At 34.1% G+C, this 72089-nt stretch overlaps 4 protein-coding genes, 1 long non-coding RNA gene, 1 other non-coding gene and 1 pseudogene across 7 annotated transcripts in view; 2 read left to right on the plus strand and 5 right to left on the minus strand.

Annotated features, from left to right (window-relative positions):
* Positions 1 to 11275: 11275 nt before the first annotated feature.
* Positions 11276 to 14554, minus strand: LOC112733598 (uncharacterized). The gene is made up of 7 exons (XM_025782614.3): positions 13929 to 14554; positions 13771 to 13840; positions 13425 to 13584; positions 13161 to 13242; positions 12455 to 12671; positions 12235 to 12299; positions 11276 to 11715 (listed from the first exon to the last, which is right to left on the minus strand). Exons 1-7 carry the CDS (start codon positions 14016 to 14018, stop codon positions 11461 to 11463), a joined length of 939 nt encoding a protein of 312 aa, XP_025638399.1. The 5' UTR covers positions 14019 to 14554; the 3' UTR covers positions 11276 to 11460.
* A 103-nt stretch (positions 14555 to 14657) lies between these two features.
* On the minus strand, positions 14658 to 15865 carry LOC112733600 (uncharacterized). The gene is made up of 2 exons (XM_025782617.2): positions 15226 to 15865; positions 14658 to 15145 (listed from the first exon to the last, which is right to left on the minus strand). Exons 1-2 carry the CDS (start codon positions 15396 to 15398, stop codon positions 14884 to 14886), a joined length of 435 nt encoding a protein of 144 aa, XP_025638402.1. The 5' UTR covers positions 15399 to 15865; the 3' UTR covers positions 14658 to 14883.
* A 124-nt stretch (positions 15866 to 15989) lies between these two features.
* Positions 15990 to 25777, minus strand: LOC112733599 (probable phosphoinositide phosphatase SAC9). Of its 2 annotated transcripts, none has more exons than XM_072212611.1 (13): positions 25425 to 25777; positions 24667 to 25271; positions 24325 to 24447; positions 22684 to 23906; positions 22244 to 22351; positions 21924 to 22094; positions 21430 to 21672; positions 20222 to 20644; positions 18986 to 19789; positions 18025 to 18222; positions 17453 to 17911; positions 17126 to 17353; positions 15990 to 16569 (listed from the first exon to the last, which is right to left on the minus strand). In XM_072212611.1, the coding sequence occupies exons 4-13, from the start codon at positions 23806 to 23808 to the stop codon at positions 16288 to 16290; spliced, it is 4041 nt and encodes a 1346-aa protein (XP_072068712.1). In that variant the 5' UTR covers positions 23809 to 23906; positions 24325 to 24447; positions 24667 to 25271; positions 25425 to 25777; the 3' UTR covers positions 15990 to 16287. The 2 variants fall into 2 exon arrangements, with proteins under 2 accessions (XP_072068712.1, XP_025638400.1); XM_025782615.2 differs by having other exon boundaries at positions 24325 to 24457.
* Positions 25778 to 25924: 147 nt separating this feature from the next.
* Positions 25925 to 27400, minus strand: LOC112735447 (uncharacterized; annotated as a pseudogene).
* A 110-nt stretch (positions 27401 to 27510) lies between these two features.
* Positions 27511 to 29891, plus strand: LOC140178204 (uncharacterized). Its single transcript, XR_011870465.1, has 4 exons — positions 27511 to 27723; positions 27804 to 27858; positions 27947 to 28075; positions 29582 to 29891. It is a non-coding gene; the product is annotated as an uncharacterized lncRNA (long non-coding RNA).
* A 27470-nt stretch (positions 29892 to 57361) lies between these two features.
* On the minus strand, positions 57362 to 57469 carry LOC112738572 (small nucleolar RNA R71). Its single transcript, XR_003169526.1, has one exon. It is a non-coding gene; the product is annotated as a small nucleolar RNA R71 (small nucleolar RNA).
* A 10795-nt stretch (positions 57470 to 68264) lies between these two features.
* Positions 68265 to 72089, plus strand: part of LOC112733601 (cysteine synthase, chloroplastic/chromoplastic) — a 6348-nt gene continuing 2523 nt past the window's right edge. Inside the window, exons 1-7 of the mRNA XM_025782618.2 lie at positions 68265 to 68818; positions 69064 to 69173; positions 69560 to 69617; positions 69733 to 69996; positions 70749 to 70886; positions 71670 to 71721; positions 71819 to 71898. Of these exons, the coding sequence (XP_025638403.1) occupies positions 68576 to 68818; positions 69064 to 69173; positions 69560 to 69617; positions 69733 to 69996; positions 70749 to 70886; positions 71670 to 71721; positions 71819 to 71898 (945 nt within the window). The 5' untranslated portion in view covers positions 68265 to 68575. The remainder of the gene's footprint in view (positions 68819 to 69063; positions 69174 to 69559; positions 69618 to 69732; positions 69997 to 70748; positions 70887 to 71669; positions 71722 to 71818; positions 71899 to 72089) is intronic.

A 72089-nucleotide genomic window follows, 5' to 3' on the forward strand; every position in this document is an offset into this window, starting at 1 on the left:
AATTGGAAGTGAGATGGTGTTCTTAGAAACATAAAACTTAGAAAGATAAGGTAAATACACATGCAGGACACATGGATTTGGTTAGCAAGTATTTCCATTCTAGAAGGAAAAATTGGAGGCTGCTTCTAATTTCAAACTAAATTAACAAAAAATCAGAGAAAACTTAAACTAGTATGTTGGAACTCCTACATAATTTATTTGCAAGCATAGCCAAAACTTTGGTAGACGAGACAAGTTTAATGGTGCATAACACCTAGTTCAAACTGGTTACAATTAACATCGGTAAACACAATATTCTTCCATATCAATTCTCATTGGATGCAACATCTCACACAATTAATTAGTTAGAGAAAGTTAAGTTCATTACTTATAAGCGAACAAGAGACTTCAACCAAACAAAAACGACAGCATAAACCTACCCAAAACCAAGACTACAAAATGTGCCTCTAGAAAAATGACTAAATGCAAACTAATTTATCTTCCGTTGCCGGTTATACCGGATGAACTTCTGCAAGAAATCTTTCTGTGAAGTAGTGCCAAAGTTGTAGGGAGATGTATGTGCTTGAATAAATTCTGGAACTGACGCCTACGCCAACCAGAGACATGCATAGAACACATACGAAGGCAGAAAGTGTTAGATCAACATGTCTTGTTTCATGTTGGATACTCACTACTGTTAATGGGTTCGGATTCACTATATATAGTGAATGCTGCTTCCGGAGAAGAAGTGCATGTTCAGCAACCTTTCGGAGTTGGAATTCATGGGTGGTTTTGTATTGTGGGAGTGTCAAACGGGAACATATATTTCAAGTTCTCCCGTGGACAAGACGACACAAGTCTTTTGGTATGGAATCCAACAGCACAACGCTCTAGAGAAATTTCCGACCCCCACAGGGACCACGGTAGATCATATTTCCCAGTATATGGTTTCGGTTATGTCCCAAACACAGATGCATACACCATCATACATATGTGCAAAAGGGACATAGCTGATTCCTTCGTTTTTTTTTCTCTAGATATTATTCAAGGCGTTCTACATGGTTTCACTGTGTTGATTGTCTCCCTGGTGTAGAAAAATTGACTCTAATTCTGTTTTTCTTAATGGTCATGCATATTGGATTACTGGTATAGGAGATAGTTATGCTACACCCAAGTCTGTTTTATGTTACAGTGTTGAAGATAAATCTTTTAGCGAGGTGTCTATTCCAGTAGGTGCAATATATACCGTTCACAGTTTACTAACCCACAAGGACAAGGTTGCACTCCTCGCTAAGACACACAATGAATTTGGTTATGTCGCATCAATTTGGCACTTGAATGAGGACGCCGGTGGAAACAAAATATTAGAGCAACACTGCAGGTTTGCGAGTCGAAGCATCAGAGAAAATCCAATACTATTCGTGGATGATAACCTAATTCTGTTGGTGAACAATTCAAAGAAAATAGAGTTACTCGTCAGTTATAGGTACAGAGAGCTTGTGTTGACGGAATATGACATTGAACATGGCACTAGAAATCTATTGGTGAGGAGAGCATGGCGAGACCCAGGAATGCCACACCCGATCACAGTTAGGTCTACACTCAAGTATTTTACAGGGATGTTTCCTGTCTAGAAATAATTGACATTTAGATCTACTCTGACTAAATGTTTTGTTGAACTTTGTTGAACCTCTATGTTTAGTATTCGGTTGATGTTCTTTATGTTTTTTTTTTGGTTAAAAGAAACCCCAGTTAATTGTTATGCTGTTGGTTAATGCTAATTTTTTTTATTTCAGATTATCTTAATTGTGTATGTTTAACATTGGTTTGAAAGGCCAAAAATTAAGAGAAATAGTTGCATAACAACTTCATTCTATCTAATTCGATGTGTCATGTAGTGTTCCTCATGTATAAGAGATTTATAATGGTGTTATTCTATTTCTAACCATCTTAGTATAGAGATTATGTGACTAATCAGTTAACCTACTAACATTTTTACGAGAATATTCAATCAAAATATCCTATTCAAAAAAAAAAGATTGAGCAAGGTAAGGGTAGACAGACACATGAATGGAATAAATAGTTACCTGGAAAAAGTTGTTTTGCCTTAAAATTCCAGAGAAACTTGGGCTTAACCGGTTTCAAGCCACTTGCTGCATTAATCCTCAGCTGAATTATCTACTAATTATTTTTGTAGCTGGCCCAATTTGATTGTTAGCCCACTTTACTTTTAGAGAGACTTGAACTACCAAAAAATAAATATTTTTCCAGGTTAGTTGACCGAGCCCAATCCCAAGTGTATCAGACATACTAAATATTCAGTTATTTATACTAACTAACACCGGGAAAAAAAAATATCGATGACATTTGATTATCTAATATGTTAAACCTTAATACCTAACCAGAACTCAACCGGGATGATCGTGAATCGACACATGCATACAAAATTCGACCTATAATTCGACCAAAAAGACGACATATAAACGGGCAATGAAGAAACTACTTGAAATAAGTTAGAAGATAAACTTACATGATGGCCCTGGGTTTCAGGAGTACAATTGTAAAGGATTCAGCAATAATGGCAAGCTACGGTTTTTTGAAAAATCAGATCTTTCATTTGGAGCATTATACATCATCTGCAAGGGGATAAAGATGATGATCTACAACTTCAATACCTGATGAGCTGAAGCCTTTGAAATCCATTACGTTTATAGACAGGCTAGCTTATTTAAAGCATCATACCTGGTCTCCGTTGCTTTACCCCAGTCTATGACATATACAACATCATCTACAATGGAAAATTAAAAATAATCAAAGTTACAAAACCTGAGAATTAATAAAAAATATCAATCCACTTTTTGCTGAACAATTGATGTATATTAGAACAAAGCAGTGGCCTTTCATCATGGTCAGATAAACTACAAGTGATAAGATTTACTTAGGTTCAATGGAATAGTAATTTGAAAACCTATGCAGGAAAATTTCTGAAAGGAAAGCAATTAAACTTGACTAACACGTTGCAATTCACCAATTTTTCCAAGCCTAACATAACATTCTACTTGAGTTTCAACTTCTTCATTCTCTCATTTGTTAAAATTTATGCTGCACACTAGTATATAAGAAGAAAAACAGATCTTGTCAAATATCTATTGTGGTGGCTGCATGATTTGTCATGGAAGTCAGCAAATCATCTGTCTATATTGCCATGCCCTTCTCCTTCCTACTCTTACAGAATTGCCGAAGATTGAGTTATAACATGACTGCAATCTTAAGCATTCATGTCACTAATAAAGATGTTATTTTCTGGTATTCGGACTGACTTACTACAACATATTAGCGTTCATATGCTACTGAAATTAGTAGGGAACTTTGATAACTAACTCACAAAAATAAATACCATAAAACATATACGTATGTATAGGTAAAACATAATCAACTTCTAACCATGTTACCCATATCAAAAAAAAGTCATCGACAATTTTTCCTTTAAAAGTTTCAAGCAATTGTGTGTCTACATTCTAGTATAAAAATTCAGAAAGAATGCAATTATTCTTAAGTTTCTAAACCTAATAGAGGTGTTTCAGGTTCTGGTTTTCATCTAATCGTTAGACTTTGTTGACGAAGCCTCCATCTCTCCTGCAGCTGCTTCTCTAGTCTTCTTCCTCAACTCTGCTTGTATACTTTTCTTGTTCAGCAGCTTCTCTAGGTTTACTATTCTTTCCTCTACATGTGCTATTAGGTTATCCATTCCCAAATGTTCTTCAACATGATTCTACTTCCCATCACCCGATCCCCTTGTAGCCTTCCCCGCTCTAACCCTTACAATGTGGTCATCAACCCAAAGAAAGAATTTGCAGTGTGCTTCTGTCACCTATATCAAATAGAACACAATGAATGTATGGTGGTACAAAATACTCCAATTAAAACTAATCCACATATGTGAATGTAATTAATCCCTAAAGGCTAAATATTAAAAATCCTTTCAAATTTTAAAGCCATTTTTTATATCAGATCAGGTTCCATGTGAATTCATGTCAAAATCAACATTTTTAATCTAGGTACATCTATTTTCAAGAAATCAACTTTTTCCCAGTTCTCAATCATTCTTCAAAATTAACCAGCACCAATATCAAATCATATACAATATCAACCCAATTTAACAGCATATCGCTTACAAAATCAAATCATTTTCATAACCAATAGGCATGCCATTCTAAACAACTAAAAATCACATCCACAACAACTTGAGCTAGGGAAAATAACCAAAGTCTATATTCTAAAACTCCATTCCAAAAATTCTAAATTAAGCCAATTTTAGCATAAACTTAGTGATCATACATGAAGAATTGGGTGCTTACCTTTAACAATGGGCATCCAAAAATTAGCCTATTCGGGTTGGTGTCTGTCTTTGACATGTACAGATGGCATATTTTCCGTAGAAGCATTTTGGGACAACACCATCTGTTACATCCATAGGTTACAGTGAACTTGAACTTTCATATCCAGCTATCAGTTCCTGTTGTCTGCCGGCTTCGCCTCTGCCTCGTCTCGTGTTTGAGGAGCATGCATCACTGGCCATCAATCTGATTAACATTAAACACCACCATGAACAACTATTATCAACTATTGCATTCAAAATTGAAACAATCAGATTCGATCAATGGTGATTAAAGAAAGTGAATAACAGAACAAATCATGCAAATTTGGTTGTGAAAATCGACAACAAAAAGAAACGAATCAGGTATAAGAAGAAGCAGTAGGCCTTACGATGGTTTTTCGAGAGGGTTTTCCACGTGGGTCGACGGAACCGTTCCCGGCAAGGGGATGAGTTATGTTCTTCGACGGTTTCAGAAATACTTCACTCCGCCTGTGAGTCACAGAAAAGGACACCCGCGTAACCCTAGACGAAGAAGTAGTAGGTAGGGTCTTCGACGGGGTTCAGAAAAATCTGTCACTAACGATGAGTCACCGAAGAAATTAGATGAATGAGGTAGAAGAAGAGGCTGTTGACATTACACGGGTATTTGGGGGAAGGTTTTGCGAGTGGGTCGCCGGAAAAATCAAACGCTTCAACTACAGGAACGGTTGGAGGAACAGCGAGGTAGAAGAGGAAGCTCTGGACATTACACGGGTATTTGGGGAAGGTTTTGCGAGTGGGTCGCTGGAAAAATAAAACCCGTCACCTATAGGAAGGGTAAAGAAAGCAGTGAGGTAGTAGAAGAAGAAGCAGTGGACATTACAGGGGTATTTGGGGAAGGTTTTGCGAGTGGGTCACCGGAAAAATCACACCCATCACCTACAGGAAGGGTAGAGAAGAAGGAGCAGTGGTCAGTAGGGGAGAAGAAGCATTTCCTTCGAAGTGTATTTTGAGAGGTAGAAGAAGAAGAAGCTGTAGACATTCAAATGGTATTTGGGGAAGATTTTGATTTCTTTGGTATTTGGGGAGGGATTTGTAAAATCAACTATTTGCACATTATACACAGTATAAATACGTTATGTGGTATAATGTAAATACTATAAAATACAATGTAGTGTGAACACATTTATTGAATGCATTAATGCAAGGTTGAAAATTTTACTTGATCAATGGCTGAGATGATGACACATATGCAAGGATAATTTACCCACAAAATTGGCATGGATTTGGAAGAAATCACTTAGTTAATATTGTACCGCCCAAAATTAACTTGATTGGAGGAATGGACATTCATACTTATCATAACACTCTCCCTTGAATGTCCATTTAGGAATATGTCTCATTAAAACCTTACTAAAGAAAAACCCAGTGGGAAAAATCTTTAGTGAAGGAAAAAGAGTACAATATCCTTTGTGATGAGGACTGCCTCATTAAAAACCTTGTCAAGAAAAACCCAATGGGAAAAAACCTTACCAAGAAAAAAAGAGTACAGTCTCCCCCTCTTGTCGACATCATTTAATATTTCAAAATCAACGCATCCCAATCTCATGCACCAATCTTTCAAAGGAGGATTTTGGGAGTGACTTTGTGAATAAATCTGCCAGATTGACACTTGAGCGGATCTGTTGGACATCAATTGTCTCTTGATTTTGAAGATCATGAGTGAAGAAGAATTTGGGAGAAATATACTTTGTTCTATCACCTTTGATGTATCCGCCTTTAAGTTGAGCAATGCATGTTGTATTATCTTCAAACATGACAATTGGAGCTATTTTATGATTAATCAGTCTACATGATGACAGAATATATTGGATCAAACTCCTTAGCTAAAAATACTCGCGACTTGTTTCATGAATCGCTAGTATTTCAGCATGAATAGAGGATGTTGCTGCAATTGTCTGTTTCGTGGACCTCCATGATATAGTTGTACCACCATATGTGAATATGTATCCTATTTGAGATCTCCCTTTATGTGGATCAGACAAGTATCCAGCATCTGCATAGCCAACTAATTGTGACTTGGATCCATAGGAATAAAACAATCCCATATCAACCGTTCCATGAAGATATCGAAAGATTTGTTTGATTCCACTCCAGTGTCTTCTAGTTGGAGAGGAACTATACCTTGCTAATAAATTCACAGCAAATGATATATCGGGTCGTGTATTATTAGCAAGATACATTAGTGCTCCAATGGCACTAAGATATGGTACTTCATGACCAAGGATATCTTCATTTTCTTCTTTATGACGGAATTGATCATTTTTCACATCCAAAGATCTTACGATCATTGGGGTACTCAAGGGATGTGACTTATCCATATAAAATCTTTTCAAGATCTTCTCTATGTATGTTGTTTGATGAATAAAGATCCCATTTTTTATATGCTCGATCTGCAGGTCGAGACAAAATTTAGTCCTTCCAAGATCTTTCATCTCAAACTCTTCTTTTAGAGTTTTTATAATTGTTGGAATCTATTTAGGAGTCTCAATGATATTTAAATCATCAACGTATACAGCAATTATAATTAATCTAGATGCAGATTTCTTTATGAAAACATAAGGACAGATATCATCATTTTTGAATCCATTTTTGGCCAGATACTCAGTAAGACGATTATACCACATTCGTCCAGATTGCTTTAGACCATATAAAGATCTTTGCAATTTGATTGAGTATAACCCTTGCAAATATTCATTGGATGGTTTAGATATCTTTAGTCCTTCGGGGACTTTCATATAGATATCCCGATCTAATGAGCCGTATAAATAGGCTGTTACCACATCCATTAAATGCATATACAGTTTATGATATGCAGATAAACTGATCAAATAACGCAATGTTATCGCATCCACTACAGGGGAATACATTTCTTCATAATCTATACCGGGTCTCTGTGAAAAACCTTGTGCTACAAGTCGAGCTTTGTAGCGTACAACTTCATTTTTATCATTTCTTTTTCTCACAAATACCCATCGGTATCCAACAGGTTTTACATCTTCAGGTGTACAGACTACAGGTCCAAAGACTTCATGTTTTGCAAGTGAGTCTAATTTCAGTCTTCATGGCTTCTTCCCATTTTGGCCAATCATTTTTTTGTCGACATTCTTCGACTGATCTTGGCTCAAGATCTTTACTTTCATGCATGATATTTAATGTCACATTATATGCAAATATTTTATTGACAATTGTCTTATTTCGGTCCCATTTCTCTCCTGTAAAGATATAATTTATCGAGATCTCGTCATTTTCACAATTTTCAGGTACCTGAACGTCTTCTAGCGTTAAAATTATATCGGAATTTTGGACAACTACAAGTGTCTTTACTATGTCTTTTTCAACATGAATGGTATTTACCTCTTATATTAAGGAAGATATAATAAATATAAAATAAGAAAGTGTAAATAGAAAACTCTAGTATTACTATTCACCACAATTAATTGTCTCAATATAATAAAAATAATTCATATATATATATATATATATATATTACTAATATGTGTAGTAAATTATATATAATAGAGAAAGAAGAATGTGTGGCAGTATAAAAGAGAGGAAGAATTGTTATTGATTTTTTTGTGTGTCCGTATTATCACAAATCTCTACTCTATTTATACTTGTCCAAGATTCTCCTTTTCAAATTACATTAATATAAAGTCTATCCTAAAAAAATAAAGCACCGCTCATAATTAATATTACACCGCCCAAAATTAACTTGATTGGAGGAATGAACATTCATAATAATCATAACAGTTTTTTGTTTTTATGCTTTTTTAGCACAAACATTATTACAAAGAACAAAAATTTTGTTATTGAATATAAATTCTTACACACAACACGAAAAATTTTATACATAACATGTAAACTTTTAAATATAACAAATTTTTGTACATAATACAAAAATTTATTAATATAATATATAAATTTTTTTATGGTGTGTACTAATTTTTTTGTATTGTTTATTAAAATTATGTGTTTATTATATTTGTTGAATATATATAGAAAAAGAAAAGGAAGAAAAAAAAAGAAGATAATAATGATGATGATAGATGAAGAGAAAAAAAAAGAAGAGATTAAATCAACAACAAGAAAAAAATAATGAAAAAAGACGATAACAGTGACGACGATGATGATAGGAGAATAGGAAGAAGAAACAGCAGCGACAATAACTTACTTATTTGATTGAGAGCAATGCTAGGGAACCAAAAGGGTATTAGCCAAAAACCAGCCAAAATATTTTTGGTGAATCCAAAATTTCTACGAATTAATATATATGGATGTTTCTTCTGCTAAGTATCAGAATGTTTCTTTTCCATACTAAATGGATGTTCTTTTATATATTTTTTGAATTTTTTTTGTATTGCAAATGTGAATGCCTCTATTTCTTTAAAAATTTTATATTTTTTTAAATTTTATAAATATTTAATTATTTTTGCTAAAATATAATTAGATATTTCTTTTGTTAAGTATTAGGATGTTTTTTTTATATTAAATGAATATTTTTTTTATATTTTTGTTTAAATGCTTGTAACATCTACGAAAAATTTTGTTTATAACCTGGTTGGTGACATTTAAGTCTAAGATTACAAAGGAAGAGAAGTTTGTTGTCCCTAGCAAATCATCTACATAGGATGATGATGGTATTTATGTGGTAACAGAAATCAATTAGTGAGAAGGTGGATCTGGATTGAACTTGATAGATTTCCTCCATATGAGCTCCTTGACATCCTCTTCAGTGCATGTTGGATGCTCAAAGTCAAAATTGAATGGCCTCGGACAAACCGGTTCATCATTGATGGCCTCCGTCGCCTCCTTAGATAGCACAATCGGCCTCAGACTTATGCCGGAGCTACTCGGTCTCGACGCGCCTGTTCCTGTCGCTGTTGACGCCGGCTCCGAGGGGGAAGTCACGTGCGCTAACGCGCGGAAACTCCGAGATTCGAACCCGAGTCCGAACATAAGGTTCACAAGCTCCCGATCTGGTAAAGACAGTTCCGACTAGAAGCGGAAGCGATCGGAGGAGTGGGTTGCGGTGGGGAGGCAGAGAGAGCCTGCCGGTGAGAAAGAGAAGGAAGGTATTGTTAGAGGTGGGTAGATTAATGTGAGAGAGAAAAGAAAGGTTTTTATAGGTTTTAATTAGGTTTAGTTAATCAATTTTTAATTTTTAAAATTTTAAATTTAAAAAATTTAAAATTAATTATTAATATAAATTAATGTGGTTTTGTTTAGTTTTTGACCGGTAACCTTTTGGTTCTATATACTTTTCCTTTGATTGAACTATTGAAGACTTAATTTAAAAAATATTTTAGACACTTAATTTTATTGCATTAATAATAGATTTGAAATGAGTAAGTGAAATACAATTAAATAAAGCGTCATTAACTCAAATTTTATTTTTGTCACTCTCATAAAGTGAGCAGAATAGTTTTACTTCTACTAGGGACATAAATGTACTTCAGGGTAAATCTATTAGGGAATTTGGTGTCATTATTTTTTAAGTTTTTTGGCGATCATGACACTTATATTTGTTGATAAGTTGACTAGATTTTAGTAACAGAAATATTTCAATTTCAATCATCTTGTCCTTGATTTTAAGGATTATTATTAGTCAATTTAACATATTCTTTTCTAGTGTATTTTTTTAGATTTGGCTTCAGCTACAAGAGGGCAACTCAACCATTCTTTCGACGCCTCAAATGCATGCATTCAGCTTCAAATGAACAAATGATTCTTATTATTTTATATCATCTACTCCTAAATATGTAGAATTGCGAATTGCTCAAATATTTTAAAATGTTTACCACAGAAGGGAGTTAGTTTGCATTTTTTTCCAATTAAAATATTATGTTACTTTCTAATATTTAAACTAAATATTAATTTTACTTGAATTAAATTTAATTATATTTATAATATTTAAGATATTTTATTTTAGCCTATTTTTTCTTTTAACCAAAATTAATATTTTTTCTTTTAAAAATATATTTTATCCGCTATTATTATATTCTTCTTTCTCTTATTAATTATTGTTTTGTCACTTTCACTATTAAATCACTATACTAACACGATCATCGCAATTACGATTGCTGCCGCTATTTAGAATAAAATGATAATGGAAGAAAAAAGGTATTTTGGAAAAAAAAATTTAACTAGAAGACTAAAATAGAAAAAAAATTAAAACAAAAATAGGACATTAACATTCAAGATAAAATTCAAAAACATCGAACACAACCAATACTTTCTTTTTATCTTTATTATTAGGAAATCGAACACAACCAATACTTTCTTTTTATCTTTATTATTAGAAAATCGCTTTGATAAAGATACTAAAAATGTCTTTTTTTTAAAGACGTTTACATGTATCATGATATTATTAGACATCTTTACTAAATTGGTTAATAATTTATTTTTTAATAAACTAGAACAAAATCAGTTTTTTATAATAACAATAATAAACCGAGTTGTCCGCATTATAATTATTAGGCTCGATTTGATCTGATAGATTTACACAATTTAAATCTAATCATGTTTAAATTTTTTTATAAAAAAACAACTATTTCTCTGATTTTTGTTTAAAAAAAAATGATCCAGTGGGTTATGTAAATTAGTCGGTTCGATCAGATCTGATAACAATTAGATTTATTGTTATTGTTATAAAAAAATCGATTTTATTCTAATTTCAGTAATTTGTTAAAAAATTTAAAAATAACCGATTCATTAATACGTCCAATAATAATGCGATATAAAAAAATTAGTTTTACACGTCTTTATAGGAGCATCCTCTTTATTATTATTATTATTATTATTATTATTATTATTATTATTATTATTTTGGGAGGCAAGTTTAGTTACAACTTTCAAGTTGTAATATACGTTTGTGCATGACAGGGAAAAATCTTTGACAATAATGATTGATAACACTAATTTACAATATAATGTTGGAGTACATGAAGTTTTGTACTTTGTAACAATGGTCAATAAATCATACAAAATCTAAAGATCACATTTTGCGACTCTGATAATTGGAACAATAGTGGTTCAGATTCATTTGCCATGATGATCTTGATCTACCATGAGAATGAAGGCAATACATAAGATGGAAAAGCACCATATTTTGTTGCAAGTGCTTCCACAGAAGATGAATCTGCTACCTCCCCAAACCCATCAAGTCCAAGTTCGGTCGCGTGAATACCACCAGTGATGAATACTGATTCGATTCCGGCGGCATTGGCACCCTTTATGTCGTGATGGAGAGAATCACCCACGGCAATACATTCAGAAACATGTGTGCCAGCCATTGCCATGGCTGCTTTGTAGATTATCTGATAAAGGATGTATATGTTATGTGAATGCTAAACAAAAGATGATCTATTGAGGTCAACAAAATTGTTAATCCAGTTATCATATGCATGCATATGCTGAAGCTCAAAAAATTAAAATAATGTTAAGTATTTTCAATTATCTGTGAAACAATGTGCAGAAACGAGGTAAACTAGATTAAGAGAAGAATAATGTAGATAATTTATTCGATCCAATTAAAGTTAATGAACACAGCTTAGCTTGACCAAAAGATTATTTAACACTGAATTCACTTTTGCATGTTAAGACTGCAAACATATTGCAAGGACTTGTATATTTGTAATAACTGGATACAGTTAACAACTTAACATGAACATCGCTGTCGGATTAAACGTGCTGTTTAATCAATTTGGGAAGTAATTAACATTTTTGTTTGATACTTGTGTGCATGCAATCTTTAGCAGCCTAAGTGCTAAAAAGCATTAATAACACAGGAGAAAACAAGAATCACAGTGAATTTATTTTGGCAGAAACATTGTCACCTCGCCAGGTTTGCCCATCCATTTCACTTCACCCCCAAGCTTTTCATATTTGGCCGCTAGTGTACCTATTAAGTTTAAGATACACGCAGAAGTATTGGTATCGAAAAGAAGGAAATGAAGAAACCCATAGCAGTATCAAATTAAGAAATTTTACAGAAAATAAGCACTATTCAGGGGCTATGCTAGATTAAATACAAAGGAAAAGGGAAAGCAAAGTCACCCGGCATCACACGCAAGTCCCTTGCTTCAACAGTTACATAATCTGGATTGGCTACCACCATAGGGATTCCTTTGGAAGCACAAAGCTCCAATATTTTCTCGAGATCTTCAAGTTTCATTGAATGCGCATCCCCATGGGGACTCCCCAAGGCTTCTGTGCCATGAGCCAAAACAAACTCAGCATCTTCAATGTTTTCCACAACTTGCAAATCTAAGCCCTACATGAAGTTATAAAACACACAAAAGGATTTGAAAACCTTTGATGCATAGTATACCCTTTTGGCCATTATCTTTATATATTACATAATATAAGCATTTTGTACAAAAAATATACAATACATTATCCCTAGATTTATATTTTTAACAATTTGACAAGAAAAAAAAAGCTGACCTCAGTAATCTACTACAACATCAACAACCAAAGTATTTACCCATAAGGTGGGATTGTCAACATGGATAGTGCAAATCAAATTCTCCTAACTCTGCACACCTTCAATGAGGTTAGAAGAAAGGGAAACCTCTCTAAGCAGACTAATTAATTTACATTGCAAACATGACAGCTCAAAAAAATAAAAGAATTAAAAAAAACAACCACTCCAAGAATCATACAATGTTATATTGAATAAGATGACTGATATTTTGCAAGTAGCTACTGAATATGGTGAATAGCGAAATGGAAGCCAAAATGCATTTTAGTTCAAACATACCTCAAGAGATATTGCTCCGCGGCCCTTCCATGTGAAATGAATGCAAGACCTTCCCAATGCCGCAAACCAAGGATCATCTCTCCTGTTTGAAAGAAAATTTCAACAGAGTTAAAACTGCATAAATAGTTAAATACATAAGCATGAAACTGTATATGATGAATAAGCATCTTTGAAGAAACTTAAAATCTGACTGCAAATGACTACAACAGGTATGAATTAATGAAAGAAACTTTTCCCAGTGATGATGATGTAGCATGCTACAACCTTTGCAAGTACTGATGAGTGAGCTCTCCGCTGGTGATGGCTCCGGCAAAAAGCGAGTCATCAAAGCCGAGACTCTTCACTTTTTCCATAGTGACAGATGAGCGCCTTGAGGAGTTGCTTATGATCACCATCTTACCACCACTCTTTGCTATATTTTCTACTAAGAAACATTACAATTTAAAAATAATAAGAACACATAACATACAATACATACACCATATTTGAACACCAAAAAGGTTGAGGTGTATATACCTAGCCCAATTCAGTTTCAATAAACATAGAATACAAGAATTCAAGTGTTACAAAAACACAAAATGCATGTTGTGTGTAAAGTAGAGGAGAATACATGTAGGGATAGCAGTAGGATAAGGTTGTTTTCCATCGTGGAGGACTCCGAACTGATCCAACAACCAAACCTAAAACACAGCATAAAACAAAACGCTCATCAATCAAATAACGTGGAATTGAAACTGAGACTGGGGAAGAGTAAGGAGTGAGGAGCACCTTAAAACGACGCGTTTCAGCGAGCTGTCGGAGTCCATTCAAGCTCTGAAACTGAATCTGAGATGGCGGCACTGCGCATTTGGGAATCATTCTGTGAATCGATAACTCGCTACTTCACCAAACCTGCACAGTGCACACCCTCATTTCATCTGCTTCGCTTCTCTCCCTCTGCTTCAACCAAATATTCCTCCCCTTTCTTTTTTTTTTTTTTTCCATATCATATCTTATATAGGCCCAATTAATTTTAAGAACCTCAAAAAAACTATTTTGGGCCAACAGTTGAGTTTACATTTTTACTTAATCTTTAGGCGTCTAAAAGAAAAAAAAGATCTTTTGATTCAATTAATTGGTGATCGTTTATTCAGGAATTAATGAAATGTATGTAACAGTTCACCTTGGATTAAGAAAATTGGTGAATTACATGCCAAGTAAATATGTAGTTTGGTACATTCAAATATATGGAATTATGGATCAAGGATGAGAGGTCATGACGTCCCAACGAACCACCATCACATCATGTTGTACCTTTTATTTTCTTAGAATGCAAGCACAAAGAAAGAACCGAGTTTCTACTTTCTACATCTGCTTTCATTAAGACAAAATTAATAAAGAGACGTTTGAATAATTCGTATGAAATCATAATTTTAATTTCAGCACTATATATTTTTTCTTAACGGTTGCTTATGTATTAAGAAAGATAAGGGGCGTTAAACTTAAAATGCGTAAAAATGATAATTAAGACGTATTATTTATTATATTGAACATCTCAAACCATCAAATGATTTTCGATTATTACATAGTGACCTTCAACTATATTACAGGCGCGTTGATGTTGAATTTCTAACGTAGGGAAAATTGTAAAACGATAAAATGAGTAATTAAATTAAACAAGAGAAGTAATAGTTGACAAGAACAGGATGAAAAAGGGAAGGGGTTAACATTTTGTAAAGTATATTTATTCAGGTTGAGGTGCAGGTGGTGGTGATGGCTCTTTAATAATGGGCTTTCCTCGCTCTCTAAGCCTGGCCACTTCTTCTTTCATGGCTTCTTTCCTCCTCTTGCTAGCCAACACTTTTGCCTGAACACCACTCACGTTTGGATCCTTTCTCTCCTCTGGCGGAGGCGGCGGGGGCCTTCTTCCGGCAGCACTTGCTACGCGCTCGTCGCTCAAACTCAATCCCCCCAACACTAGTGCGCCACTTAACCCCATCAATGCCCTGCATCACCAACCGTGTAGTCATGCGATACTGCATTGTATAGAGGAATTTAGCTGATCAGAGAAAATATAGATAGTTACCTGCGCCGAAGAGAATGGTGGTCAGAGGAAGAAGGGAGTTCATGCTGTTCAGAGATGAAGTGGCAGCACACTCGTCCCTTCTTCCAAGAATTTGGGGAGCTTTTCCGGGGTTTTGAGGAAAGGCCTATTGAGGCGGTGGTGGTAGTAGGAGCAGGTGTCAGCAAATGAGCCATGATTTGGTCGGTTTCAAAAACCAGAAACCAACTACAAGTTAGGCAATATGACTCTTTTTTTTTTCCCGTTTTAGGATTAAATTGGAAATTAATGTTTTCCGTTCTTAGGGGTTATCTCATGTGTCAGGAGTCACGACACACACAACAGAAATGACCAAGCAGCATAGCGGGGAGTAGGAATAGGAGTGGATATCGTTTGGAGTATCGGAAATGTGATTTGATTGTGGAAATTCATTGGTTCGTTTCGGATAAGGTTCAATCAACTTCTGTACTGTGGCCCCTCCTCACAGGCATTCGCTTTTGCCTTTGTATATTGTATATATGGCTAATGATTTCTTGTTTTTGAGCATCCAAATGGAACATTCCCCCCTTTGGTAGCCAAAACCACCAATAAAACATCATATAAGCTCATTTAAGATCGATAACCTCATCCATTATCCATTCCTGACCAACTTTAGATAATTCTTGAATGAGAAAGGATTGTATGATCAAACAAAACCACTGATAAACTGAAGATGTAAAGGGATTTTCTTTTATGATTAAGTGTCTGGAATGTTGCCAGTTCCACCATGATTAAACGATAAACTCAAATTGTAAAGAATCAAATTACACTCCATAATCAAAAATGAAATTCACCATTTTGGTAGACTAAGTACTGAATTTGAACCTTCGAACTCACCTTTCTGCCTAGTTGGTTACAAGCTAAAAGAAAAGTGGGTAAATAGAAAAATAAAATCCATCAAATACCAAGCTACTAATGCAATGTACTAACAGTAGAATCCTACACTATAATATTACATAAATGAATGGACTTTACATGACATAATACAACAAAATTTGAAAAAGTTTACAAAATCGATATCAACAACCGAAGCACACTATCGTGTAATTAAACTGCTGAGAGGCTAGCCCATTTCCCAAGCTCATATGGATCGGCATAGTAATACAGCTTAACTCTGTTGGACAAAGATAAGCCTGCTGCCAAAGGAGAAACTCTGTTGCCAGAATCATCTTGTTCTGAAGGGTCATCTGTATAAGCTGCAACGTCTCCAAGTAGTTTGAATGAAATCCTGCGAGTTTGTATTGTCCTAGGGAAATCAAAGTACATTGGTGTTCCCACCTTGGCCTCTGGTAATCGGTACTCGCCAATGGTCACCATGCTTTGATAATCCTGCAATTAATTCCAAACATTAGACTGTTTTCACCCAACAATACAAATCGCATGCTAAGACAAAATAAATAAATATAACAGTTCTATCTTACACGAAAAAGATGCTATCTTACACGAGGATAAAATTAATGACGATATTGACTGCTATCCTACCAGATTCTCCAGTTAGAAGTTCATGTAAAACAGAGTGACATACTTTCAACAGAACAAGTAAAAGAAAAATTGAACAGAAAAACAGAATGCAAACCGTATAAAAAGCAGTTTCTGCACATAATATACATATATGGAGAGAATCTGATACACAATGCATAAAAATTGATGGAAATTCACAGAAAATGAAAGTTATAATCCAACCCATCTTGCAAATGCATAACTCCCTTCTTATACGACTTCAGCTTTTGCCATCCACCCAACCCCCTTTCAAACTGAAATTAAACAGTCACTTCTTTTCCTGCCTTTCCTTCTACATTGTACTTGAGAAATAGTAGTATCATCCTGGTTATACCCAGGCAAGAGAAAGATGACAAAATCAGTGTGATGATGTTTCAGTATATACCTGAAGAACAGACACTTGTATGTATAACACTGCAGGTGCAATGTATCTATCATCCAGAAGTGATGAAAAACTTTCACTTTGAACATCTGAAGCAGGTGAATGGGTGACCCTAGGCTTTATTGCACTAAAGGCATCTAAACGGAATCCAGCAAGCAAGGGAGAAGCAGCAGATAGATACTGCTCCAGGACAAGATCATTGTCCATTAATCTTTCAGCCTCAAGTGGAACCTAAAAAGAATCCAGGGTTCATCAATTATGATTGTGAGATGAAGTAAACAATTTACGAAACATGGCTGTAAGGATTAGGCAAAATTGGAAAATTTTTACCTTAAATCTATTCAATTGTGGAGCTCTCTCCAACCATCCTTTCAGGTTCAACTGATCAGGGCTTTGCTGTGGCTTGAGATCAACTTCCTTTCTGCTGGGGCTACCGATGACTAAAATCCTCTTGGCATGAAGACAGGGTTCACTTTCAGCGGATCCTCCAAAAGAGGCCCGTCGAGTTTCTTGTGCAAAAGGATTCTCATCTAGAGACAACATATTGAAATCGTTTCCAATATTTATAGAACTTGAACCCGGCCGCTGAAGGCGTAAATTTATCCAAATTATGCGGCATCGAACAGAATTCTTAAAGGGAAACTTTAAATGTCTAGGAACTTTATGCTCTGTTCTTGATGTCTCAGGCCCACATAACTCTGAGGAAGACTTGATCATAGATTGCACATCCCATTTTCCCATAAATGATCTTTCTTCCTTGTGTATTTTATCACTTGCCCAAATTTGCACCTGTACCAATATATCATTGAGTTCATATCATAGAGTTCATTTCTTAATTCAGGGAATAGCGGGGAAAAAAAAAACAAATATAGAGCACAAGGAAAATTATAATGAGCACTCACAAGAGGAGCATCGGCCATAGAGTAGCCACATGAACTGACTATTAACATAACCCCTCTAACATCGGACATATTACCAAGGACAATACCAAATTCAACAGAGGTGGCACCAGATGGAGCTTTCCAATATGATAGCCGTGAACCAAAATTAAATGGAGCAAGCAACGACAAAAATGGAGCAGAGTTTGATGCTGTTTCAACCTGCAATAGCATTGCCAATGGTTGGTAACAAAGACCTTTTTTTATCTTGGAAAAAGAAAGATATGCAAAATAAAATGTAGTTTATACACTACAACAAAATGTGCATTTTAAGGGTCTCATTCTAGCACCGCATAACATGCACTCTGTCTACAAGGTACAAACACAAAGAACCACCCAGAAGCAAAAGTTGATTGAATCAGCAAAATAGGCCAATATTCGGTAGAAATCTTCCATTAGAACTATATATAAGTTCTCCTGGCATTTGCGAATATTTTTAATCTTTTCAATACACACAGCTTCTATATTATTTCAAGACTATGTTGGATGTCATATCGCTTGAAAATCAAATTTTGACAAAGTAATCTAGCAAAAAAGAGACCATCTAATAGTATTTATGCAGGAAAATCATTTAAATTCATGGAGTGTGTGCGGGCATGCATGCATGTGTTTATAGTCTTCAAATGCCAACTTAAGCTCAAATTTTAAGTGTTCGTTATATCCGGTGCTTCCTTTGCTCTGCTCGACTGTCAACGGATCATCCAATACTGCATTCATAACTTATTTAAATATTTTAAATTTAATCCCACAATTGCTTTGTTGATACAAGTATTGCATCACAGGATAACACATTGTTGATAGAAACAATGGCAAGTGGATTGTTAGCTGCATTGATACCCCATGTCCCAAAAGAAAAAAGAAAAAAAAAAAACAAAACAGAATGCTGCAGGGCCCAAAATCAAAACACATAGTTTAAAAAATATACCGGATGTAAAAAGCTGGCAAGAGGAAATTCAGCCACGGATTCATATCCATTTGGTATCAGCTGCATTGATTTGTCTGCAGACAGATTATCAGAGGCCTTATTCTTTTCTAGAAGACAATCCCAAGATGACCCAATGATTTGCTTCAGAGCATTGTAAGCTGCCTTTTCCACACGATCGGATCTTCGTAAGCTAATCAGAACTCTCACATAGTCCAAGATCAATGCATCAAGCACAATATCCTGGCAGCACCGCTTACAAATTATACCATCACGTGCTAATAGACGGTTTACAGGGAGGTCAACTTGACCACCATAGCTTGATGCACCATTATAACTCATGGGGTCTCTTGAGTTATAACCTGAAAGAAGAAGTGCGCCTCTCCCAGCACAGCAAACTCTGCAAACTTTCCTTTCACATTGAGAACACAAGAATACAGGTTCTGAAGGCCCGTCAGATGAATAAACTGACTTTTTAATCTCAGCACGCACCTCACACTTGCCGCCAGAACAGATTTCCCCATTTCTGATAATATTCCAGAAATCTATTGCATTGTCATCAACAGTCCCAAGACCAATAGCAGAAATACGTTTATCTTCAAGAGAAGCTTCACCAAGCAGTGTGAGAGTGCTTGCAACTTTAGACAATCTCCCTATGTAAACTTCGTCGAGCAATGTATTTGGATTTATAGTTGCAGGATCCATTCCAACAGATAGCAGTGCTCTATCCCTTTCAGCAGCAGAGAGATTCAGCTTAAGACGCTCAATTTCAAGTTTCATGGCTTCCATGAAAACTAGTTTCTTTTGCTGAAAAACCAGGCAAGATAAATCAAGAAGTATATGTAAGTTAAAGATCTTACAACCAAAACAAGCAATCCATTTATGAGCTGACAAATCCAATGAAAAAATCACTTCACCCAAGAATGCCAACCAATTTATTCCAAACATTTCGTGCCTACACATATGAAATGAAAAATGGGGAACTTAAGCTAGTCATGAAAACTGTGAAGAATCAGATCACACACAATAATCCTGAGTGAGATTTCAGTCCCCTTTTTGGGTATAAGGTTAATAGAAAAGCTAAGTTCATCTAAAAAAAAGCAATGACTAAATCAAAATAATGGTGTGCAATGAACTAACTATCTTTGGCCAAAAGACAACAACAAACAGATGGAAGATTGTGGAAACACTCATAAAGTAAAATAAAGTCTAGGAGGTGATGGGAAAACAAGAATATACCAAACTTGGCCCTGCAAGAGATTTCAGGCATTTTAAATATTGTGCAGTACTAGAATCTGAATGTGTTGTCTCTTTTGAAGAAATTTGACAATCACTTTTAGCACCGTGATATTCAACAGCTTGATCCAAAAACTCAAGGGGGTCACTTTCATAATGGACATGTTCAGTAACTGGTTGAGCAAGTGGGTGTGGTAGTGGGTCTTCCCCAGACAAGAGGTCAATCAAAAGGTCAGCAGAATTCCCTCCTTGCACAGGTGGTGACACATTTTCTGTAGATGAAGAGTTGAATTGATTCAGCTCTGAACCAGAGGAAAAGGGATTAAGCTCCTCTTGATACTTTTTGACATGCTCAATTAATCTTCCACCAAGGCCTTCATTTGTAAAGACGCTCTTCCAAGGAAGAGAAACTCCAAGGATCTCAATCTATAGCCAAATCATATCTCATTAGCTGAAAAAGAAGACTTACATTGAAACAGTATTTACATCTATGTTGAAAAATACAATAAAAAAGTGAATTGAAAAGGTGAGTTTCCATTACTATATTTATTACAAATAATTCAGAATCTCAATTCATCGAAGAGAAAAATCATTACAGATACATAAGGATGATAGAATTTTAACTACAGTTCCAAGATTTTAAATTGATTAAGAATGTTAGCTTTTATATTTGGGTATATAAAAAACTAAGATATAAATTCACAATTCTGACTTGAGCAGGAATTTTAGCTTTGTTTCGCACAAAAATTTCTAAGTTCAAATAGTAAGACTTTAAAATTTAAAAGTTCTAACTCCTTTTATACCTCCATGAATCACACTGGTCTCTAGTGAATTATGATTCATAACCAGGAAAAACTCCAAATAGATCATTTTTTATTGCAGCCTAAGCCAAATGACTAACAAATATCCTGGCTACAAGAGGAAATGATTTTTTCTTTAATAAGTAAAAAGGGTTATCTGAAATATTTCAAACCATAAATATTGGTTTAGTAAGCATATTAAGATTCTATCCCCAGGATGGAGCAAAAGAAAATGCAAACCTATTAAGCTACACTATACACCATACTTGCACTATATTACTTTTACTGTTTACAAGACAAAACAGTACACCCATGCATATTACATCAAAAAGTAACAAATAACTGCCATACAATATCATAGCTAGTCAAGCCATCATCAGTGTGAAATATCATATGCTTAAAAATATGTACCTCACCAAGAGTGAACGGGTTCCTTCCAGAAATGTTAGGATAAAAGGTTAACGCCACTACACGAGTAAGGAAATCCCACTCTCCCTCGAGTTCCTCGAAATCATACAGTAATGACAACGGTGATGCATCTTGGGCATGCAGGCGAGAGCTTGCTCCAGTTATAGCCATGTCTTCTGAACTAATTGCCCCAGGCAGGGGTATTAATAGGTTTGTTCCACTAGCGCACCTTGGTATAGAAGCACCCTGCCATTAGATGCCAGGTGGGATCAGATTATATAACTAGATTTTCTAAAATCTTATATTTAAAGATATCACAGTATAACCAGAAAAGTGCTCCTTTTGGAGGGGGACAAAAAAGGTTTTCCTCACAACATAAAGTCATAAATAACCCTCTTACTGTTCAGCTAACATTATTAAGATCACCTCTTACTGCCGTACCATCAAAAGCATAAATGAACATATAGAGTGGGGCAAAGTGAAGTTGTGATACAGACCTCCAATACAAGTTTCAGCCCATCCAAATTGCGTCCTGTCCGCACATCAACTGTTGATGGATAAGTTGAATCATCTGCACCATGGGATATTGTGAGAAGAAGCTGACAAACATGGCAAGGCTCACCAAGATAAATAAAGATTTCAACTACATCTGCAGGCTGTGGACAAATCTGTGAAAGGAAAAGGTGTATACTTTTGTAAGAGAAGATATTTAAAACTTAACAACTTAAGAAGAATATTAATAAAGAATTCAAACATCAGAGAGTGTTTATAAGTAGTATAGGAGTATCCAGAAAATAGAAGGAAATATTTAGCATACCCAAACTAGGTTTTTTCCCTTGAAACTTAGAAGACTAACTTCACCACCCGCAACAGGAAATAAGTTTGCAACTGGTTTGAGACAGAATCCAGACGGCCGAGATGATACCTATGGTGATCACGTAGCTCAGTTATTGATAACTATTTTTGTTGAAAACGCAAAGTTCAAAGGTGGAAGCAACATTATCTAATTCTGATGTCCTAACACATATTACATAGACAACATTTAGCTGTGGAATCATTAAAAAACATAAATCAAGAAACAAAGTAAAGACAGAGGCAGATTTGACATAAATTAACAAGTCCTTAAGACAGAAAGTGGATACAATTTAGTCACCAACATGATATTAATTATGAAACTGCAATCACTAGGCACTTGCTGTATGAAAAGAAACACAAAGCCATCACTCATTTAACTTTGGCAGTTGACAAGTCACATACTTGTAGAGGTTGAAGAGAAATTGAGGGAAGATGCTTGAAAAGCCTCATTCCAAGAAACATTTCTAACTGCTTTTGACGAGAACTATCCACAACGGCATTCTTATATCTTCTTTGCAAAGTGATTTTCACATTCTGTGCAGCAGAAAACTGTTTGAACTTCCCTCCTGTATCTTCGTTGAATATGCTCAGAATCTGACTGTGCATTGCTTTAGACCCAGTGTAAAGAGTGGCATGAATATCCCCAGCAAGAAGAAAAAGATCAGCTAGTTGAGATACAGGAGATAAAATAGTTGATCTCTTGAACTCTTCAAATGTCATATCAAATCTCTTCCATGGTTTATCTGGACATGGATGCATCCATGTGGTAGTTCTGGTGTTATGGTCAATATAATATGTTTTTCCTGTAACTGCATCAGAACGCTTTTCCCACCCAGGTGGTAGTGGAGCAGTATATCCACCATAATGATTATTGGTTGACTGATAGCCAAATGCAATATCACTGTCAAGTGATATTGCCAGCCGTCTACATTGCTCCATGAAGACTTGGAGGGAACCAAAAAAACTAGCAGCATTGGTTCTATCAAGAGAATCAGCACAATTAAAACGTATTACCCCATTTTGACGTGTTCTTAAGCAGAAGGCACCATCAAAATCATCATTGTATATGACCTCACCTCTGCAATCATTTATTCGTTGTCGTGAGGGCAAATAATCTCCTTCAGAGATACCTATTAATATAGTGGGTGCTTTTAAAAGCTTCCATAACCCTTCAATTGTCTGTTGTTCACCTTTTAGTTTTATGCTTTGATGCCAGTCATAATGTATCAAATGGACCCGTGTATATGGAAGCTTCCCAGTTGATCTAATGAAGTTTAAAGACTCCTCAAAATGCTGAACCAAAATGGACTCTGATTTTCCTTCTCCATATCGAAGCAGGTTAATGCATACAATGGGAACCATAGCTTTTCGGCTTGGATTCTCACCAGCACTTGTATTTAGATTCCGTGTATCATACCTCTTACTCAGTCTTTGATAATACTGCACACTTCCTTTATAAGGATCAATATCGGAAACATAAATTTCAGCTTCTGCAGCAGTGATTTTCAGCTCTGCACCCCACCACATAGGAATTGTACCTCTTCGCCATACATATGTGTTGAAAGGTACACTTTGACCAGCTCGTTTAGGGACCCATACGAGTTGCTCACATTCCACTTCATTTCCTGTCAAATGGGACGTGATTATTTCATTAATGTTTTGTGCAGAGCTATATGAGGGCAAAGTTTCACCAGAAAGTTAATTTTGATTTGATGACAGATTGAAAAACTTCTTTTTGCAATTTTTGTAATTGTACGAAGATGCTGCCTGATACTAATACGTGTAAATTGGAAACAAAAGAACGTTCTGTGAATAAAATATAAAAATGGAAGTGGTAAAATCAACAGAAAAAACCATACTGGACGTGACTGAAAGCATTTTAATACTAAAATCTTACATTGGCAAAGCAAAGACATAATGAAACAAGGTTTAATTAAGATAACTGATTCCCTTGTAGTTAGCCTGATTAGAATTGTTATGTTCATAGTTAGTTCAATGTAGATGGAAAATTCTAAGTTCGATACTTGTTGGTAGGTTTCTTACCTGTACTGTAACATGAATTTATCCCCCTCGCCAAGTAACGAGTACCGGGGTGTAGCCTGCTCCGCCGTGCTATGAGAGCAACAATACCTTCTAGTTGACCAGAGCTTCCAAAACTCCGACATTCTGCAAACCCCTACACATTAAGACCAAGTAAGATAACAAAATGCACCAATGCAAATTATTTCTCTCTCTCAAATCCTTCTCCACATTCACATTGCCAATCCATTGGCAATGCTGCTAGTGCACATAACCAATACACAAACAACCACACATTACAAATACAAAAAGAAATCACGAAAATGGGAAGGGCAGCCATGAAAAACGCCAAGCACAAAGAAAAACCTGCAGGAGTGTGACACAATGCCTTGGCAATCCAATGTTCGCAAAAGGCTGCGAGAACCACCCGTTCCAAACGAACTCCTGGTCGGGCTCCCCGACCGGAAAGCGACTCGGAAACGGCCTAGTGATATCCCTTGTCTCGCAGAAGTAATGCTTCCCATCAATGTCGAGCTCCGTCAACTCCTGGATGTTCTTAACCTCCCCTTTCCCCTGCAGCTGTGCATTCTGCAGTGAAATCTTGATCCACTGGCTCTCTGTCACCGTGTAAATGCACCCTCCACCGGGCAAATAGGATACGCTTGCAGTTACCCTCGTCGCCAGAAGCAACAACGCGTAGTTTCCCAACGCAGCATAGCCTAAGATGGCCCTAGCGTAGGTCTTGCTCTTGAATATGGAACGCAATCCGTTTGTGACGAATTCGAGAGCTTCGGTCTGAGACCTGAAGAGATCGAACCCTAACTTCGCAGTATAGCGGAGGGAACCGGTGGTTGGATCAACGTAGATAACCTGAGTGTCCGTTCGAGTGGAGAGGCTCGCAATGATGTAGACCTCGTCAGAGTCCAATGTCAGCACGATCACCGACGTGTCCCTCGGGGTTCCACCAGCACCTGAAACGATCAAAGAATCAAGAATTAAAACAGAGAGAAGGAAATAGTGGAATCGAAATCGGAGCAAGATCGATTGGGGAATTTGAGAGTTGGAGTGGTGTATTGAGCCAGGATTGATATAGTATAGATTTGGTTAGTGGTGAATGTTGTCACCAGATGATTCCATCAGTTAGGGATGAATCGGCGGCAGCGGCAGCGGCAACGGAAGCTTGAGCAGCGTGGCATAAAGGGAGAACGGAATTGAATTGAAATGGAATTGCAGAAGGAATTTGTGTCGGGAGAGAGAAGGATGATGATAATGATGATGGAGGATGGTTCGGACCCTGGCGGATCGGGTCCGTCCTGAAGGTGGTGCTTCCTGTGGGGAAGGAGGAGGAGGAGAAGAGCGAGGAAGTTCCGTGACCGATGTTTGCAGTTTGCTTTTCCTCTCGACTTTGGAAATTTGGAAAACGAGTTTTTTTTTTTTTTCGGCTTAATCAAACAAAAATAGTACAAAAACATGAGACAAGTTTTTAAATTGAATAAATGACCATTTGTATCCATCAAAGTTTAGAATGTTGACATTTGTATTATCGTAGTTGAAAATTGACTTTGTAATAATGAAAGATGAGTTCCGTATGACAAAAATAACTTGATTTTGGTTGGCACTTGCTTTAGATTTGTAGGACCCTACGTGACTCTTCGAACCTCCTAAAATTCTGTCTACGTGGATCAGGCATAACCTTGTGCTTCCTCTTTGCCTTTTCCTCATAGTTAAACATAGCCAAAGCACGCTTATCCTCAGCACTATAAACCTGGTTCTCCTTTTTAATACGAATAGCATTCATCTTCTGATGCCTGCTACCACTCATGACATAACCAAGGCTCTCAAACTTCTGAATCTCCTCAGTTGAAAGACCGACTTCACCTCTTTGTGGGATACGCTTCCTCTGCTGCACATACTGCGCGATTGCATCACCTTCTCCCGGTCTAAGGGCACCACCATAACTTATGTGACCCTCTGCCCTTGGCAAGGGCATTGGCCCTACTGCAGGTTCGTTATTTAAAGCTGGTGTCTTCTGAGATTCAAAGAGTTCCTTCAATTTCGAAGCCTCAGGGTTCACCTCTGTTTTCATCACCTCTTCCACTATTGCTTTGTTCTTTGCATCAGCAGAATCCTTTTCCTCTTCTGACTTAGAACCCTCGCTTTCTGATTCAGATTTTTTGCTTCTTTCTCTTCTGCTTACCTTCGACAGCGAAGAATGCTTCTTCTTTCTCTTGCTGCTACCATCGGAAGAATAATTGCTTTCACTCTCTTCACTCTCATCAGATTCGTTGTAGTTTCTCTTCTTTCTGCTCCCTCTTCTCTTACCACTCTCCCTCTTACCCCTTCCTATTTTTGCGCTCCTCTTCTTCAGTATCGCTTTCCTCCGATTCAACATCACTATCAACTTTTCTCCTTCTCCTTCTCCAACCTTCGACTTGGAACTCCTTCTTCTCTTCCTCCTTGAAATTGAATCGTCAGATTCGGATTCACTATCATCAGATTCGTTATCGCTATTCGACTTTCGTCTACTGCGCTTGGAACCATAACTCTTTCTTCTCTTTCTCCTCGAGCGCGAACCGTCGGATTCCGATTCAGACTTTGAAGAACTCTCTGAATTGGATTCAGATTTTGATTTTTCGTAATGTTTGATCTCTTTGTCGCTCGAATCGTTATTATTCTCGCGCCTAGGAGGGCTCGGCGTGATGTTCCAAATACAGTGCCTCAGCGACTTCCGCATCTTCTGCCTCTTCAGCCTCCGATACCCTTCGAACGGCAATCCCTTCAGTTCCTCGTCGGACTCGGAATCAAAGCGCCGTCGCCAGTCACCATTGCGACGGTCGCGGTTGTGAAACAAGCCACCGTTCTGGCGGCCGAAGTTCTTTGGAAGTTCATCGCCGTTAGGATGTCCTTCGTTGGTGGTGACGCGCTTGGGGCTTCTACGTTTGGATGACTCGGGTCGGTGGCGATCACGTCTGCGGTCTCTACTGCAGTCGTATGAGTCATGTAAACCTCGGTTAAATTAGTAGATAATTAGTCAATAAATTAGTTTTTAATAAGGAGGATTAGAAACGTAAATATTATATTAAATTAGGATATAGCTCATTGAAACAATAATTTTGACACCAATTTCGAAGAAAACGGTCTAAAAGTGGACCGAACAGACCGAACCAGTTGAACCGGACCCGAACCGGGATGTTGGTCCAACCGGACCAGCCCTTTTAAGTGAACCCAAGCCCTTCATCCCCTTCATTCCAACAGAAACGAAGCTTTCAGCTTCCAAGGGAGGGAAGAACGAGAAAAATCCCGTAACCCTCACGTTACTTTCCAAATCACGTAATTCCTCCGTTCGAGCTCCGATCGCCGCACCGTTTGCGGCCACGCGTTCACTGCGTCGAGCTCTACGTTTCTACTGGAACAATTTCATAGGTAACTCGTTATTTTATACTCAGCCTTCATTTCCCCCAATTTTCGAGTTTGTTGAATTTCTTTGATTTCTGATGTTTTAGGATCCAATTAGCTTGAGAGAAACGTTCACTCTTGCTTATGTGAAGCTTGGGTAAGGTGAGGATACGATAATTCTATTTTATTTTCATTGAATTTGAGTTTTGAGTATTAAATTGGATATATATGTGTTATGAATGTGTATTAGGTTGTGAATAAATAATTGGAGCTTGAAATTGTGAATACTGGAACTTGGAGGAACCGGATTAGTTGAGTTTTGAGGGGCTGCCTTGGTTTTGAATAAATAGCTTTGGTCGTTACGTGGAAATCGGCCAAGGTATGGTTTAGGTTTCTTGCATTTAATATATAATGTTCTGTGAAAGCTTAGGCTAGATGACCATTGGATAAGTTGGAATGCAGGTGTATGTTTAATATTTAGTAAATTGTCGATGAATATATTTGGTTGAAGTTTATTGAATAATTAGTTATTAATTTTGAATGGTGAATGTTGTTATGTTAATTTGGAGAGAATTATGGTTGAATGTTATTGTTGATGAACATGGTTGGTTTGGTGCTTGTTGATTAACTAATGATTTGGTGAACTATTGATTTGAGGTATAACTATTGTGGAGGTTGTTGTGATAATGAGGTATTTTGTGTTAAAAGTCTAGGATTTGTGAACTATGATTTGTAGTTGAATTTTGGGTTGTTGGATTTGAAAATTGTACGAGTATAATTATTTATCTAAGGTAGATTTATTGTGGTGATTGTTATGATGATGAGGAAGGGTATGTTGAATTGAAAAGGAAGCAGGTTTGGACCCGAAAAGGGTGGTAAAGTCCGAGTTTTAGAGGAGATGCTGCCGAAATTTTATAAAAATTAGAGATTTTATTTAGATGATTATTTAAAAGATATTTAGATTTAAAGGTTATATGGTTTGATTTTGAGTTATTAAGAAAATGAGTATGTTTTAAGTTTGAAGTTTGATTTATTTAGAAAAGAATGAATTATGTTTTGAATTGGAACTATTGATGGACGGAATGGGAGGTGTGATAATGAAGGATAAGGATTGAATATGATTGACGTATAATGATGAATGAGATGCAATTGAGAATGATGTGGATGTTAATGAATTATAATTGAATTATTTATATGGCTTATGAATTTGAGTAATCTGAGATACGAGATTCCCTTGATTAAGTGCCGTGGCTTGCCATCACGTGTACCAGGTTGAAAACTCGATACTCTGTTGACCCTACGACGTAAGTGTGACCGGGCACTATATAAATTCCCGGGAATGTTATCCCCATTGAGCAATATTGATTATTTGAGAAAAATATATGCATAGACTCTTGGGGATGCACGTCGGGGGACAGTCTAAGGACAATTCAGACTTGTCGGGTTGGCTGGATAACCGACAGATGAGCCTCATCAGCCATAGGACAGGCATGCATCATATACATATTACTTGAATTACTTGCTTGTGCTTTAATTGGGTGTGCCTATATGTACTTGCCATGTTAAATGTGTATTTGTTACCTGCAGTATTTGTAACCTTCTTGTGCTTGCCTTTATCTGTTTATATGTCTGTGAAATATATGATGGAGTTGGAGGTATAGAGGAATGGCAGAATGTGATTTAGATTTAAGGTTAAGTTAGGTTTAAATATCCTTAGTAAACCACCTTTTATGGCTTCTGTTTAATATTTTAAGCTCTGTAATCTGAGTGTCGGCGTTCTAGGATTGCCTCTGGTATTCCCAGGACCTTATATATTATGTGTGTGGCACATTTACCATACTGAGAACCGCCGATTCTCATTCCATACTATGTTGTTATTTTTCAGATGCAGGTCGAGAGGCAACTCGTTAGGCGTCTGGACTCTTAAAGCAGAGTGGTTATTGGGTTATTTTGTTATGCTATGTATATATATATATATATATATATATATATATATATATATATATATATATATATATATGTACTTGGTTTTCTCTCCGCATAACTTGTTATTTTGATCCTCTTAGAGGTTTATGGAGAGGTAGGATTGTGTATATGTTCTTTTGGGTTTTGGATATGTATATATATATATATATATATATATTCTCCGGCCAGTCTTGACTTCGCAGACTGAGTTAGGAGCTTGTTATTTTGTATCTTTGGCACTCTATTCCTACTTCTGTTATCTTATGTTTGATAGTTATGGTTGTCTTAGCACGCAAGTTAACTCGTTCCTTGAGCGTTGCGCTTCTATCTTGCGATTTTTATTTTCCCTATTCTTCAAGGCTCCTAGCATATTATAATTCTTTTGCTATTATATGTACTCATTCTATTTTAGAGGTCGTAATACCACACCACCTCTGTTTTACGGCTTAAGCGTAAAGCTTAGTGTGTTAGGGTGTTACAAGTCATAGCCGGGGTTTCGGCGGCGGTGACGATAATCGACGGAGAGGTCGGAATCCGGGGTGGTGCGACGTTCCCGGTCGAAAGGGCGTCGTTCAGATCCACGTAGACAGGGCTTTGGGAGGTTCGGAGAGCCACGTAGGGTCCTACAACCCTGAAGCAAGTGCCAACCCAAGCCAAGCTACTTTTGTCACACAGAACCCATCTCTCATGGTTACAAAGTCAGTTTCCATCTACGATGGGTACAAATATCAGTGTTCTAAACTCTCATGGGTACAAATAATCATTTATTCTTTTTAAATTTTTTTCCCGTAATTTTAAAATTAAAAGAGTCAAGTGACAATTAGATCTTCGAAGATATTAATTTTAGACTAATTTATTTTTGAAGAAAAAAATATTAATTAGGTCCTCCAAAATAGCAAATAATGAACAAGTATGTCCTTCTGTCAATAAATAATGCAAAACGAAACTAAATTGTCTATATATTTCGTTATTTACCGTGGTGCATATCTCGTTACTATCATACGAGTAGAAAAATTATGTAGTTTTGGACTCATCTTTTGAGTTTTCATATATCATTTATCAACTATTCTCTATTTATCACAAATTCTATCAAAATAAGTGAAGTTTTACTCCAAAATTTGTTATCTACATGACTATCTTTCATAGATAGATCAGAGTAATTAACAGTACATATAAACATCACCGTTAGATTTTAGTTAATAAATTGATAGAAAAATATCATGTGTCCACCGTTTGCTATCCTGGAGGACCAAATTAGTACTTTTTTTTCTTTAAAAATTAATTTATTCGTAGTTAAAATTTTCAAAAACCTAATTGTTACTTTACTCAAATTAAAATATAGATCAAATATGCAAACACAGATTTTATTTTATTTTATTTTTTAAACAAAAAAGTAAAAAACATGAAAACAGTGATAATACCGGTAATTTGAATGTGGTAATAATGGATTTTTTTAATAAATAAAATAACTGTTTTAATTACGAAAATAAGTAATTAATAGAATTTTACTGATATTTGTAATTTTATTTATTTTATTTACAGTGTAACGAAATAAGTATAGTTATATCTCATTTACACAGTAAATAAGATAAGACACAAATATATTTACACATATTATGTTTGTATACATGTTATGACACGGACTTTTGTGGCTATATTTATTTCGTTTACAATGTAAACAAAATAAGGTTAGGCCGCGCTTATAAATAAAACTCGTTCACAGTCTCTCTTCACTCCGTCTCCATCTCCTTAACCCCCTATTTCTCTTTTTTTTCGCACGTTTTCTTGATATTTGTGAGTTGTTTGGACGTTATGGCACGTGCGGACGCACGGACCGTGACATCAACCATCTGAATGGTAGTTGGCACATTGCAAGAGCGATCGATTTTTATAGTTAATAAGAGTATGTGATTATACTATTATAGTTATGGTACTTTTATAAATTTATTGTTTTAACACACGAGGAAGTTGGATTATATTTAGGTAGAGTAATTAACCATTTCTGACCATGAAAGATTGAGGCGCTGATAATACTAACCATGACTAATTTAAATTAACTTTGTAACCATGAAAAATGTACTCCGTTTGACATTTCTAACCAAACATCAATTTTTTAAATTTGTCATTAGTAAGTCTTCCTACGTGGCAAGTTTCCTTCCAACTTGGCTTTCCAACATGGCATTACGGCCTAATTTTACCATAATGACCCTATGTTCTTCTTCTTCTTCATAAGTGTGTGGGTTATTCCAAAATCTAAAATCCTAGTTATGAAAAGTTGAGAATGTAGTTATAAAAGTAGAATATGGATTTATTATGATAGCTATCATGCTTCTTCTTCTCCGTTTATCATGCTTCTTCTGCGATTATGACAAGACTACGTTTATCATGCTTTTTTTCTGTGTTTATTATGAAAGTAGTTATGAAGATAGAAAAGATTAAAGGAGAAATTATAGAAATTAGGATTTGGATTTTGTCAATTGTTATAGGACTTGTGTTGTGCTTCCTTTCAATCATGTTTTGTAGCATTTAAAATGTAGATCATTGAGGTTTGATTTTATTATATTCTTTTCCTGGGTTGATGTTGAATTGGAATGGAAAGGGGAATATGGCGTTGAACCAATTTCTGATTTGTCAAAATATTTGTTGACAAAAGTAACCTGATAAGTATATATTTGTTGACATATCTAACCACGAAAAATTGAGAATTTGACAAAAGTAACCACTTAAAAATTCGAAATTTAACGTAGTTGGTTATATTTCATATCACAAACACTGATTTAACTTTGACATAACAATATATGAGTTGTGACAATTAACAGTTAATGAAAATTTGTGAATCGAATGAATGTAAATTTGACAAAAATAACCTTTAGATATTCGAAATTTGACATAGCTGCTTATATTTCAAATCACAACCTCTAATTTAACATTGACATAGCAATATATATGAATGGTGATAATTACTAAATGAAAATTTTTGTACCAAATCAATGTGGGACAAAGCCAAATATGTAATCATCTCCCATTAACATAATAGACATATAAGTTCATGCTAATTCATCATAGTTGTTTGATGAGAATTAAGTAACAAAGCAAACCATGATTGATGTAACTCTAAACCAAAACATTATAAATAAGTTTCCAAAAAGATTGAAGTGCATATGGTCTGTAACAGCCATATCTAAACACTACAACAAAAGTTCCTTAATCCAATTAATCTTAGGCCCTAACTAGGTGTGGAATTGCTACTGCCACTAGAGAGTCCAGTTGTTGATGCTCCAAGTCTTGGAGTCGGCATAAATTGCATGAATCTGGTGTTGCTGATGCTGCCGGTGCTACATCTGGGACTGCTGTCGGTGCTGCTTCTGGGACTATTGCTGGTCCTGCTTCTTCGGCTAGCACAGGAAGACTAATTGGATGCTCAGTAAATATGTCCATCCGCCTATTATGATTTGTGGCAGCTTCATACATCTTAATTATATCAATGTCGGTCCTCAATAACTTCAACCCATTTTTGAGTTCCTTACTGGATTTCAGCCAATAGTACTCATTCACAAGAGTATATCCAATATCCCTTAGGAGACTCTTGATGAAGAAGTTGTTTAGTGTGTCGACGTTAAAATCCTTCTAACTTCGTTGACATCACCTCCAACATATTCCACGTTTTCATCGCTGCATCTTACAAACCTTCCACCATAGTGTAGGAATAGAGTTATATGAGTTGTTGCTGCCATCTAACTAAATATGACACAATATTAAAACTCATGCTAGAATTAACATGATAAATTGCTAAAAACATTAAACTAAATATTCAATTAAAATAAAATAAAAATTAACATGCAAAAAGGCATATTTTTTTTTAATATTCTTCAGAAGGATATCCAGAGGTTACTTGCTGCATGAGTTGGAATCAAGAGACACAGGATGAGTACACCTAGGAGCAAGAGCCGAGCAATACTCTCATGTTAGAGAGGATGAAGAATTTCTATTATTTTCAATCAAATTCTTCTTTTGTTGACCTTAATAATGTGATTACCAGTATAGAGAAGTCAAGTTACATGTTACTAGCAAATGCAAATAAATAAACTGATAAGGCTTATGGGTATAGATTATACATGATTTAGCCACAAATGTACCAATCCCTTAAATTAAGTCAATTTTTTTTTACATAAGTACTCATTTTTTGTTGTCACAAAAATGCTCTCTTTTGTGTCATGTGAACATAAGTTTCAAAGTTACATACTTACATGCATATTTAAAAATGTGATTGATAATTTAATTGTGCAGGCTCTAAAGTGTCGCATAAAATTAGTTAAAAATCTACTAATTCCTTAATGGATTTTAATCCTCAAATGATATAATAACTTATAAATGAAGTAATAATTAGTTCAGGAAGTCAAATCAATCCAATATATTAACAAAATATTAAACTTAAAGAAAACTTATAGGAAACATTGTTCACTAATACTTTGAGTACAAAATATATTTCACCAAAGTTTCTTAAAAATAAATAAATAAAATAAATTCATTGGATTAATTCATGCTTTTGACCAGATAGATGAAAGAAGCACATTGTATTATGAAATCACGTAAGAATATATCATATTTTTCATTTTGAACAGGTGCCTGTAATAGTGCTATAGTCTGCTACATTTTTCTCTTTAAACAATAACTCTCTCTCTATCTCTCTCTCTTTCCTGCACATGTTTAGGTCCCCCTTCCTTCCTTCCATGTTTTTTCTAAAGTCTTGAGAAGATGCCTAAAACTAAATTATACACATGTTGCTAATTGTATCACACCACAAATAACTAAATATTCCACCATTCTAATTAAGATCATTAGGAACAAGACATTTCAAAGTGCAGTGATTCTTTTTAAACTAACAACAATCAATCAAGAACATTCTAAATAGGAATTAACAACAAACAAAAATTACTAAATTAACAATGAATAAAGTATTGAAATTAACAACTTAATCAGCAATCACCAACAATCAATAACCTAATTAGTAAAATCTTTGTCACATTTTCAAAGAAAATCATTAGTAAATTGAGAATTCTACAATGGTAGCATTTGCCCTAACTTAAAAAATGAAAACAACAATGAAAAAAAGAAAGAGTAGAAGCAGGCACCAACCGAAACACAGACAACGAGGGTGACGATGGGAAGGCGACGGCGAATACTTTGAGTGCACGTAAACGCGATAACGACGACTGAGACGGGACGTCCAAGCTCTGAATGTACGACACAGAGGACCTCCACGACAGCAACTACACCAGCGACGCTCACAAACGATGAACGCCGGTGAAGAGCGACGACGTCTGTTGGGTTAGAAGAGGGTCGACATCACCATTGATGAAGAACCTTTACTCTGCGTGCGAAATCCTTGGTGTTTCAATATGGTACAAGAGACTCTGAAGTGATTAGTTTAGTAACATATTATTTTATTATTAAATTAAAATAAAATAATGACACATTGGATAATAATCTGCCACGTAGGAAGCCTTACTAACGACAAATTTAAAAAATTGACGTTTGGTTAGAAATGTCAAACGGAGTACATCTTTCATGGTTACAAAGTTAATTTAAATTAGTCATGGTCAGTATTGTCAGCGCCTCAATCTTTTATGGTCAGAAATAGCTAACTACTCTATTTAGGTAACATAGAATAGGTTAGGTTAGCAAGTTATTAATATTTGTTAGGTGTATAATTTATTTACGAGTTAATAGTCAAATTCATCCTTAAAAGATCACCTATTTTTCAAATTAGACCTCAAAATATTTTTTTAGTCATATTAGTCCTTAAAAAATAAAACGTAAATCAAATTGGTCATTCTGTTAGTTAGATGATAACGGCTGATGACGTGTCACGTTAAGTGACACATGGCATGATGACGTGGCAGGTTAATGCCACGTGTCACTTGACGTGTAAAAAATTATTTATAATAAAAAATAGTCCTTGAAAGTTTAGACGTAAGTCATTTTCATCCTTAAAATTTTAAAAATTAATCAAATTAATCCTTATATAAATTTCTTTTATTTTTTTCATAATATTAAATTTAAAATATTTTTTATAGTACTAATTTTAATATTATTCCTTAATAAATAAAATTTTATTTACATAAAATAATAAAAATAATTTAAAATTTTAATATTTTAAATCTTACTATATAACATAATATTTATTTTAAAATTTAAATCTTTTAAATTTTTAAATTTATAATTTTTATTATTATTTAATATATATGGTAGAAATCAATAATTGAAAAACTGACTTGCGGGATCACTTGTTGAATTTTAATATTTTAATATATATTTTTTTAAATAACTACTATATTTATAGAGTGAGATATAAAAGATTAAAACATTTAAAACAACTACTATATTTATTTAGTGAAATCCAAAATATAGTTTTAATATTTTAGATTTCACTAAATAAATATAGTAGTTATTTTAAATGTTCTAATCTTTTATATCTCACTAAATAAATATAGTAGTTATTCTAAAATATTAAAAAATTAGAGTTTTAATATTTTGAATTTCACTAAATAAATATAGTAGTTATTTTAAAATATTAAAAAACTAGAATTTTAATATTTTAAATTTCACTAAATAAATATAGTAATTATTTTAAATATTTTAATCTTTTATATCTTACTAAAAAAGATAGTAGTTATTTTAAAAAAATTATAAACTTAAAATATTAAATTTTTAAATATACGATCAACAATAATTTGATAAACTCGTTTAAATAAAAAAATGTCACTATAAAAAATTATAATTTGAAAATATAAAATTTAAAATACAAATGACAAAATAAATTTATAATAATTTATTTATTTTTATTATTTTATGTAAAAAAAATTTTATTTATTAAGGTCTAAAAAATAATATTAAAATTAGTATTATCAAAAAATACTTCAAATTTAATATTATAAAAAAATTATATAAGGACTAATTTGATTAATTTTTAAAATTTTAAGGATGAAATAATTTACGTGTAAACTTTCAGGGACTATTTTGATTATAAATAACTTTTTTACACGTCAAGTGGCACATGGCATGCTACGTGTCACTGATCTGACACGTCAACCAATCATCTTGTGACACGTAGCATTAACCTACCACGTCATCATGTCACATGGCACTTAACATGACACGTCATTATGCCGTTATCATTTAACTAACGGAATGACTAATTTGACTTATGTTTTATCTTTTAAGAACTATTATGACTAAAAGTCTTTTGAGGATTAATTTAAAGAATGGGTGATCTTTCAGGGACGAATTTGACTATTAACTCATTTATTTATGCTAAAAGTTAATTTACTAATTAATTTGGTTTAATTTACGTGAATTTCGCTCTTTTTCATGTAATACATATACAAACGTAATACGTGTAAATGGGTTTCTGTCTTATCTCGTTTATAGTATAAACAAGATATGGCTATATTTATTTCATTTACACTGTAAATGAAATAAGAAATGTTACGAAAATTGATAAAAACTCTATAAATTATCTATTTTCGTAATTAAAATATTTATTTTATTTATTTAAAAGAAATTCATGGTAATAACATAGCATACAAAATAAATAAATAATCAAAATAAAGTAAAATAAGTAACAACAAGAAGATATAGAATTTTATTTTTTGTTATGTAGTACACAATATAATAATATAATAAACAGTAATATTCTGATACAAAAGAACATAAAACTTAATATTATCCTTTTTAGGAGTTTTATATCTTTTTATTTTAATTTTATTAAAAATACTAATATCATTTAATTTTAACTTTTAAGATAAATAAAAAAATATGACATTTTATGCATTAGATAATTTAAAAATTGATTATAGAGGAAGTTAAAAATATGAGAGAGAGAATTTTTTAACCTATTAAATTTGAGTTATATTAAGTGATGATTAAAAAATAAATTAAAATTATAAATTTAAAAAGTTTTTTGTTTCTCTGTATATAATATTTTACTTTAAGTAACTATTTTTTAAGGATAGTATTTAAGTGACAAATAAAATAGTAAAAAGATTCACAAATAAAATAGTAAAAAAATTCACATTAGATTATAAAGACTAATGTTATCTTTATAGTACGATCGCATGATTTCAAAACATGCAAAATAAAATAATAAACTATAGTTTAATTAATTTGCATAATAAAGCAAATGTAAAACTTATATAACTGGAGTCAAATGTAAAAAGCAATGACAACTTTTTATTCAAAGGGATTATATTAAATTACAACTTAAATTTATAATTATTAGTTAAAAATTTACAATAATATACTATATTTTATTACATTAGTTAAAAATAATATATTTTTATATTAATTTTAATGATTACTGACATCAAATTTTGATAATTTGAGCAAGAATTTTAAATACTTGATGTCGTACATTTTTTTAATAGAATAATAAGACTACTTAACACGCGCATCAAGAAAAAAACTATTATTTTTATACATCTAGATATTTAAAAGACACACAAACAAATTTTGTTAACAATACTTTAACCACTCATAAAAATTAATACAATTGATGGTTAATGGTTATAGATCGAATGAAGAGAAAGTGCGAGAAGAATAAAAAAATGAGAAAGAAAAATAAGGCAATAATAGTGTGTGATAAAAAATAATAATATATAATACAATAAGAAAATATAATAAAAATATAAAATAATAATTTAAAAAAAATAATAAAATTAAAGATCATTTAATACATTGAATATAAAATTAAAAAAATAAAATAGTTTTTATCTATAAAAATTATGCATAAAAATAAAAATTATTTTGAATATAAATTTGTATCTTTGTTTTAAATTAAATATTGATAAAAAATAAATAAATAAACTTTGTAATATTTATAAGTAATTATTTTGTAAATATTTATCCATGGAACTTTGCTTAGCGGGCTACAGAGTAAGCAAGCCATATATGAATAACTTCTGTCCTAAGCCTTAACTCTTCAGCCCAAGGTCATTTTGGTTGAAGGATACCCAACTTTGTTTAAAAGAAAAAAAAAACAACAATAATAATAATAATAAATAAATAAATAGATACAATGATACATTAAGGGTTTGTTTGGATGCAAGAATGGAAATAAAAAAGAAAGAAAATGGAAAAGAAAGATTAAAAAAAAAAAAAAAGAATTTGGATGGATTTTAATTTTCTCTTAAATGTTTGGATGAAAGAAAAAAAAAACAATAATTTTTTTGCCTAAAGACTTACTTGATTCACTTTTAAGATTTTATAAATGAAAATAATTTATACGTGTACTTGCAAGAATTAATTTAACTTAACATAAATTTATAACATGTCACTAGCATATCACATCAACTAATTATTGTGTCATTTGGTATTAAATTGTTATGTCATTATATTACGTGGTACGTTTACGTCGTCCTCTAATTGATAAAAGAATTAATTTAAGTTATAATTATATTGATTTAATTATTTTGTTAATTTTTATAATTTTATTAAATTTATAATAAATATTTTGTATTTTTTTTTTTTAACTAGGTCTCTAAATTATTTTAACTTTTTTAATTAAATTTTTACCGTAATAAAAATATTTGAGTTAACAAAATATTTCATTTTTATATTAAAAATACCATGAGTTATTAGTAAATTCCTAAATAAATAATGTTGTTTTGTCAGTTGTGAGTTGTGGCAGCCAAAGATACAAGTGGCCTTAACACATTATGTGAACTTAGAAGTTAGAAAGATGTTAGAGTAAAAATTATTTTAGGTATAGGTGAGTTATAGTCTGCACCGAACCAACTGAAGAGAAGGATGTACCGATAATCACTGCATAAGTTTTTGTTTTGGTGTCAGGTTTTTTTATTATTTAGGCAAAGACTTCTATAGTTGTCATATATTATATATTGACATTTTAAAAACCTAATATTTGCATAAATACCTCATTTTGAATAGTTGGACTGTTTGCTTAGAGGAACAAAAACTGAAACTTTTGCTTAGTCATACCCAGCTATCAAGCCCAAAAAATAGTGTCATATCCGAATGTTCCTTTGGTTTTTTTATAATGAGTAACATTCATATTTTTTTGAGTGACTATTAGTACATTCATATGGTCCAACAAAATATAATATTATATATACTTTTTATAAATTTGATTAATTGAGACATGAATTTTATATAATTAGTTAATGGCCTTCAATTTTATCATATCAACAAATATAATTAGTTCTTATTATTTAAAAGTTCGAATATTAACTAATATATAAAAGAGATAATTATTTAATTATACCATAACTATATTAACATCTTCTAAAACTGGTGGGATTATATATTCGTATTAGAATTTAGAAAATCGTCATGTATGTATGTATGTATGTATGTATGTATGTATGTATGCATAGAGAAATTTGTTAAAATAATTTTTATTTTCAACCAATTTTTGGAAAAATAAGTTAAATGTATACTTGATTCTAATATAATATTAAAATTTATTATATATTACTAATTTTATAATTAAAATATGTTACGTGTCGCTCTTTTATTGCAATTGAAATCAAATTTTTTCTTCTAAAATTAAAAAGTTCTCCCTCATCTCATTCTTTTTTTCTATCTCTCTCATTCCTTCATTCACTTTATTTTTCTTATATATCATTATCAATGACTAATTACAAATTTGACAATCAAAATATACAACATGATATTCTTTAATTACATTCAAATTAAATTAAAATTAAAATTAAAATATAACTACATTATATATTATATTTATATATTACTAACTAATTTAATAACTAAAATGTATCACACAATATTCTCTCATTAAAATTTAGAGAAAATATTTTCCTCCAAAATTAGTAAACCTTCTTTCTAAATTTTTTTATCTACCTCTCTCTTTTTTTTCTATTTTTCTCTATCATTTCCACTCTATATAATTTATAATTTATATTTTATATTAGTAATCTGTCAAATCAAAATGTTATTAGATATTTTTATTATAATTAAAATAAAAAAATTTTGTAACTTCTAAAATTAACAAACCCCCTCTCCCATTCTTCTTATTTATCTTTCTCTCTCTTTTCTCTTATTCTCTACTTCTTTCTACCTTTCTGTTCTATAAAAAATAAAATTAACAACATAATATAATTTAAATAAAAATATTATTATTTGCATATTTTTTATTTAGTTTCAAATTTTACTGTTTATCTTTTTAATCTATATTTTTATTTTTTTTAAATATTTATTACATATAATTTAAAAAAAATATTAATATTGTGATTAAAAATTAAAATTAATATTTAATTATTTTTTAAAAAAATAAATTTAAGTTAATTTTATAACTGTCAATATCCAAAATCAAAATTTTAAAAAATTTAATTATCACTTTACCGTTATGTTATTTAACTTATTTGGGGACATGTAACATAGTTTATCTATACCATGGTTTAAGATCAACATTATCTTATTTTAATTTCATGTTATACACCAATATATCTTAAAGAAAAAGTATACTAAAATTGAATAGTCGCTTTACCAAAGAAAAATGGAAAATATAGTTGGCCAACTGGTAATATACTAGTGGTGATTGCACGTGCAGATTGTAATATTGTATGGATTCATATATGGACCATGCATAACTACTTCACTATTGGAAAACGTCAACTGCTAACTACTTCACTACCGAAATGGATCATCTTTAGCATATTCTTTCTTTATTTTTCATTTTTTAACAGAAAATCAGAAATTATTTATATTTACTAATTAACAAAATATATTATTATTTTAACGTACTAAATTAAGCTATTTAAGATTTGATAAATTTGCAAGTCACGTTAACTAAATTCAAACGAAGCTTATACAGTCATAACTCTGCAATATATTTTTTGGGCTGATGTAATGTTTTGGTTAGTGTTTGGTGTCAAAAAAAAGGTCCAGACCAAAACACAAAATTTATGTCCCGATCCGAATGAATTTGATCTTCCTTTCTCAAATCTGCTGGCTGCAGTTCTGCTCCATTTCCATGGCCGATGCTTCCAACAAATTGACACTGCGATATGCCTCTCCCATGCGAAGAAGACGCAGCTTTCGTACCTCATCATTACTGTGTCGACTGACTTCATGCGTTGCTGTAACGCGAACCGCCATTGTCGTTAGGACTCATCACCATCTTTTTTTCACCGTCACTTGTTATGATTCCGTCCTGGCCCTGACGAGGAATTCTTGATTTCTCTCTGATTGGAATAGCTGTGAATCAGTGACGGACCCAAAAAATTTATGTTGTGGGGGCAAAAATAATATACATTACTATCATAAGATATATTAATCTAAATTAAAAAAAAAATACACATTAATTATTCGAATAAAAAAAATAAAAAATTACATATAATAAAATAGAACGAAAGATATTTTTTAAAATATTTTTTTATTATTATTTTTATAAATAAAAAATATATATTTTAAATTAGTAAATTGATCGATTGACTTTAGAAATTTATATGCAACATAATTACATATAATAAAATAGAACGAAAGATAAACAAATAAATAATAAGGATCACTAAATTGATAATAAAATAAAATATATAAATTTATAAAGAGAATAAAAATTAGATTAATACCTAAATTATAATTGCTTGAATTATAATTTGTAATCGAAAATATCAAAAAGAGAAACAATGAAATTGAAAGATACATAGAGTCATAAAGAGTTATATTAAAAAAAATAGAAAATTTAAAATTTACCTTTTGATGAAGAAAATATGACTACTAGAAAAGGAATAGAAAAAGAAGGTTAAAACTAAGAAGAGGATTTAAGAGAATAAAAGAGTGATGACGGCTGAGATTTGAGAATGAGAGAAGACTAAATTTAATTAGGTTAACTGATGAGTTTGGAAAACTCTAAATTAATATTTGTGATGACTAAACATTATTAAAATTAATTAATTGCAAAATTAATTGATCTGAATTTTTATTCAATATATTGATGTTATAATTTTGCTGCAGGTTTTAATAATGGGCCGAAAACAAATTTATTGTGCTAGCCCAAATTACTCTCAGCCATTGGTTTTGATAATATATGATGAATATGGCTAAGTTGATGTTACTTGGGCCAAGAATGAGTTTTAATGCTATAAGCCCATGTTTGCTTCCTATGCTTGATCCGCTACACAACTCATCAGGAAAGCAAATGTTAACCAATTGGGCCAGCTTTAATTTCAATATTACAAGCCCAAGTCTTACAAAGTGATGAATGTTTTCAAGCTTGGTCCGAAAACAAAGAAAAATGAAAGCCAAGTGCTTCCAACGGAACCAAGTTTCAACCATGTGATGGATTTCAAAATCTATTACATTGGTAATTAATGCATGGGGAACATGAGAGAGAAAGTTCAGCTGAAATTGATTGATGGTTATTATGACTTACACGCCACTCTATACTAGGGAAGTAAAAGCAAGCTATTCTTATTCAATTTGATTAACCACTTTGCTTTGCTTTTCTTTCAGATTTCTTTTACTCTCTCTCATCATTCTCTTCTTCTTTCTTCGGTCCTTAACCAGAGAACCATGGAAGCTACACCAAACTACTATCACCAAAAAGAAGGAGTTGCATGCATCAAGACCATCAAACTAATGATGGCAAGAAAACATACTAAAATAAAAATGAGCTGTGGCTAAGATACTTACCAAATGTGGTCAGATTTGGTGAGGTTATCTTGAGCTTTGCATGCTCAAAAAGGAAGAAGAAGATCTCGGCCAGCAAGGGAGATTCTTGAAGCATGGCTTGTCTTTGATTCTGCTCAACCACCACAGGGAGTAGCTAGAGTGGCGAAGTGATGGTTGAAGGCAGAGATTGAAGCAGATGAAGTCATCATCATCATGAAGCATCAAGGGCCAGAATTCCATCTTGGAGAGCAAGCCAAGGATGGAGAGCTCGGATTGATGAAGGGTGATGATCAAGAAAGGACTAGAGGTAATTGCATGTTGGTTAATGCATGGTTATCTCTTCTCTCTCTTTGTGGCCGAACCGGTTTTGTTGAAGGAGGAAGAAGTTGGTTCGGTTTTGAGCTTCAATAAGTGGAGGCTCCCCTCTTCTATATTAAGGGTGGACAGCCACTGTTTGAAGCAAGGAGAAAAATTGAGAGTGCAAGGCACAGAGTTCTCAGAGCTACCTGAGCTAACAGTTTTCTCTTCTCCTTCAATGTATTCTGTTTTGTATTTTTCTGTTTAATTTTGTCATGTCTTGAGTCTCATGGTAAAAGGCAAACAGTGAGGTTTGTAATGAAAAAGCCATAGAGCGGAAAAAGGCAGAGAGTACAAAATTAAAAGAAAAAGCCATAGATGTCTTAGAGTTCCTTTGTTCATCTATGTTGTGTTTCATGATTCTGTGGGAATCCCCTTGTAAGTTGGGTTAGCACTTTACAAGTTGTAATCAGATTGATTATAGTGAAATTCCATCATGTTTGTGATGGAGACTGGATATAGGCTGCACTGCACATAGCAGCTGAACCAGGATATATCTGGGTGTAATCTTCAACTCTTCTCTCCTACATTTCTATTTCTACTGCACAGGAGCAAAAACTAATATTATCTCGTGCCAAGTGACGAGACAAACAGAAAAGTCTCGTGGCTAGGGACGAGACAAAACAAAGTTGCTCGTGTCCAGTAACGAGCAAAAACAGAAAAGTCTCCTCTGAGTTCAGCAAGTGTTAGCAACAAAAAAAAGAGGGCTAAGATTCAACCCCCCTTCTCTTAGTCACTGAAACCATCATTAACTAATAATCAAAATGATAGAAAGATAAAATAGATTTGAAACTTTAAATAATTAGGCTAAATTTATTTGTAATGGGGTCATTTAAATTTTAAAATGGGACAATATTTTATATATATATATATATTTATTTATTTATTTAAAAAATAAAAAGAAGAGTGGGGGCAAATGTCCCCTTGAGTTGGGATCAATGGGTTGATTTGGACTTCAAAAAATAGAAGCCAATATTTGAACAACAAAGACCCCAAATGATGCTGGAAGAAATGTTTTTAATAAATATGTATTTTATACAATACTAAAAAAATATATTTCATATTTTCGAATTTGCATTACAACTTTTTTATTATTTACAAAATAAATACCATTAGACTAAAAATAAAATTTTCATATAAAACTTGTACATCCAGAACCGATAATAAAACAACCTGCACTTTGTCACATGATAACATTTTTTTATTCATGTCATCTATATAAAGGGGATAACAAAATAAAAAGGACAAAGTGCTTTCTTCTCTTTAATTGGACCGGTGTAGATTATAACTCATCTTTAGATATATAGACTTATTGATACACTGAAAAAAGCCTTAAAAAATGCTATCAAAATTTTGTTTCTAATATCTATATTACAATCATCTACTGCAGCTTGTGTAAGCAAATTTTGTCGGAACTGTGATGAAAAAGTTACATACATCCACAGTTTTAGATTCTTTTGGATTTTATTGAAGGGCAGTGCTACGGTGCGAATACTTATTTTTTTTAGTATGGACTGAAGAGATGTAGCTGTTGACAGACAATAATACCTATAAAAATTGTTCCATTGAATGAGACAGCAGTTGCAAGTTTTGTCTGCTGATTGATTTTTAATTATATGAAATTAGTGATTATGATTAAATTCTTTAACATTTTTAGTGTTGACTTTTAAATTTTGGTAAAGGAATGAGTTTGGGTTGTTAATGGACCTTATAAGTTCATAAAATAACATAAAGAAAAAAGTAGGGTTTAGTGAAAGTGTTATTTAGTCTCAGAAAATAATAATAATAATAATAATAATAATAATAATAATAATAATAATAATAATAATAATAATAATAATAATTTAGCAGCAAATTACAAGTTAAAACCACTTGAAAAAAATTTTGAATAAAACGAAACAAGTCAAAATCCAAACTTTTTTTTTTAATTTAAAATATGAAATGAAATTTGAACTCATGACCTTTAAATGAGTATGAAAAGACTATACTATTTAAACTATAGCTCATAGATAAAAAACATGAAATCAAAACTTTCATTGAACATAACCAAATATGTTTATCGTATAATTAATTAGATTAATGATTATGATAAATAATACTTTTTAATTTATTTTTTTTTTGAAATTTTTAATTTATATTAAATAGACATAATTGATTTCTGTAAGGTTAAAATTTTATTTTTATTTTTTTAAGTGGTTTTAACTTTTAATTTACTGTTAAATTGTTGTTGTTGTTGTTATTATTATTATTTATTAAAATATTTTTTTTATGGTATTTCTCAATCCAACAAACTAAAATTAATCTGTTGCGGATCTGAGTTTTATTTAAAGGTCTGCCGCTGGATAATGGATTGCTGTATGCACAAGATGAGGTTCAAATTCCCTATACTTGATTAAGCGGACTAGTTATTATTATTTTTTTTGGTCTATCATCATCATCATCAACTATGCTACATCTACACAAAAATTAGCCACCAAAGTCTCAGTATAAAATAAGAGTTAATAGTCAAATCATCCATTCTTCAAATTAGTCCTCAAAAAATTTTTTTTAGTTATATTAGTCCTTAAAAGATAAAACGTAAGTCAAATTGGTCCTTCCGTTAGTTAGATGATGACATGTCACCTTAAGTGTCACGTGGCATGATGGCATGATAGGTTAATACCACATGTCACAAGATGATTGGTTGACGTGTCAGGTCAATGACACATAGCACGCAACGTGTCACTTGACATGTAAAAAAATTATTTATAATCAAAATAGTTTCTAAAAATCTAAACGTAAGTCATTTTCATCCCAAATATTTTAAAAATTAATCAAATTAGTCCTTATATAAATTTCTTTTATTTTTGTTTATAATATTAAATTTGAAGTATTTTTTACAATACTAATTTTAATATTATTTTTTAAACTTTAATAAACAAATTTTTTTACATAAAATAATAAAAATAATTAAATTATTATAAAGTTATTTTTTAATTTGTATTTTAAAATTTTATATTTTCAAATTATAATTGTTTTATAGTGAAATTTTTATATTTAAACGAATTTATCAAATTATTATTGATTATATATTTAAAAATTTAATATTTTAAATCTTACTACATAATATAGTAGTTATTTTAAAATTTAATTTTTTTAATTTTTTTAAAATTATAATTTTTATTATTGTTTAATATATATGGTAGAACTCAATAATTGATGAAATATCGATTTATGGGATCACTTTTTGAATTTTAATATTTTAATATATTTTTTTAAAATAACTACTATATTTATTTGGTGAGATCTAAAAGATTCAAATATTTAAAATAACTGCTATATTTATTTAGTGAAATCCAAAATATTAAACTAGTTGTATACTAAAAGTTTTAATATTTTGGATTTTACTAAATAAATATAGCGATTATTTTAAATGTTTTAATATTTTAGATCTCACTAAATAAATATAATAGTTATTTTAAAAAAATTATAAATTTAGAATATTAAATTTTAAATATATAATCAACAATAATTTTATAAACTCATTTAAATAAAAAAATTTTCAGTATAAAAAAATTATAATTTAAAATATAAATGACAAAATAATTTGATAATAATTTAATTATTTTTATTATTTTATGTAAATAAAAATTTGTTTATTAAGGTCTAAAAAATGATATATTAAAATTAATACTATCAAAAAATATTTTAAATTTAATATTATGAAAAAAATAAAAGAAGTTTATATAAGGACTAATTTGATTAATTTTTAAAATTTTAGGGATGAACATAACTTGAGTCTGGACTTTCAGGGACTATTTTGATTATAAATAATTTTTTTTACATGTCAAATGACACGTGACATGCTAGGTATCATTGACCTGACATGTCAACCAATCATCTTGTGACACGTGGTATTAACCTACCACGTCATTATGCCACGTGGCACTTAACGTGACACGTCATCATCTAACTAACGAAAAGACCAATCTAACTTACGTTTTATCTTTTAAGGACTAATATAACTAAAAAAAATTTGAGGATTAATTTAAAAAATTGGTGATCTCTCAGGGACAAATTTAACTATTAACTCTATAAAATAAATATTAAAATATAAAAATACATTAAAAATAAATTAAACCACATATATTTATACATAAATTCATTAATAGCTTATTTTTATATTATTATTGTTATTTTCGAGGCCTAATAACACCTCTACTAAACCTAACTCTTTTTTCTATGTTATTCTATGGACTCATACTATTAATAACCCAAACCCATTCTTTTACCAAAATTGGTGAGTCAACACCAAAAAATCCAAGAATTTAATCATGACCACTAATTTCACATAATTAAAAATCAAACAGCGGATAAATTCTACAGCAGCTGAACTTAATGCAGCAGCTACCTCATTCAATGGAATAATTTTTACACATATTGTTGTCTATCAACAACTACATCTCTTTAATACATGCTGAAAAAAATAAGTATCCATACCGTAGCACTGCCCTTTATTAAAAGGTGTTTATCTCACAATGAGAGAAATTGTGGCTGACCTTTTATTATCCCTGCAAAGCTGAGTCTTAAAATTGTTCATAAATGGTATTCTAGGATGCAAGAAATAAATATTATAAAAACCATCAAACCTTTAGAACCTTTGGAATTTTTTGTATGCTAGAAGTGTTTTTTTTGAACTTTTGAGACAATCTAATTTTTTCATGTTTTTAAAAATTATAAATTTATTAAAATAATTATAAAATTATATATATTATTTAATATTTAATAATTTATTAATTAAAAATAATTGACAAATTTAGCCCGCCAATTTATCATTAAACAAGACGGAAAAAAAATTTAAAAATGTATCCCTAGACGAGACAAAGACCGGTTTGATTATTAATCCGTTTCCTATATATTTATATATTAGATTTGATAGTTAGCGTTATACTTTTTGCTACTTTGGCAATTTTGGCGTTTGTTTGAGAGAAAGTGCATCTAAAAGAGATGTTTTGATGATTTAATTCATATAGAAAAATGAGTAGAGTTTGTAATGGAAGAAAAGAAAAACAAAAAAGAAAGAATGAAAAAATGATATTAAGGTTTTTTTATTTTGTTAATTTTGTGCAATATCTTATAGGTTAGGACTTTATTGGAAAGATAAAGGCACCACATGCTTCTTTCTCTCTTCTTTTTTTTCTTCTTTATGAAGTCTAAGTTCAATATTTTAAGGGTATTTATTTATGGAAAAGTCTAGGGGCCAGCAACTTTGTTAAATTCTGGCCAGCATATAACCAGCAAAGAAAAGTGAGCCATTGGATGAAATCTCACATCAATCTCACACCATTAAAACCATCATTGATGGCTATTTGATGGCTACAAATCACAAAAATTGCTGGCCCCCTAGCATTCCTCTTTATTTATATATATTGTGCCACAATCCTAATCAGATTTTGGAGTCAATTTGAGAAAAAGAGAGTAACCACTAAAGAGAGAAAGAAGAGAAAAAACAGAATTTTCATTTTTATCTAAAGCAGTAAACTTTAAATATCAGTATCTCATTAGTTCACCGTTGGATCGGCTTGAAATTTGAACTGCGTGTTTCTATCATCTTGTTCTTCATTCTGGATGGTAGAGATGTTGATTGAAAGTCATCAGTGAGAGAAATTGGCTTCACAAGAGAGAAATTAGGTTTCCCGTTTTTACACAGAGCAGCAATCTTTGAACGGCCGTTTCTCATTTTTTCACCATTGGATCAACGTGAAATTTGAACTATAGATTCTTCACATCTTGTTCTTTATTCTGAATGGTGAAAATTTTAATTGGAGGTCTGCAGAGGGAGAAATTGACTTCGACAGTAGCTCTATTTTTTGGGTACTTTTCATCTTCTTGCTTTTCATTTATGAGCTTTGGTGCTTTGATGTTTTGGCTGGTTATATGCACATTTTTGTGCTTTGTTTGAGACTCTCTTGTACCTCATTTGATTATAGTGGAGCTATTTTATTGGTCTGGACGACCCGTGATTTTTATCTCTCACATTGAGGGGGTTTTCCACGTTAAAATCTCGGTGTGTTATTGTTATTACTTTACTTGCTATATTTGGTTGTTATAGTTTCTGCCATATTGTATTGTGAGTGCTTCCATATTGTTCTTGTATTAGATATTTGTGTTGTTTTCGCTGTTAGGCTCTTTCATACTGGCACATCAGAGCTTGTTGGTATTTTCTGGGCTTATGATTCTGTGAACAATGGAAGCTAATACTAATACTATTAGGATGATTACTCTTAATGGTCCCAATTATGATTTGTGGAAGTCAAAGATGAAAGATTTGCTTTATGTCAAGAATTTTCATCAACCAGTTTTTGGTACAAAGAAACCTAATGATAAATCTGATGACGATTGGACTTTGTTGCATAGACAAGTTTGTGGATATATTAGGCAGTGGGTTGACGATAATGTGTTGAATCATATTATTGGAGAGACACGTGCTCGAACCCTTTGGATTAATCTTGAACAGTTGTATGCTCGAAAAACTGGGAATAACAAGATGTTTTTGATCAAGCAGTTGTTAGCTTTGAAGTATACAGATGGGACATCAATGACAGATCACTTGAATAATTTCCAAAGAATGATGAATCAGTTATCTTTCATGGGTATCAAGTTTGATGAAGAGGTTCAAGAATTGTTACTTGGCTCCTTACCAGACTCGTGGGAAATTCTCGGAATGTCATTGTCCAATTCTGCTCCTGATGGTGTAATCTCTATGGATCTTGCCAAGAGCAGTGTTTTAGATAAAGAGATGAGAAGAAAGTCACAAGGTACATCGACTACACATTCAGATATTCTCGTTTCTGAGTCTAGGGGGAGAAACAAAAGTCGATATCCTAAAAGTAGAGATCAAAGCAGAAGCAAGTCTCGAGGAAAGTATAAGAATATTGAGTGTCATCATTGTGGTCAAAAGGGACATGTGAAGAAATTTTGTTGGTAGCTAAAGAAGGAGAAAGCCAAGGCAAGTAAAGAAAAGAGCACAAATAAAGATGATGGTAACAAGGAAGTCAAGGTTAATGTAACTCATGATGATTTTCTTGTTGTTGAGGAGTTTGAATATGTTAACCTTGTTGATAATAGCACTAGTTGGGTGATTGATAGTGGTGCTTCTATTCATATTACATCTAGGAGGGATTTGTTTACATCTTATACTCCTGGTGATTTTGGTGATGTGAAAATGGCTCATCAAGGTGTTACAAAATGTGCCGGTGTTGGACAGGTTTGCTTAGAAACCTCCAACGGTACCAAGTTGACTTTGAAGCGTGTGAAGCATGTTCCAAATATTCGATTAAACTTACTTTCTGTTGGTAAATTGTGTGATAAATACTTGGATAGCTCATTCTCTCATGATAGTTGGAAGTTCACCAAGGGTTCCATGGTAGTTGCTAGAGGTACTCGACATTCTACTATTTATTTAACTCAAGCAAAGATTGTGAAAGATGTTGTTAATGCTGCTGAGTTTGTTGATGAAACTGATTTATGGCACAAGAGATTATGTCATATGAGTGAGAAGAGCATGAATATGTTATCCAAGAGGAATCTTTTATCTGGTTGTAAGGTTGCTTTACAAAAGTGTAACCATTACTTTGCTGGAAAACAAAACAGGGTTTCTTTTAAGAGTCAGCCACCTTCAAGAAAGCCGGAGATACTTGACTTGGTGCATCCTAATGTATGTGGGCCGATGAAGACAAGAACACTTGGAGGGTCTATCTATTTTGTAACCTTTATTGATGATCATTCTAGGAAATTATGAGTTTACACTTTGAAGATCAAATATCAAGTTTTAAATGTGTTCAAGCAATTTCAAGCTTCTGTTGAAAGAGAAACTGGAAAGAAGTTGAAATGCATTCGTACTGACAATGGTGGTGAGTACTCAGGTCCATTTGATGCTTATTATAAAGAGCATGGTATAAGACATCATAAGACTCCTCCAAAGACTCCTCAGTTGAATGGCTTGGCTGAAAGGATGAATAGAACATTGGTTGAAATAGTTAGGTGCTTATTGTCACAATCTGGATTGGAAAATTTCTTTTGGGGTGAAGCTTTAAGCATTGTTGTTCATGTCTTGAGCCGGACACCATGTGTTCCCTTGCAATTTGAAGTGCCAGAGAAGATATGGTCAGGTAAAGATGTTTCTTATGATCATTTCAGAGTCTTTGGATGTAAAACTTTTGTTCATATTCCCAAAGATGAGAGATCTAAGCTTGATGTAAAGATTAGGCAATGTATTTTTATTGGCTATGGCATGGATGAGTTTGGTTACAAGTTTTATGATCCTGTTAGCAAGAAGGTGATTCAGAGTAGAGATGTTGTCTTTGTTGAAGACCAAACACTGAAGGATGTTGATAATGTAGAGAAGCCAATGGTTCAGCCTAGTGATGATTTTTCTGACTTGGACATTACTCTCTCTATGTCTATGGTAGAAGATGGTAGAGTTGAAGTTCAAAATAATGAGCATGATACAAGTGCAGGTAAAAATGGAACAGTTGATCCGATACTTGATGAAGTTGGTGATGATGATCAAGATGAAGAACCAGCTTTGGAAATTCCTGCAAATGCACTCAGAAGGTCTACAAGAGAGAGGAAGCCTTCGTCAAGGTATTCTCCACATGAGTTTGTTTTGTTGACTGATGGGGGAGAACCTGAATAATTTGGAGAGGCTATTGAAGATGAAAGCAAAGCTCAATGGCTTGAAGCTATGCAAGAAGAAATGAAGTCCTTACTTGAGAATGATACCTATGAGTTGGTAAAGCTACCAAAGCGTATGCGAGTTTTGAAGAACAAATGGGTATTCAGAATCAAGAATGAAGAACACAATTCTAAGCCTCGGTATAAGGCTAGATTGGTTGTTAGAGGTTTTAGCTAGAAAAAAGGTGTTGATTATGAGGAGATCTTTTCTCCTGTTGTGAGGATGTCATCCATTCGTGCTGTGCTTAGATTAGCAGCGTCTCTTGATTTGGAGATTGAGCAAATGGATGTGAAGACAGCTTTTTTTCATGGTAATTTAGATAAAGAGACTACAGGGAGCAACCGGAGGGCTTTGTTGTTAAAGGAAAAGAAGATTTTGTGTGCAAGTTTAAGAAGAGTCTTTATGGGTTGAAGCAAGCTCCAAAACAGTGGTACAAGAAGTTTGAATCTGTTATGGGGAAGCATGGTTATCGTAAGAGTTAAGACAACTTCAGATCATTGTGTATTTGTGCAAAAATTTTCTGATAATGATTTTATCATTCTTTTACTTTATGTGGATGATATTTTGATTGTGGGCAATAATGTTTTGAGGATTAATGAGTTGAAGAAACAGTTGAGCAAATTCTTTGCTATAAAGGACTTGGGTCCTGCCAAACAGATTTTGGGCATGACTATTACTCGTTATAGAGATTTCAAGAAGCTTTATTTGTCACAGGAGAAGTACATAAAGAAGGTGCTTCAAAGGTTTGGCATGAATGATGCCAAATGTGTTGCTAGTTCTTTTGCTCCTCATTTTAAGTTGAGCACCAAGCAGTGTGATGAGCGGATAATTTATACGCTTTTTGGCATTGTTTTTAGTATGTTTTTAGTAGGATCTAGTTACTTTTAGGGATGTTTTCATTAGTTTTTATGTTAAATTCACATTTCTGGACTTTACTATGAGTTTGTGTGTTTTTCTGTGATTTCAGGTATTTTCTGGCTGAAATTGAGGGACTTGAGCAGAAATCAGATTCAGAGGTTGAAGAAGGACTGCTGATGCTGTTGGATTCTGACCTCCCTGCACTCAAAGTGGATTTTCTGGAGCTACAGAACTCGAAATGGCGCGCTTCCAATTGCGTTGGAAAGTAGACATCCAGGACTTTCCAGCAATATATAATAGTCTATACTTTGGCCAAGAATAGATGACGTAAACTGGCGTTCAATGCCAGCTCTCTGCCCAAATCTGGCGTCCAGCGCCAGAAAAGGAGCCAAAACCAGAGTTGAACGCCCAAACTGGCACAAAAGCTGGCGTTCAACTCCAAGAAGGACCTCTACACGTGCAACACTCAGGCTCAGTCCAAACACACACCAAGTGGGCCCAGGATGTGGATTTATACATCAATTACTTACTCATATAAACCCTAGTAGCTAGTTTATTATAAATAGGACCTCTTACTATTGTATTAGACATCTTTGGATTACCTTATGATCCTTTGATCACGTTTTGGGGGCTGGCCATCTCGGCCATGCCTGGACCTTCACTTATGTATTTTCAACGGTAGAGTTTCTACACTCCATAGATTAAGGTGTGGAGCTCTGCTGTTCCTCAAAGATTAATGCAAAGTACTTCTGTTTTCTATTCAATTCATCTTATTTCGCTTCTAAGATATCCATTCGCACCCAAGAACGTGATGAAGGTGATGATTATGTGTGACGCTCATCATCCTTCTCCCTTATGAACGCGTGCCTGACAAACACTTCTGTTCTACATGAAATAAGCTAGGATGAATATCTCTTAGATCTCTTAACCAGAATCTTCGTGGCGTAAGCTAGAATGATGGCGGCATTCAAGAGAATCCGGAAGGTCTAAACCTTGTCTGTGGTATTCCGAGTAGGATTCGATGAATGAATGACTGTGACGAGCTCCTAACTCGCGATTGCAGGGCGTTAGTGACAGACGCAAAAGGAGGGTGAATCCTATTCCAGCATGATCGAGAACCGACAGATGAATAGCCATGCCGTGACAGGGTGCGTGAGCATATTATTCACTGAGAGGATAAGATGAAGCCATTGGCAAGGGTGATGCCTCCAGACGATTAGCCGTGCTGTGACAGGGCATTGGATCATTTTCCCGAGAGATGACCGAAAGTAGCCATTGACAGTGGTGATGTATCACATAAAGCCAGCCATGGAAAGGAGTGAGACTGATTGGATGAAGATAGCAGGAAAGCAGAGGTTCAGAGGAACGAAAAGCATCTCCATTCGCTTATCTGAAATTCCTACCAATGATTTACATAAGTATCTCTATCCCTATTCTATTATTTATTATTCGAAAACTCCATAATTATTTTATATCCGTCTGACTGAGATTTGCAAGGTGACCATAGCTTGCTTCATACCAACAACCTCCGTGGGATTCGACCCTTACTCACGTAAAGGTATTACTTGGACGACCCAGTGCACTTGCTGGTTAGTTGTATCGAAGTTGTGACAAATTATGAATGCGTAATCACGATTACGCGTACCAAGTTGCTCACGTGCTAGGAATAGTTTGAGCCTGGACATCACAATTTTGTGCACCAAGTTTTTGGCGCCGTTGCCGGGGATTGTTTGAGTTTTCGGCAAGCTTTTGGTCCGGTAACATCAGTGCCAAGTTTGATCCGGCAACAACACCAAGTTTTTGGCGCCGTTGCCGGGGATTGTTCGAGTTTGGACAACTGACGGTTCATCTTGTTGCTCAGATTAGGTAGTTTTCTTTTTATTTTATTTTCAAAAAATTTTCAAAAATATTTCTAAAATTTTCTCATCTGTTTTCGAAAATAATAAAAATGTTTTCAAAAAAATTTTTATTCAAAATTTTTAAGAATGAATTCTAGTGTTTCATGAAGCATGTTGAAGCCTGGCTGGCTGTAAAGCCATGTCTATTCCTTTGGGAATGAGTATGTCAGGCATGTCATATCTGAATTACATGCTGAAGCTTGGCTGGCCATTGGCCATGTCTAGTGTTTTGGACCGGAGCTTTCATTGAAAGCTTGGCTGGCTAGTGAGCCATGTCTAATTCCTGGACTGAAACTTTAGACTAAGAATGCAAGATTCCTGGAATTCATATTAAAAATTTTGGAATCCTTATTTTCCTTTTTCAATTAATTTTTCGAAAAATCCAAAAAAAATTAGAAAATCATAAAAAAATCAAAAATATTTTTCTGTTTCTTGTTTGAGTCTTGAGTCACATTATAAGTTTGGTGTCACTTGCATATGCATCTAGCAATTTTTCGAAAATATCATGCATTCATAGTGTTCTTCATGATCTTCAAGTTGTTCTTGGTAAGTCTTCTTGTTTGATCTTGATGATTTTTTGTTTTGTGTCTTTTCATGTTTATCATATGCATTCTTGAATTCTTAGTGCCTAAGCATTAAAGAATTCTAAGTTTGGTGTCTTGCATGTTTTCTTTGCATTAAAATTTTTTTCAAAATATGTTCTTGATGTTCATCTTGACATTTAAAGTGTTCTTGGTGTTCATCTTGACATTCATATCATTCTTGCATGCATTCATTGTTTTGATCTAAAAATTTCATGCATTGCATCTTTTTAGTGTTTTTCTCTCTCATCATAAAAATTCAAAAATAAAAAAAATATATCTTTCCCTTTTTCTCTCATCAAATTCGAAAATTTGAGTTGACTTTTTCAAAAATTTTTAAAATCAAGTTGTTTCTTATGAGTCAAATCAAATTTTCAATTTGAAAATCTTATCTTTTTCAAAAATCAAATCTTTTTCAAAAGTCTTAGTTATTTTCGAAAATAACAATAACAATTAATGTTTTGATTCAAAAATTTCAAGTTTGTTACTTGCTTGTTAAGAAAGATTCAAACTTTAAGTTCTAGAATCATATCTTGTGATTTCTTATGAATCAAGTCATTAATTGTGATTTTAAAAATCAAATCTTTTTTTCAAAAACTAATTTCTATCATAACTTTTCAAAAATATCTTCTTATCTTACCTGTTTCAAAAAGTTGGTTTCAAAATATCTTTTCTAACCTCCTAACTTCTTATCTTTTCAAAATTTGTTTCAACTAACTAACTAACTTTTTGTTTGTTTCTTATCTTTTTCAAAACCACCTAACTAACTCTCTCTCTCTCATTTTCGAAAATATCTTCCCCCTTTTTCAAAATTTCTTTTTAATTTATTAATTATTTTAATTTTTAAATTTTCGAAAATTACTAACATTTTTCAAAAATCACTAACTCCTTTTCAAAAATAATTTTCGAAAATTCCCTCCTTCTCTCTCATCTTATTTTATTTATTTATTCATCTACTAACATCTCTTCCTCACATCATCACCAAATTCGAACCCCCTCCTCTATCTGTGTTCGAATTTCTTCTTCTTTTCTTCTACTAACAATAAGGAACCTCTTTACTGTGACATAGAGGATTCCTCTTCTTTTCTTTTTCTCTCCTCTTTCTTATGAGCAGGGACAGAGAAAAAGGCATTCTTGTTGAAGCTGATCCAGAACCTGAAAGGACTCTGAAGAGAAAATTAAGAGAAGCTAAATTACAACAATCTAGAGACAACTTGATTGAAAATTTCAAACAAGTAAAGGAGATGGCAGCCGAACCCAACAACAATGCAAGGAGAATGCTTGGTGACTTTACTGCACCAAATTCCAATTTACATGGAAGAAGCATCTCCATTCCTGCCATTGGAGCAAACAACTTTGAGCTGAAACCTCAATTAGTTTCTCTGATGCAGCAGAACTGCAAGTTTCATGGACTTCCATCTGAAGATCCTTTTCAGTTCTTAACTGAATTCTTGCAGATATGTGATACTGTTAAGACTAATGGAGTAGATCCTGAAGTCTACAGGCTCATGCTTTTCCCCTTTGCTGTAAGAGACAGAGCTAGATTATGGTTGGACTCTCAACCTAAAGACAACCTGAACTCGTGGGATAAGCTGGTCACGGCTTTCTTAGCCAAGTACTTTCCTCCTCAAAAGCTGAGCAAGCTTAGAGCTGATGTTCAAATCTTCAGACAGAAAGAAGGTGAATCCCTCTATGAAGCTTGGGAAAGATACAAACAGTTGACCAAAAAGTGTCCTTCTGACATGCTTTCAGAATGGACCATCATGGATATATTCTATGATGGTCTGTCTGAGTTAGCTAAGATGTCATTGGATACTTCTGCAGGTGGATCCATTCACCTAAAGAAAATGCCTGCAGAAGCTCAAGAACTCATTGACATGGTTGCTAATAACCAGTTCATGTACACTTCTGAAAGGAATCCTGTGAGTAATGGGACGCCTATGAAGAAGGGAGTTCTTGAAGTTGATACTCTGAATGCCATATTGGCTCAGAACAAAATATTGACTCAGCAAGTCAATATGATCTCTCAGAGTCTGCATGGAATGCAAGCTGCATCCAACAGTACTCACGAGGCATCTTCTGAAGAAGAAGCCTATGATCCTGAGAACCCTGCAATAGCAGAGGTAAATTACTTAGGTGAACCTTATGGAAACACCTATAACTCAACATGGAGAAATCATCCAAATTTCTCATGGAATGATCAAAAGCCTCAACAAGGCTTTAATAATGGTGGAAGAAACAGGTTTAGCAATAGCAAGCCTTTTCCATCATCAACTCAGCAACAGACAGAGAACTCTGAACAAAATACTTCTAATTTAGCAAACTTAGTCTCTGATCTGTCCAAGGCCACTGTAAGTTTCATGAATGAAACAAGGTCTTCCATTAGAAATTTGGAAGCACAAGTGGGCCAGCTGAGTAAAAGGATCACTGAAATCCCTCCTAGTACTCTCCCAAGCAATACAGAAGAGAATCCAAAAGGAGAGTGCAAGGCCATTGACATAAGCACCATGGCCGAACCTGTGAGGAGAGGAGAGGACATGAATCCCAAGGGGGAAGACCTCCTGGGACGTCCAGTGATCAATAAGGAGCTTCCCTCTGAGGAACCAAAGGACTCTGAGGCTCATCTAGAGACCATAGAGATTCCATTGAACCTCCTTATGCCCTTCATGAGCTTTGATGAGTATTCCTCTTCTGAAGAGAATGAGGATGTTACTGAAGAGCAAACTGCCAAGTTTCTTGGTGCAATCATGAAGCTGAATGCCAAATTATTTGGCATTGATACATGGGAAGTTGAACCTCCCTTGTTCATCAATGAACTAAGTGATCTGGATCAACTGACATTGCCTCAGAAGAGACAGGATCCTGGAAAGTTCATATTACCTTGTACCATAGGCACCATGATCTTTAAAGGCTCTGTGTGACCTTGGTTCAGGGATAAACCTCATGCCCCTTTCTATAATAGAGAAACTGGGAATCTATGGGGTACAAGCTGCTAGAATCTCATTAGAGATGGCAGACAATTCAAGAAAACAGGCTTATGGACAGGTAGAGGACGTGCTAGTAAAGGTTGAGGGCCTTTACATCCCTACTGATTTCATAGTCTTGGATACTGGAAAGGAAGAGGATGAATCCATCATCCTAGGAAGACCTTTCCTGGCCACAGCAAGAGCTGTGATTGATGTTGACAGAGGTGAAATAGTCCTTCAATGGAATAAGGACTCCCTTGTGTTTAAAACTCAAGGATCTCCCTCTGCAACCATGGAGAGGAAGCAGAAAAAGCTTCTCTCAAAGCAGAGTCAACCAGAGCCCCCACAGTCAAACTCTAAGTTTGGTGTTGGGAGGCCACAACCAAACTCTAAGTTTGGTGTTAAACTCCCATATCCAAACTCTAAGTTTGGTGTTGGAGAGTTTCAACAATGCTCTGCACATCTGTGAGGCTCCATGAGAGCCCACTGTCAAGCTATTGACATTAAAAAAGCGCTTGTTGGGAGGCAACCCAATGTTTATTTTATCTAACTATATTTTTTATTAGTTATATGTCTTTGTAGGTTCATGATCATGTGGAGTCACAAAATAAATATAAAAATTGAAAACAGAATCAAAAACAGCAGAAGAAAAATCACACCCTGGAGGAGCATCTGTCTGGCGTTCAGTGCCAGAACAGAGCATGGTGCTGGCGCTGAACGCCCAAAATGGGCAGCTTCTGGGCGCTGAACGCTAGAACAGGCATGGTTCTGGTGTTCAACGCCAGAAATGGCACACAAATGGGCGCTGAACGCCCAAAATGGCCACCAACCTGGCGCTGAACGCCCAGAGTTGGGTACAAAGGCATTTTTACATGCCTAATGGGTGCAGGGATGTAAATCCTTGAACACCTCAGGATCTGTGGACCCCACAGGATCCACTCAGGATCTGTGGACCCCACAGGATCCCCACCTACCTCCACTCACTTCTTCTCACCACTCTCTTTCACACAACCCCATAAACACTCTTCCCCAAAAACCCTTCACCAATCACCTCAAACTCTCTTCCCCATCACCTCTTCACCACTCACATCCATCCACTCTTCCCCATAAACCTACCTCATAAACTCCACCTACCTTCAAAATTCAAAACCAATTTCCCACCCAAACCCACCCATATGGCCGAACCTTAACCCCCCTCCCTTCCCTATATAAAGCCCTCCATTCTTCATCAAATTCACATAACACACCCCTCTACACTCCTCTTGGCCAAAACCACATCTCCCCCTCCCTCTCCATACTTCTTCTTCTTCTTCTTCTATTCTTTTGTTTATTGCTCGAGGGCGAGCAATATTCTAAGTTTGGTGTGGTAAAAGCATAGCTTTTTTGTTTTTCCATTACCATTGATGGCATCTAAGACCGGAGAATCCTCTAGAAGAGGGAAAGGGAAAACAAAAGCTTCCACATCCGAGTCATGGGAGATGGAAAGGTTCATCTCCAAAGCCCATCAAGACCACGTCTATGATGTTGTGGCCAAAAAGAAGGTGATCCCTGAGGTCCCTTTTAAACTCAAAAGAAATGAGTATCCGGAGATCCGACATGAAATTCAAAGAAAAGGTTGGGAAGTTCTAACAAATCCCATCCAACAAGTCGGCATCCTAATGGTTCAAGAGTTCTATGATAATGCATGGATCACCAAGAACCATGATCAAAGTAAGAACCCGGATCCAAAGAACTATGTTACAATGGTTCGGGGGAAATACTTAGATTTTAGTCCGGAGAATGTGAGGTTGGCGTTTAACTTGCCCATGATGCAAGGAGATGAACGCCCCTACACTAGAAGGGTCAACTTTAATCAAAGGTTGGACCAAGTCCTTATGGACATATGTGTAGAAGGAGCTCAATGGAAGGTTGACTCCAAAGGCAAGCCGGTTCAACTAAGAAGATTGGACCTCAAGCCTGTAGCTAGAGGATGGTTGGAGTTCATTCAATGCTCAATCATTCCCACTAGCAACTGGTCTGAAATCACTATAGACCGGGCCATCATGATCCATAGCATCATGATTGGAGAAGAGGTGGAAGTTCATGAGATTATACCTCAAGAACTCTACAAGGTGGCTGACAAGTCCTCCACTATGGCAAGGTTAGCCTTTCCTCACCTCATCTGCCACCTATGCAATTCGGCTGGGATTGACATAGAGGGAGATATCCTCATTAAAGAGGACAAGCCCATCACTAAGAAAAAGATGGAGCAAGCAAGAGAGCCCAATCATGGAGCTCAAGAGGCGCAAGAAGCTCATTTCCATGAGATCCCGGAGATGCCTCAAATGCACTTTCCTCCACAAAATTATTGGGAGCAAATCAACACCTCCCTAGGAGAATGGAGTTCCAATATGGGACAACTAAGGGTGGAACATCAAGAGCACTCCATCATGCTTCATGAAATAAGAGAAGATCAAAAAGCAATGAGGGAGGAGCAACAAAGACAAGGAAGAGACATAGAAGAGCTCAAGGACATCATTGGTTCCTCAAGAAGGAAACGCCACCATCACTAAGGTGGATTCATTCCTTGTTCTTATTTCTCTGTTTTTCGTTTTCTATGTTATGTGCTTATCTATGTTTATGTCTTCATTACATGATCATTAGTAGTAGTAATTATGTCTTAAAGTTATGAATGTCCTATGAATCCATCACCTCTCTTAAATGAAAAAATGTTTTAAATCAAAAGAACAAGAAGTACATGAGTTTCGAATTTATCCTTGAACTTAGTTTAATTATATTGATGTGGTGACAATGCTTCTTGTTTTCTGAATGAATGCTTGAACAGTGCATATGTCTTTTGAAGTTGTTGTTTAAGAATGTTAAATATGTTGGCTCTTGAAAGAATGATGACTAGGAGACATGTTATTTGATAATCTGAAAAATCATAAAAATGATTCTTGAAGCAAGAAAAAGCAGCAAAGAACAAAGCTTGCAAAAAAAAAAAAAAAAAAAAAAAAATATATATATATATATATATATATATATATATATATATATATATATATATATATATAGAGAAAAAAATAGAAAGAAAAAGAAAAAGCAAGCAGAAAAAGCCAATAACCCTTAAAACCAAAAGGCAAGGGCAAATAAAAAGGATCCCAAGGCTTTGAGCATCAGTGGATAGGAGGGCCTAAAGGAATAAAATCCTGGTCTAAGCGGCTAAACCAAGCTGTCCCTAACCATGTGTTTGTGGCGTGAAGGTGTCAAGTGAAAACTTGAGACTGAGCGGTTAAAGTCAAGGTCCAAAGCAGAAAAAGAGTGTGATTAAGAACCTTGGACACCTCTAATTGGGGACTTTAGCAAAGCTGAGTCACAATCTGAAAAGGTTCACCCAATTATGTGTCTGTGGCATTTATGTATCCGGTGGTAATACTGGAAAACAAAGTGCTTAGGGCCACGGCCAAGACTCATAAAGAAGCTGTGTTCAAGAATCATCATACAGAACTAGGAGAGTCAATAACACTATTTGAAATCTGAAGTTCCTATAGATGCCAATCATTCTAAACTTCAATGGATAAAGTGAGATGCCAAAACTATTCAAGAGGAAAAAAAAAAGCTATAAGTCCCGCTCATATGATTGAAGCTCTGTTTCATTGTTAGTTTGGAATTTATAGTATATTCTCTTCTTTTTATCCTATTTGATTTTCAGTTGCTTGGGGACAAGCAACAATTTAAGTTTGGTGTTGTGATGAGCGGATAATTTATACGCTTTTTGGCATTGTTTTTAGTATGTTTTTAGTAGGATCTAGTTACTTTTAGGGATGTTTTCATTAGTTTTTATGTTAAATTCACATTTCTGGACTTTACTATGAGTTTGTGTGTTTTTCTGTGATTTCAGGTATTTTCTGGCTGAAATTGAGGGACTTGAGCAGAAATCAGATTCAGAGGTTGAAGAAGGACTGCTGATGCTGTTGGATTCTGACCTCCCTGCACTCAAAGTGGATTTTCTGGAGCTACAAAACTTGAAATGGCGCGCTTCCAATTGCGTTGGAAAGTAGACATCCAGGGCTTTCCATAAATATATAATAGTTCATACTTTGGCCAAGAATAGACGACGTAAACTAGCGTTCAACGCCAGCTCTCTGCCCAAATCTGGCGTCCAGCGCCAGAAAAGGAGCCAAAACCAGAGTTGAACGCCCAAACTGGCACAAAAGCTGGCGTTCAACTCCAAGAAGAATCTCTACACGTGCAACACTCAGGCTCAGCCCAAACACACACCAAGTGGGCCCAGGAAGTGGATTTATACATCAATTACTTACTCATGTAAACCCTAGTAGCTAGTTTATTATAAATAGGACCTCTTACTATTGTATTAGACATCTTTGGATTACCTTATGATCCTTTGATCACGTTTTGGGGGCTGGCCATCTCGGCCATGCCTGGACCTTCACTTATGTATTTTCAACGGTAGAGTTTCTACACTCCATAGATTAAGGTGTGGAGCTCTGCTGTTCCTCAAAGATTAATGCAAAGTACTTCTGTTTTCTATTCAATTCATCTTATTTCGCTTCTAAGATATCCATTCGCACCCAAGAACGTGATGAAGGTGATGATTATGTGTGACGCTCATCATCCTTCTCCCTTATGAACGCGTGCCTGACAAACACTTCTGTTCTACATGAAATAAGCTAGGATGAATATCTCTTAGATCTCTTAACCAGAATCTTCGTGGCGTAAGCTAGAATGATGGCGGCATTCAAGAGAATCCGGAAGGTCTAAACCTTGTCTGTGGTATTCCGAGTAGGATTCGATGAATGAATGACTGTGACGAGCTCCTAACTCGCGATTGCAGGGCGTTAGTGACAGACGCAAAAGAAGGGTGAATCCTATTCCAGCATGATCGAGAACCGACAGATGAATAGCCGTGCCGTGACAGGGTGCGTGAGCATATTATTCACTGAGAGGATAAGATGAAGCCATTGGCAAGGGTGATGCCTCCAGACGATTAGCCGTGCCGTGACAGGGCATTGGATCATTTTCCCGAGAGATGACCGAAAGTAGCCATTGACAGTGGTGATGTATCACATAAAGCCAGCCATGGAAAGGAGTGAGACTGATTGGATGAAGATAGCAGGAAAGCAGAGGTTCAGAGGAATGAAAAGTATCTCCATTCGCTTATCTGAAATTCCTACCAATGATTTACATAAGTATCTCTATTCCTATTCTATTATTTATTATTCGAAAACTCCATAATTATTTTATATCCGCCTGACTGAGATTTGCAAGGTGACCATAGCTTGCTTCATACCAACAATCTCCGTGGGATTCGACCCTTACTCACGTAAGGTATTACTTGGACGACCCAGTGCACTTGCTGGTTAGTTGTATCGAAGTTGTGACAAATTATGAATGCGTAATCACGATTACGCGTACCAAGTTGCTCACGTGCTAGGAATAGTTTGAGCCTGGACATCACAATTTCGTGCACCACAGTGTCCAACCACTGATGAGGAGAAACAAGCAATGAATGAAATTCCTTATGCCTCAGCTGTTGGAAACTTGATGTATGCTATGGTGTGTACTAGACCAGACATTGCTCATGCGGTTAGTACTGTGAGTCGTTTTCTCTCTAATCCAGGAAAAGAACACTGGAGTGCTGTTAAATGGATTATGAGATATCTCAAAGGTACAACTAACTTGAGTTTGAGTTTTGGTGGTGAGAAACCTTTGCTAGTTGGCTTTACTGATGCAGACATGTCAGGAGATATTGATTCTCGAAAGTCTACTTCAGGTTATTTGGTCAAGTTTGCAGGGGGAGCTAATTCATGGCAGTCAAGGTTACAGAAGTGTGTTGCACTTTCTACCACAGAGGCAGAGTTTATTGCAGCAACTGAAGCATGTAAAGAGTTGTTGTGGATGAAGAAGTTTCTTATAGCACTTGGTTTCAAATAAGACCGTTATGTGTTGTTGTGTGATAGTCAAAGTGCTATTCATCTTGCCAAGAATTCTACTTTTCATGCAAGATCTAAACATATTGATGTTAGGTATCACTAGATACGGGATGTGTTAGATTCCAAGTTGTTAGAACTTGAAAAAGTTCACACTGATGACAATGGGGCTGATATGATGACAAAAGCATTGTCAAGAGATAAGTTTGAAACATGTTGTTTGATCGCCGGAATGGCGAGGGCCTCCACCTAGTCGAGAAGGGGGAGATTTGTTGGGTTTTTTGTCTCTCCTTTGTAAGGACCAAGCCCAACATTTTGAGGGTGTTTCTTTGCACCCATTGTGCCATAATCCTAATCAGATTTTGGGGTCAATTTGAGAGAAAGAGAGTAGCCACCAAAGAGAGAAAGAAGAGAGAAAACATAATTTCTGTTTTTATCCAAAGCAGTAAACTTCAAATGGCAGTTTCTCATTAGTTCACCGTTGGATCGATTTGAAACTTAAACTGCGTGTTTCTCTCATTTTGTTCTTCATTCCGGACGGTGGAGATGTTGATTGGAAGTATTTAGTGAGAAAAATTGGTTTTGCAAGAGAGAAATTAGGTTTCTCATTTCTGCACAGAGTAGAAATCTTTGAATGGCAGTTTCTAATTTTTTCACCGTTAGATTGATGTGAAATTTAAACTATAGATTCTTCACATCTTGTTCTTCATTTTGAGTGGTGGAGATTTTAATTGGAGATTTGCAGAAGGAGAAATTGGCTTCGACAATAGCTCTATTTTTTGGATACTTTTCATCTTCTTGCTTTTCATTTGTGAGCTTTGGTGCTTTGATATTTTGGCTGGTTATATGCATGTTTTTGTGCTTTGTTTGAGACTCTCTTGTACCCCATTTGATTATAGTGGAGCTATTTTATTGCTCTGGATGACCCATGGTTTTTATCTCTCACATTGAAGGGGTTTTCCACGTTAAAATCTCGGTGTGTTCTTGTTAGTGCTTTACTTTCTATATTTGGTTGTTATAGTTGCTACTATATTGTGTTGTGAGTGCTTTCATATTATTCTTGTATTAGATATTTGTGTTGTTTCTGCTGCTAGGTTCTTTCACTTCTTCCCCTTTCTCTTCCTCGTCATCCTCAAATTTATCAACATAAACGATGGTGATAGAAAGATAAGAAGAACAAAGGTAGCAGAAAATAAAAATAATGGTTAGAAAAGAACCAGAAGCCTTCAAAGGAGTAGAACTGCAGAAGAGTACTCTAACCTCATTAGTGACAATCTGACAATGAAGTTGAGTGTAATAGTAAATTCAGAATTTATATTTTTTTTAATGCTTGCCAATTATAAGAACTACTCGATTAATTTAATTATATATTTTATGGACCAATTTAAATTTGATTTTTTTCATTAACTTGATAATTGTATAATTTTTTTAGATGATTTTTATTATTAACCCTAATTTCACAATTATATATGTGGCTCATATTGACTCGGTGGTTGACTACTGCAAAACGTAAGATGTAAGTTTTTTTTTTTTAAACAAAGAGCTCAACACAGTACAGTGGAGCATTCAAACAGAAACAAAACAAGCAAACAAATTATAATAAACGTAATAACATTAAAAGAAGCTCCCTTGTCATCTCCGGCATTGTCATCAACAACTAAAGGGGTCCACACCACTCTATTCGTTGTGGCTCAACACAGTCATGTCGGTGATTTCTTCAACACCTTTGCTTTTATTCTGGAATATCCTTCTATTCCTCTCTAGCCATATGTTCCAAACCACCGCACAGAAACATCTGAATCGTTGCTCTCTCTTCTCCCTCCTCCTTGGCCCCTCCGTCCAACACAGAAAATGTTCCCTCATTGTCCCTGAAATAGACCATTGTTGGCCAACCATCGATAACCAAGCACTCCACACCTGCTAAGCAAACTCGCAGCATAGAAACAAATGGTGCACATGTTCCGCATATTTATTACATAGAACACAGACGTTATCTTCCTGGTTAAGGATCCCTAGCCGGCTTAGCCGTTCTTTTGTATTCACCCTACCTATCAGCACAAACCAAGCAAATAGCTATACTCTCGGTGGAACCAACCCTTTTCAGATGGTCTTTGTGAAATTGTAGCTTGTCACCTCCTCCGGGAGTGTCGTCTCCTGCAAAAACTGAACAAATGAGTTAGTTGAATAAACTCCTTGTCTATCATATTTTTATACTATCCTATCCTCTCTGTTAACTACTAGTTGCACAGGTCTCAATACTTTATGTAATTGACCCAATAGTTCCAACTCCCATTGAAAGAACTCTCTCCTTCATTGAAAGTTCTAAATCCGGTCAAACACATCCCAAAACCTACAATCTCCTATAACAAACTCACATTGGTTTAAAACACAGAAAAACCTCAAAAATTATAGTTAAAAGAGCGGTTTCCCACGCAAGATGTAAGTTGTAAGTAATGTTTCGTAAGTTTTTAGTAGTTTTGAAAATTATAGTTAGACTCGTGCAAGACTCAAACATCATGGGAAGTAGGAACCAATGGAGCAGAAAGTGTGAAGAGGCCCACAACCCAAAAGTCACCACCAATGTGAAACAAGATGAGCCATTGGCACTCTATTGCTTCCACAAAAGGCTTTTCAGAAACCCAAAGGTCGGAAAACAACTAAATTAGAAATATATTTTGATAAAAATTTCAAATAATATTACATTTTCAAGTCTTCTTATAAATCAACTTAAATAATAAACTTACAATAATGTTAATCATAATTAATTATTATTATTATATTAAATTAATTTAATTAATAAAAAAATTTAGATATATAACTTTATTTAAAAAATTCTACAGCGAACGCCGCGCTGCAAATTAGGAGAAGACAGAACTTCGTATCGCACTACAAGAAGGCCTGCGTTAGTTGCTATGTTTTACACTTTTACCACAAAGTACATTTGATTATGAGCAAGTGTGATGTATATATATATTTTTGAGAAAATGATGCTTCGTAAACTTTTTGTATATTTATAAATATTTTCACAAAATGTTTATTTTGAAAAAGTCAATAGGTCCCTTTCTTTTTTTATAAGTCAATGTCTTATTAGCCATTACCACGCTAGTCACGATAATATCATTTTGTTAGTTCCATTTTATGTGGCAACAAGGAGCACAATCAATCAATTATTCATTGAACTTGGACATTTTATTGATAAATTATTAGTGACCTAAATTGCTTCAAGATATTATAAATTTTTGAAAAAAATATTTAGATAATTATTTTAAAAGCTTACAAAAAAATTAGACTAAATTTGTTCTCTTTTTATTTAAAAAATATTTTAATTTTTGATAAAAAAATTACAAAAATATTCTCTTTATATAAAATTATCTAATTTTAAATATTAAAAAATTTATTATTTAAATGTATTAAATTTTATTTTTATTATATATTTTAAATGATAAAAATTTAAATGAGAACAATGTGTACAATGAAGGTTTAAAAAGTATTAGAGATATGATTATTAGTGTTACATTATCCTGTCAGGTTACGCTTTTGGGATGAGTCATGGTATTAGAGTTCTAAATCCGGAAGGTCAAGAGTTTGAATCTTGGTGAATCCAAAATTAGCTTTTTATAACATGAGATGATTATTATCCTGGTATCCAGATGGTTATCCCTACACATTGTATACTTAGGCCATTGACTCTACTACTCAATTTAAATACAGTTAACTTTACCTGAAATTTAATGGTGAAATTATATATAAATACTTTTTACGTGGTGTTTTGATAATTTTCATGATCTGAAAATAAGATTATTACAGTGAGTGAGTGTGAGTTGGAGTTGGAAAAATCCAATGAGGTCCCAGCGCAACTGATTCGATTTCCACCAACAAATATCTTTATCATCATCATCATCATCATCGTAATTTCTTATTCCACTACTTCTGCTTCTCCTCTTCCTCATCATCATCAATGGCTTCTTCTGCTTCCCTATTCAACTCGTTGACTTGCCCTTCCCGTTCTCCTCTTCGCTACTCTCTTACCCGCACCGCCGCCACCCCCACTTTCCTCAGACCGGCTTCCTCACCCTTCTTCTCCACATCCACAAGCCTCTCTTCTTCTTCTTCTTCTTCTTCTTCCGTTATCTGCAAAGCTGTCTCTGTTAAGCCCCAAACCGGGATCGAAGGTCTCAACATTGCCGAAGATGTTACCCAGGTTATTGCTCTTGTTTTTATATTTTATTTTCTTTCGATGGTCAATTGGAATATCTAGAAGATTTGATCCGTTTTATTTGGTGTACTCTCTCAATTTGGCGTATTTTGATAATCTAAATGTGTCCGTGGATAAGTTCTTGTTGCAAATTTTGACTCCTTTATGATTCACCTTGTTTATTCTTTATGCGTGAGAAATAAGCATTCTATAGCATCTTGATATATATATATTTTTTTGAAATGCCACAGCTTATAGGAAAAACCCCAATGGTTTACCTGAACAATATAGTGAAAGGATGCGTGGCCAATGTTGCTGCCAAGCTTGAGATTATGGAGCCATGCTGTAGTGTCAAAGACAGGTGAGAACTGAGAACCTGAATCATTGCTTGTGAGGTCTAAATATCATATGCTTGCATGTTTTACTTGTTTTCCATTTTCATGAAAATATCTGGTGAAGGATGTGACTCTGATGAAAATGATTGTTGTGATTTTTCCAGTTATCTCTTTGTCAGATTATATTGTTTCAATCTTCTTTTTTAACATAGATGAAAATTATTACATAATAAGATGAAGGTGACAATAATGCCAATTAACTGTTAGCTCTATAAGAAACTACGAAAATAATGAGGTTGATGTTAATATTTCTGTAAGACTGCATTCTGTATATGACCTTATGAGCTATGCTTATTTGAAATTGAATCTTTAACCATTTTTTTTAAAACACTTTGTATTTTTATTCTTGCAGGATAGGGTATAGCATGATACTTGATGCTGAGCAGAAAGGAGCTATAACACCTGGGAAGGTAAATCTATTATAGAAATGATTTGTGTTCTTTCCTTGCAGATTAGCCATAAAAGCTATTGCTTCAAACACACTATTTGTTGTTCTCAGTTAACTTGTTTCTTGTGTGCTTTCAGAGTGTTTTAGTCGAACCTACTAGTGGAAACACAGGAATTGGTCTTGCCTTTATAGCGGCTTCAAAAGGATATAAACTCATTCTGACAATGCCTGCATCAATGAGTTTAGAAAGACGAGTTCTTCTGAAAGCTTTTGGGGCTGAGCTTGTTTTAACTGAGGCAGCAAAGGGCATGAATGGAGCAGTTCAGAAAGCTGAAGAAATTTTGAAAACTACACCTAATGCATACATGCTTCAACAATTCGATAATCCGTCTAATCCTAAGGTAAACAGTAACAGTCCATTTTATGGTAAAATATATTAATCCAATTTTTAGGCCGTGTGTTGTACTGAGCATTTTATCAAAAACCATGCTTCAAGCAGCAGTCCAAACTATAGGTTAGAAGAAATACAAAAGCAAGTCAAGTCAAAAGGTTAGGGATAAACATTCTTTGCTGTTCGTTTTCTGAACATATCCCCCTTAATTGATTACAAGTAAATGCTCATGGGTCTGAGGGCATAACCAAGATTCCCCACATAATTCAAAGAGCTTACTTAAAACTCTAAAGTCCTTATCTAACAGCTGGATTATGAAGCTTTAACTATTAACTGTGTAGCTGTTTTTGAAGGTTGGTATCCCATTACACAAAACTATCTTGAATGAAGTTTTGATTAGTTTATGCAGCTACAACACAGGATTAGGGTTAATCCTATTGAGAACTGCTTTCCAAATAAATGAACTACCTTTGAACCCTAGCTAGTGGCAATGAGGACTTAATCGAACCAGTCCTTGGGTTACTCTCTCCCTGGGAATCATGACCTTAAACTTAGTTTGTTAGGTGTTAGCCTCTAAATTGATATTTTTTAATGGAAAAGGGGGTAATTGTTCAAATTGTAGTTTGTAAGCTGATATTTGCTTACCCCTGTTGTGTGTAGTTGAATGGAAGATGTTGTACGACATGTCATAAATTGAATTCTGTCTCTACCATAGTGAGCTGTGGTATGATCTGATATATGAAGTTGGATTCAACTATGCAGATACATTATGAGACAACTGGCCCTGAGATATGGGAAGATACAAGAGGCAAAGTTGATATTTTTGTTGCAGGAATTGGAACTGGTGGAACCATTTCCGGTGTTGGTCAATTCCTAAAACAGAAAAATCCAAACGTAAAGGTAACCATCTCAATTGGCATTATCAAATTGATGGTATCTCTCAGTTTTTTTAACTTCAATAAACAAAATGACTAACATTAATTGTCCCTAAATTTAAAAATACTTGATGTACATGGTTTGATACGGAAATAAAAGATAAATAAGAAGACAAGAATTCAAACTGAATAAAAAGATTACATTGGAATTGAAATAACAATAAAAAGGATAGATTGAAATTGAATACAAAGAGAATCACTCTACTTTATACCCAATTTCTTGACGCAACAAGAAAGGGACTCCTCAACCTAACTTGTCAACGCCATAGTTTGGAAATTGAATCGAAGGGACTCCTCAACCTTCTACCCAATTCCCCGATGTAACAAGAGAGGGACTCCTCAACCTCAATTGTCCACACCATGGTTTCATCACGAAACCAAAAAGGGGTTTTGAAAACCTCTAAATCATTCTATCCTACAACTACAATAGCTAAGGAGGTATTTATAACCTCTTATTAGGTTAAAACAAAGAAAACCCTAAAGCCCATAAACATAAGGCCCAATCTAGTAATTAAATAAACAAAATCAAAATACATTAAATAAAATATTCTAAAAATGTAAACTAAAATATCTTCTAAATAACTCTTGAACTCTTCATATCATGAACATTTGAAGCACGTATCATGGTTCTTTTTACTCAATCAATGAACTAGTCATGTCTTGTTATCCCTTGGAGTAATAATTTGAGTTTGAGGGAAGCTCTCTAATAAGTTGGGTTCCATTTAGCATTTTCTTCGTTATGTATCAGGTTATTGGTGTAGAGCCTACGGAAAGCAATATACTTTCTGGTGGAAAGCCTGGTAAGAAAGCAGAACAAGTTCTACATACTGAGTCCAATACGCTAGTCTTTAAGTAATCCCTTAATTGTATGTTGTTTCTCTTTCCTCTTAACCACAGGACCTCACAAGATTCAGGGTATTGGGGCTGGTTTTGTGCCCAGGAATTTGAACCAAGATATACTTGATGAAGTTATAGAGGTCTGTTGTTTTGTTTTCCCATCTTCTTTCTCCTCTCTTCCTTTTTTTGTATAAAAAAAATAATAAACATAAAAACTTTTTGGAGTTATAATTCAATATGTCCTGTTTAGTACTCTCCATAACTCGGTTTATAAAAATAAAATAAATTAATTAATTCTTTTATCAAGACATGGCAGTTGCATGACTTTGTA

The sequence above is a fragment of the Arachis hypogaea genome, chromosome 13 (genome assembly GCF_003086295.3).
Source record: "Arachis hypogaea cultivar Tifrunner chromosome 13, arahy.Tifrunner.gnm2.J5K5, whole genome shotgun sequence".
Classification (NCBI taxonomy): domain Eukaryota; kingdom Viridiplantae; phylum Streptophyta; class Magnoliopsida; order Fabales; family Fabaceae; genus Arachis; species Arachis hypogaea.

Coding starts and splice junctions, on each gene's coding strand:
- LOC112733598 (XM_025782614.3), bottom strand. CDS start 14,018: ATGATTCCCAAATGCGCAGTGCCGCCATCTCAGATTCAGTTTCAGAGC. Junction 13,841..13,928: donor CTGAAACGCGTCGTTTTAAG/GTGCTCCTCACT, acceptor GCTGTGTTTTAG/GTTTGGTTGTTGGATCAGTT. Junction 11,716..12,234: donor GGATGGGCAAACCTGGCGAG/GTGACAATGTTT, acceptor ATCCTTTATCAG/ATAATCTACAAAGCAGCCAT.
- LOC112733600 (XM_025782617.2), bottom strand. CDS start 15,398: ATGGCTCATTTGCTGACACCTGCTCCTACTACCACCACCGCCTCAATA. Junction 15,146..15,225: donor CACCATTCTCTTCGGCGCAG/GTAACTATCTAT, acceptor TTGGTGATGCAG/GGCATTGATGGGGTTAAGTG.
- LOC112733599 (XM_025782615.2), bottom strand. Junction 19,790..20,221: donor CTCTTGCAGGGCCAAGTTTG/GTATATTCTTGT, acceptor CTGGTTTTTCAG/CAAAAGAAACTAGTTTTCAT. Junction 17,912..18,024: donor CTATGGCCGATGCTCCTCTT/GTGAGTGCTCAT, acceptor ATATTGGTACAG/GTGCAAATTTGGGCAAGTGA.